This window comes from Panthera leo, chromosome B1, assembly GCF_018350215.1.
Source record: "Panthera leo isolate Ple1 chromosome B1, P.leo_Ple1_pat1.1, whole genome shotgun sequence".
Lineage (NCBI taxonomy): Eukaryota > Metazoa > Chordata > Mammalia > Carnivora > Felidae > Panthera > Panthera leo.
Window position 1 is genome coordinate 201,599,282 of NC_056682.1, and position 68,821 is coordinate 201,668,102.

Consider the following 68,821-nt stretch of genomic DNA (forward strand, 5'->3'; position numbering starts at 1 on the left):
GTTCTGTTTTGACCTTTGGGAGGACCCCACACTGTTCTCCAGAGCGGCTGCCCCAGTGTGTATTCCCACCAACAGCGCACGAGGGTTCCCCTCTCTCCGCATCCTCGTCTACACCTGTTGTTGCCTGAGTTGCTGACTTTTCGCCATTCTGACAGGTGGGAGGTGCTATCTCACCGTGGTTTCGATTTGTATTTTCTGATGATGAGTGGTGCCGAGCATCTTTCGTGTGTCTGCTGGCCATCTGTGTCTTCTTTGGGTGCAGGGGGTGCAGGGGTGCAGGGGATGTGGGGGTGCAGGGGGTGCAGGGGTGCAGGGGATGCCGGGGGTGCAGGGGGATGCATGTGGGTGCAGCAGGACCCCTACCTCATACGACACACAGAATGACCCGAAGGGGTCCCAGGCCCATAGAGAAGCACCAAGGTTTTATCGCCCTTAGAGAAAAACACAGGTGTCCTCGTGACGTTGGGGTAGGCTAGGCCTTCTCAGATATGACACCTAAAAACGCAAGCGAACAAACACAAAAACGGACAAATTGGGCTTTATCAAAATTAGACTTTTGTGCCTCAAGGACACCGGTTAAAATACAACCCATAGAATGGGAGAGAACTGCTCACAAATCATATATTCGATAAGGGACTTTTATCCAGAACCTACAGGTAACTCCTGCGACTCAATAGTTTCAAAAGGCCCCCCAATTTAAGGACGGGCAAAGGATCTGAACCGACATTTCTCCAAGGAAAACATACAAATGGCCGAAAAGCACACGAACATCATGAGCCGTCAGGGAAATGCAAATCGAAACCACAAAGAGACGCCCTTCACATATATTAGGGTGGCTTTTAATGCGTTTTTAGGAGACGGAAAGTAGCAAGGGTTGGCAAGGAGGCAGAGGGCGGGAGCCCGGGGCGCTGCCGGCGGGGGCGCAGGGCACTGCGGTCACCCGGGAAGACGGGCTGGCGGCTCCTGCGGAGGTTGGTCCGCGAGCCCCGGCAATTCTGCTCCCGGGAGTGTGCTCCCAAATGCTCCTTGACGGTCACTGGATGAACCAAGCGTCGCGTGCCGTGCGGTGGACCCCCTGTGCAGCCGTGAAAGGGAACAGAGCGCTGACAGGTGCCACACTCTGTAGGGCTCCATGTGCCTGACATGTCCAGAGAGGGCAGGTCTGCAGGGACAGAGGAGGCACATTGCTGGTTGCTGGGGGGCAGAGGGGGGAGTGGCAGCTAACGGGCGCAGGGTTTGTTCGGGGGCGTCCTAGAATTAAGTGTGGGGACGCCTGCACACGTCTGTGAACACATGAAAACGCACTGACGCGTGTACTTTGTGTGGCGTGTGAATCACGTGTCACTGAAGCCGGTACAGTTTTCCAAACTGGAGATGCCAGCGATGGGGTGTGCAGTCGGAACCCCGGAGGGACGGAGGAGGAAGTCCCGCTGTGAGGCGTCCTGGGAACGAGGAGGTGCCAGCCAGGACCTGGGGCAGGGGCAGGGTGGGTCGGAGGGTGGATGAAAGCCAAAGGCGGGACAGGTAGGCGGAGGGCAGAGACCGTCGTCCAGGAGGGTGGGAGGCGTGGGGTGCCGCTGCCCTCAAGGAGGGGGGCACTCAGTGCCCGGGGCCCCAGTCTCTGCCGGCTGGTCGGCTGGTGCCCTGGCAGCCTCCGAGAGGCACAGTGCACAAGAGTGCGGAGGCCGGGTGTGCCCGTGCGAAGGAGGAAAGACGGGGCTCTGATAGTCACATGGCAGGCAGGACGCATCCGAGCCTGAGCACGCGGGGTCGGGAGCCGGCTGCGTCACAGAGCTGGCTCGTGGTTACACCGTGCGCCCCCCACGATCTCCGGGCGCCAGCCATGCCCGGGACCTCCCGCCTGCAGCCAGATGCTCCCAGTTCCAGATGTCCAGTGAGGCCGGCTCTGGGCCACCGCTGGGGTCGGGCCGCCTGGGGAGGGGGAACCACACAGGCTCTGGGTGAGACAAAGCAGAGGCCAAGCCCCAGCCGCCATTTCACAGGCCTTAGCCTCAGGCCCCCACGCGTAAAGTGGGGGCCTGGTGTGCACATAAAGGGGACAGTGCCCAGCACATCATGGGCGCTCTGTAAACAGTAGGTGCATAACCCCCGCCCCTGGGCTGAGCGCTCCTTGTGAATCTATATTTACTGTCGGGGTCCGGCTGCACACGGCCTCTGTGCAACAATCTAAGTTGCGGGTAACCCCAGGACACCCAACCCAGCTGATTATTGACTTAATTCACTGAGAACAGAGTACAGCTTCAGGCGTGGCATGATCCAGGATCCAGGACCCAGGCTCTGCTTTTTCTCTCCTCTCAGTTCCACTTCTCATGTGGCTTCGTGCCAAGGCAGACACTCCCCTCAAGGTCATCGGATGGTTACAGAGTCACGGGTCCTGATTCTCACATCTGAAGAAAGAAAAAGACTGGGCTGGAGGCAAAAATCTCCTCCAGCCGGAAGCTCAGGCAACTGGCTCCTTAAGTGGAATTGACTCTCATGGGTTAGGGGACCCACGCCTGAACCAATCACCGTGGAAGGGGGGCGGGACATGCCCATGTGCTGGGCCAATCAGGGCCTACCCTTGAAAGGTGCTAGGACCTGAAACTTGGCTCCTGTGGACTGGGAAAGTGGGGAGCAGTTCTAGGAAGACAGCGTGACCTGAGGCCCGAGCCTGAAACGGCTGCAGGGTGGGCGCTGGGTCCAGGCTGAGAGGCCCAGGGAGCTGTGGGGACCCCAGCCTGGCGGGACAACGTGGGGCGTGGGGCACTGCCGACAGAGGAGGTGCTGGAGGAACGAGGCAGGCAGGCTGCCCCGGGGGGTGTGTGAGAGGCGCTCCCTTCCCGGAAGGTGTGCAAGCCCCTTGGGACGACCCCTGGGTGTGTGTGGGGGGCTCTAGCTCTGGCCCGGAGCTCGTCACTTTGTGACTGCGTGACCCCAGCCTCCAACTGGGCACCTTCGGTATTCCCCAGCCCACACCGCCCCCCAAATCAGGGCCCGCTGTGTGTGTGTGTGTGCTTTGTCTCTGGCTCACCTTCAGCACAGCTGGCCCGCGGGGACCCCGGAGGACACGGCTCACGGGGTCTGAAGAGCGGCTCGGCCCGGGGGCGCAGGGAAAGGGCTTCCAGACTCCTGCCCATGGCTCCTGGCAGGTTTGCCCATGCCTGACACCCTGGACGGCCAGAGTGACTGTCCCGGGGCATCGCCCGGCCCGAGGCTCCCACGAGGCCGGAGAAGGGCCTCGGGGCCTGAAGGCCGGACGGCTCCGGGGAGGCAGGCGGTGGAGGCCCGCGGCCACCAGCCCAGTGGGTGGGGCTGGCGGTCCCGAGAGCAGCCGAGCCTGACGGAACAGACAGGCCGTACCCTCCCAGGAGAGGGGTCACGTCCAACACCTCCCCCGTGGGGGATGGGGCAGGGTGGGGTGATTTCCCAGAAGGGCCTGGGCTGCAGACAAAGCTGAGGGTTGTTGTCTTAAAAGAAAGAGCCCAAGCCCTGCTGGCCGGGGGCCCCGATTTCATCATTTCCATCAGCCGGGCCCCTACCCTGCCCATCCTGGCTCAGCCTCCCCGCCTGGGCCTCGGCGTCCGCCGGTTCCCAGCCAACTTGCGCACGAGAGGTACCAGTCCCGCTGCCTGGGTTAGAATCCGGATTCTGTGGCTCGCTTGCCGTGTGACCTCGGGACGTCACTGGACCTCTCTGGGCCCCGCATTCTTAATGCGTGAAACGGGCACGTCAGTAACAGCAGCTGCTTCGGAGGACGTGGTAAAAGGGTTCGCGCCGCTGCCGGGGAGAGGCTCGGTCCCTGTGACCTCATGTCGATTAGCCTGGTTGTCTCAGCAACCCACTTGCCCTCCCCGGGCCTCGGTTTTCCTCCTATAAAACGGGTACGAACAGAAGTATAGTGCTGAGAAAAGAGCACGGACTTTGGGGTCGGACCCAACCATTTCCTAATCCTGAGTCCTTCGTCCAATGGTTCAGGGGCCTTGGGAAAGCCACTTAGACTCTCTTAGCTCAGTTTTCTGCCTCCACGAAATGGGCGTGATTGGCACCCTGGGTGGCATTGTTCCCAGAATTTAAGGAAAAGCTCCGAGGAGGGCAGAGCCGGGTGAGCAGGGCAGAGCTTGAGGGCGGCTCCACTCTACCTGGCCGCAGTGGGGTCCCTCCCCGCCTCCAGGACCCGCTCCCACCCTCGTCCGGCCATCTGCCCTCCCACCCCTCCGTGCCTCCCCTGACGCGCTCCCTCTGCCATAGGCTCACCCAGCCCTCGCCCCCCAATTTGTTTTCTGTGTCGCGTCACAAATCCTCACAAACCTAGCGGCTTAAAACCACACACCTTCATTGCCTCGCTGTCTCCGTGGGTCAAGAGGCTGGCACACTGTGGCTGGTCCTGGCCCAAAGTCTCGCAGGGGGTCGGCCAGCAGCACCCCCGACCGGAGGCTCAGCGAGGAAAGCGTCTTCAGGGTGTTGGCAGAATTCATTCCTCGTGGTTGCAGGACTGTGGTTCCCGTTTTCCTGCTGGCTGTCAGCTGGGGTCTGCTCAGCTCCTAGAGATCGCCCCGGGTCCTTGCCCCGCAGCCCGCTTCCTGGGCCCCTCGAACTTCCAAGCTCTCTACGCTTTAAGCCTCAGACTTCAGGAAGGGCCCAGTTCCTTTTGAGGGCTTGCCTGATTAGGTCAGGCCCACCCACAGTCAAGGGGAAGGGAATTACGCAGGGTGTGCATACCAGGGGACAGGAATCTTGGGGGGCATCCTAGCACCCCACCCATCTCCTCCTTTGGCTCTTGGGAGCCCCAGGAGGAAGCTTCCTTCTTCTCATCCCCCAGTAGGTAAGAAACTGGGGCCCCAGGTCACCTAGCAAATGACTAGAGAAGAAACAACTGGGGACCGGCCTCAGGTGTTTACGGCCTCCTTTTGTCCACGAGGGGACTGATGTATTCTCTACAGCCTTGTGGGGTCGAGCGGAGTCCAAAGGTGGGAGTTACAGGAGCAGAATTTAACTCAAAGGAAGAACATTCTAGTAACCGAAGGGACTGCTTTGATGGTGGTGAGCTCCCCGTCATCAGAGGTGTGTGAGCAGAGGCCCTGCCAGGAAGCCTGGGAAGGGGATGCTCACGTCTCCTGGTGCGGTCACCCAGCACCTCTGTCAGCTCGGTCTCTGGACATACCTTCCTGCCAGCGGGGACCATCGTCCTCTGGAGAACGCCAAGCCCGCAGGTGATCAGACACGGACGGGATGCAGCTCTGGACTCCGTTGCCTCCGTGACTAGGTCAGGGATGGACAGCAGAGCCCCCAGGGCCAATGAGATGCACTGAGACTTCTGCAGGGCTGCTGGGGACTCGCCCTGGAGCACGGTGCCTGGTTCTGCTGGTGGCTGTCATGCAGCCAGTACCAGGGGAACACAATCCACACGGGCCGGAGGACATTGGGAGTCCCTGGATCGGGCCATACCTGATGCCAGCCCACCGCGTCAATTCCCTTTTGTTGAGGCCAGTTGGAGCGGGGCTTTCTGTCACTGACCCTGAAGGACCGGGAGCTGAGGAATCATCTTGTCCCTCCAGGTGTCCTGCCTTCTTGCACCCCCTTCCTGCAGCCCCTGCCCTGGTGGTCGGAGCCCCTCTCGAATGCCACCCACTCAGGAAGGCCCTCCAATCCCCGGGTCCTGGAGTGGCCCCCTGCCAGGCCCCCAGGTTTCCTTCCCCCCAGGAAGGGTAAGGTCGCCCTCTCAGAGGGACTCGCTTCCTCTAAGTGTGGTGGATGCCAAGGGGAGGGGACTGCAGACAGATGCTCCCAGGTCACTGACCCCTGGCCACCCCACCCTCTGAGTCACCCACTGATGTGGGCTGATGAGTCTTATCGCAGGCCGAGGTGTGGCCTGGGATGGTCTTTGAGGTCCCCAAGTGACATAAGCTATGACCTCACCCCATGTGAAGCCCAGGCCTGGACGAGGGTCAGGGGACGGGGTAGAGCCTGCCCGGCGTTTGGACAGCTCGGCCCGAGGACCAGGGCCCGGCAACCCCGTCCGGCTCTCCGCAGAGCTAGAGGCACGGCAGGGGGCACCCCGGGGCGGTGGGGGAGGGGAGGCAGACCCCGGCCCAGCCCAGGTCCGGCCCGGATGCGCTCAATTCCATTCCAATCGTGGGTGGTAACACTGTGTGACGCCCAGCGTGCTCCGGCCCTGGGGAGATGAGACACTGTCCCTCTCCGCAAGGGGCTGCCGCCTGGAGCCGGGTCAGGCATGACCTAGGTGGTGGTCGTGTCATAACTGCACCCCAGGGGCAAGGTCACTGTTTACAGCAAGAACCCTCGTCCGCAGGTGCAGGACCCGGAGCCCCACGGAAAGTATCCCCCTTTGCCCAAGAATGTGAGGGTGTCCCCCAGAAGGCACTTGTCACGAGCTCATAGATAGGGCAGAGTGCAGGGCCAGGACCACCCTCCGGCCGGCTTCTGCTGCCGTGACCCCAGGCCCCCCCCACCAGCGCTGACCTGGGGACAACGCCTCGGTCCCTGAGCTACGTTTTCTTAGACGGTCCCACGGCAGCATCTGTGGCCCTTGCTACACGGTTCCCAGGGCCCTCAGTCCCCACAGACCCTCTCCCCTCTTCTAGAACCTTCTTGCCCTGCTGTCTTGTGTGCCCCAAACTACATGGGCTGAGCCCAGCCCGTTCACGGAACAAGGGTTCGTGGAGCTCTTTGCCTGTGGCCGTGTGGCACCTGCGGAGGCCTGGCGTGGGGCACGTGTGCTCATGAGTGGGCGGGCGAGGTGGTTCCCACCAACCTCAGGATCTCAGCCCCTGCTCCCGACTTAGCTTCTACAACTTTCTGCCAAGCGCAGGCCCCACTGCCGGAGGAGTGGCAAACCCCCAGGAGAAGGCAGGTCACGCCTGCTGACCAACGGAGCGTCTCGCGGGATCCCTGAGCTGTGTTGGCCCGGGTCCCCACCGAGGAATACTGCACAAGGAGCCACACAGGCCCCACCGCGGAGCGTGCTGTCAGGACGTCGGCAGCATCTTCTTTCTGAGGCTCCCCGGGGGACCCTTCTCTCCTCGACGGTGAGAAAAAATAGGCTGCTTGGGATAATGGGCTCGTTTCCATCACATGGACATCACGTTTCCCTCTTTGCCCTGGCCACAAGGAAGCTCGGAGACAAATTTATGGGCATGCGCTAAAACTATCCTCTTGTGGTAGTAACAGTTTGCATATTACCCTCATTTCCGGCTTCCCATTATGTTTCTTCCCTCCCCCCCCCCCCTTTTATTTGCTTTGCTCTGTTTCTCTTTTCTCTTTTTTTCTTGTTCTTGCTCACAAAGAGCCTTAAACATGGGAGCGGGGAGGGGGAGTAAATGCACACGAATGGATGACACATTTATGCCAACAAAATAGTGTCCAGCATTTGTGGGCAGTGTCGGAGAGCGGATGACAGTGGCGGACCAGAGAGGGCCTGGCAGGGTGCCCGGGGACACCCGCACAGCCCAGTCGTGAAGGCTGGACCGTGGACAGCCTGCCTCCCGTTCCCTGTAGGTCCTGACAGTGGAGCGTCTGCTTTCCTTAAAGCGCCACCCTTCGAGGAACACGCACCCACGGGAGGGCAGGGCTCCGGGAGAGACTCAGATGCCCGGGAAGGGGTCCCATAGCCTCCCTCGCCCTGCCTCCTGGCGGGGGGGGGGGGGGGGGGGGGGGGGGGGTCCTGGTTCGCTGAGCGGGAGGCAGGAAGGAGCACGAGCAGCAGGGGGCGCTGTTCCCACTGTCTCCCAGGCAGTGGCTCCTGACATCTGGAAACAGATTCCAGCAGAGGTCTGGGCCTGGGGCCAACCCGTGCTCGCTGCAGCCCGCGTGAGCCCAGCCTGCCCACGCCAGGGGCGCACAAAGGTGACCCCAGGAACCACACCCCATCGTCCAAGTGGAGGAGGGAAGCTTGTATGTCTCCTTTCACTCTGGGCCTCGGTTTCCCGCTCTGTGCTAGGAGTAAACACCCCTTTGCAAGGCGGTTGTAAAAGTCAAAGGTGACCGTTGGGGGCAGTGTGGTCTGGACGGAAGAGCTCGGACTGGCAGAAAGACCCAGACTGGAGTCCCAGCCTGCCACACGCTGTGACCTGCGCCTTCCGGAGCCTCCTAGGCACCGTGAAAATTGAGCCAAACAACGTATGCAGAGCCCCCAGGGCCCAGGAGCAGCAGTAGCTATGGAGGGCCGTATAGCTCGGTCTGTAGCAGCGGCCAGCCCTGGGGGAGCCTCAGTTTCCCCACCTGTAGACAAAAAAGGTGAGAAGAAATGAGCTCTTGGCCCTTCCTGAGGTCTCTGCTCTTCTGGGCCCTGTAGAATCCGGGCACCAGAAAGCACTGCCCTGAGGGATGGGCGTCTGCAGCATGATGGGACCCCTACGAAGGGTCTGCTCTGGGTCACGATGCCCCCATTGGGCGGGCCACTCCCTCTACCGCTGAGGCCTGAGCCCGTCCGGCAGGAGATGCAAACCAGGAGCCCAGTCCCGGAGTCCCCAACCCCTGGCGTTCGGGGTCATTCCAGGAAAGGGCCTGAAATTCTCCACGTCTTCAAAGAAAAAGACATTTCCGGTTTTTGGGGGGGCAAAAGCACATGTCCCTGTTGCCCCTTTGAGAAGAGGAAGCCCCAGCCTCCCTTCACACCCCACTGCCCTGTTGTCGTCCATGCTCGTGGCCACTGCCTCTCGGGACCCCACGGTGCTCACGGCCGGGGGCCCCCCAGCGCCTGCCCCGCGTCCCTCCCCCGCTCCTTCTCCTTCCTCTGGGCCCGCGGTTCCCACCCTGGGTGGCCGTAAACTTGGGTGAGAACCGACATCTCTGTGGTCACCAACGCCCCTCCCTGAAGGGCAGCGTTTCCTTCCGTGGCGAGGTAGGCTCGAGCCACGGAGCCGCCTGTGACCGTCGCCGAGAGAAGCCACAGGTGTTTCCATGACCACCGTGGCTGCTGCGGGCACCCCAAGTGTCCCTTCTGCTCCGAGCTGCTTGCAGATCCCGGCTGGTAACCCCGCCCCTGGCCAGACGCTGTTATTTAACACGTTCACAAAGAGGCCCGTGTGTCCATCACAGACTTATTTCGTTGCTCTATTTTAATCTCTGTGTTTGGGTGGCTCCTTTCCGTCGCAATGCTGCCCAGTGTGTTTCACGCGTTTACAACAGCGTCCTTCCGAGAGACAGCCTGCCTCCCCAACCTTCAGCAGGTGCCCGGCGGGGCTCACGACACAAACAGGGTGAGGATCTCCGGCCCCAGGGCTGGCGCGCGGGCGTTTTTTCCCTGCTCGACGTGCCGCCACTCTGACTGATCGGCTTCTGCTTCGGAGCCTCGGCTCCACGAGGTGGTGACCAGCTCCTGGTTTGCCGCCCGCCAGAGGAGAGTCCCGTACCCCAAGCCCTCCGTGGGCTCCTCCCGGCAATCCTGTGAGCTAGCAAAGTGCTCTTCCTTCCCCTCTGGTGGAGGGGGAAACTGAGGCACAGAGCTGTGGACGGCTGCCAGGGTCACAGAGCGCTGAGGGCCGGAACCCCCAGACAGGCAGAACTGGGTCAGGCATGTCAGTAAGAGGTCGCGCCCTCCACGCTCTGAGGAGGGAAGTCCGGGCCTAGGGCGGTGCTTCCTGAAGGTTTTGTCCCCGGTGGAGGTGGGGAGCCAGGCCGGGGTGACATCTGCTGGGCCTCCAAGCTGGACTTGGGGCAAGGAGGGGGCGGGGGGGACGCGCTGGGGAGGAGGGGCAGGGAGATCCGGGCTTGTCGATTTCCACGGGGAGAGGAATCCTGGGCACGGACAGGGACGCGGCTGGCACCGGGACTCCGGGAGCGCCCGAAGGAGGCCTGTGCCCTGGTGGCTCCTCCCGCCCGCGGCCCCGCCCCTCAGGCCCCCCAGCAAACCCGTCGCCCGCGTTTCCGAGGCCAGGCCGGCCGGCTGGGTCTAGGCCCCGGAAGGCCAGGCCGGGCGGGGGCCGGCGGGGGCCGGGGCGGGGCTGGCCGAGGGGCCGGGCCGTCCCTTCCAGCGAGGGCGGGCCGCGCGCGCCTTTAAGTGCGGCGGGGCCCGGGGCGCGCAGCGTCGGCCCAGAAGGAGCGGGCGCCTCTCCGGTCCCCGCCCCCGCGTGCCCCAGCGGTCCCGCTGCCCGCCCGCCGGAGCCGCCGGCGCATGTGGCGGTGCGCCCTTCCCCGTCCCCTCCGCAGGCGGCCGCAGCCCGGCCCCAGCACCGCCTCGGCGCCCCCGCTGGTCCCCGGCCCGTCCCCCGCGCTGCTGCGGCCGGACGCCGGCCCGGCCGCGATGCAGGCGCGCGCGCTGCTCCTGGCCGCGCTGGCCGCGCTGGCGCTGGCCCGGGAGCCCCCGGCCGCGTCGTGCCCCGCGCGCTGCGACGTGTCCCGGTGCCCGAGTCCCCGCTGTCCGGGCGGCTACGTGCCCGACCAGTGCAACTGCTGCCTGGTGTGCGCCGCCAGCGAGGGCGAGCCGTGCGGCCGCCCCCTCGACTCGCCGTGCGGGGAGAGCCTGGAGTGCGCGCGCGGCGTGTGCCGCTGCCGCTGGGCGCACGCCGTGTGCGGCACCGACGGGCACACCTACGCCAGCGTGTGCGCGCTGCAGGCGGCCAGCCGGCGCGCGCTGCAGCTCTCCGGGACGCCCGTGCGCCAGCTGCAGAAGGGCGCCTGCCCGTCGGGTAAGCGAGGGGGGCGCGGGGTGGAAGGGGGTGGCCCCTCCCGGGGAAACTGAGGCGCGGAGCTTGGAGGAGCCCGGACGTCGGCCCAGGCTGGGCATCGTGGGCAGGCCCTTTGGAAATCATCTAGCCAGACCCCTGGTCTTCCAGGTGGGGAAACTGAGGCCCAGGGTCACAGAAGTGGTTTAAAGGGGAAACTCGGTGCTCTCCTGACCGCCAAGGGGTCTGGTCTCATCAACACGTACCGGTCTTGCGTATCCTTTCCGCGGTCCGTATTCCGCTCTGCTCCGCCCCCGGGGTGTTGGGTGGAAGGCAGTCTTTCCTGGTCTTACATCTCACCCAGTCCGGATGTTCTCTTGAGCGACATCCAACGTCCTCTTTCTTTTGAGCTGGTCTTAGAGTGCCGGTCTCCAGAGGGCTATTGGGAATGGTGATGGAGCCTGTGGGGTCTCTGCGCGGCTCGGAGCCTCCTGGGACAGGCTGCTGAGGCAGGAAATTCCTCTGTCCCTCCAAACCCCAGGACGACCTCCCCCCACCCGGAGCTGGCCCGGGGCTGCTTCTTGCCACACAGCTGGACCCTGTGCGTGGAAGAAAATGCTAGAAAACCCTGCCGTCCCTTTATCTGTTTGGGGTGCCTCCTAGGAAGGCGTTGGTCCAATAGGTGCTTGGGGTCGCGGTGTGCTGGGCGCTGAGCCCCGAGGTCAGGGGGATGAGTCAAGCCCTGTGTGGGCCCTCGTTTCATAGCCTCAGGGCGGGAGACGCTAACCTCGAGGACAGGCTTGTGGCCCTGGGAGCCCCGTGGGGAGTATATCACCTGCAGCGCTTCAGGGATGAGAAGCATCCGAACTGAATCTCACGCCGGGGACGGATGTTCAACGGCGGTAGGGAAGGGCTCTCCGGGAACAGGGAGTAGTGCGCGCGCGAGCGTGAGCGTGTGTGTGTGCGTGTGTGACACCCAGGGCTGGCAGGTCGGCAGGGATGGGTGACGAGTGGCCATAAGTGTCGTGCCAGTGGCTTGGACTCCATCTTGCAGGCCGGACTTCCCCAGTTGATGCCTGAGTCTGTCAGAAGTTCCGGGGACACCTGCGGTCGGACGCCCCCTCCCCACACGCCACACACACAAAAATAATAAAACCCAGCGTTTTCCAAGAAGGTGTCAGCAGAGCACGTATGACCTCCTGGCACACTGGGGTTCCGAGGAACCCAGTCCGGGAAACACTAGATAGGCCTAAGTGTGATTGTTTAGGGGAGCCAGTGAAGGGCTTGGAGGGAGGTGAGGGTGATATGGTCAGGCTTGTGTTTGGATGGTGCCCAGGAGAGTGAGGGAGGAGAGCCCGGTGCCGGGCAAAGTCCCAGGGACGGGTGGTGGGTATTTAGACACTGCCCCCTCGCGGGTGGCCCATCCGCCCTGGGGCTTGGGACTGGCGGGCCCATCTCAGGCCACGCCGATGCCTCTGAGACACAGGGGGCTCGGGGTGGGGCTGGAGCCTGCCCACTACGGCGTGGTTGTCTCCACGGGCCCCCCCCCCCAACCCTGACTCCCGCATGTGGGGGACGCTCTTAGAATAAGGCTCCAGGGCTGGGGGCAGGGAAGGCAGGGAGGTTGGAGGCCGTCTGAGCATTTGGAAACCCTCGTTTCTTGACTGATCGAGTCCACGTTTGTAAAGTACCTTCCCTGTGTGTCCAGCTGGCCCCCGGCTGGTGGCAAGGGCGCTGGGATGGGGCCGACCCTGTCCACGCCCTGCCCTGGAGACACCTGAGGGTCAGGGAGACACGTGGGAGGGTGAGAAGAGGGCGAGAGCCTGACGGCAGACAGGTGCACAGGTCGCTCGGTGCACAGGGGGCGGCTGCCAGCGCAGGGGTCACGGGCTGGGGCGCCACTGCGTGGCCTCAGGCGGCTTGCTTACCGCCCCCCTTCCCATCTGATGACAGTGAGGCCGACGGTAGCAGCCGCCGGGGAGAGCGGGGGCGGGGACTGACGGCCGAGGTGCGTGGGCACGTGCCCCTGATGGGTAATCCGCAGACCGTGTGTTAGTTCCCGTGTTACTGTCGCTGCCAGGACTCCTGCCCCCACCCCCGTCTCTGTTTCACGCGGGGAGTCAGCTTCTGTGCTGAGCCGTGGACGGTGGCGGGAGCTCTCCCAGCAAAAGAGGGGGCGGCGGGAGGGACGCAGCACAGCAGAGGCAGAGGGCAAGGTCCCCGGGGCACGGGACCCTGTGAGCCTCGGGGTGGGGGGGGCGGGGGCCTTAAAGAGAGGGGTGGGGAGGGCGCGGGGCTGGGGTCCGTGAGCACCGTTCGCGCAGTGTGGCCCCGCCCTCACTCCTGGCCCTTGTGCCATCATCGTCCCCCCAGGTACAGGGACCTCAAACACCCAGGTTTCTGCCGGCTACGCGTGCAGAATCCCGTCCTTGCGGAATCCTTGCTGCGCCGGGGTCTCGGGCCAGCGCCGTCTCATCGGGCCTTGCCAGTCTGGCCCTTCAGGCACCGCAGAGGCGCTCAGTGAGGCAGGGAGAGGTCAAGGGGGTCTGAGGCCACTTGTTCAGGCCTCGGCTCTGGCTGGCTTGGAAGGCGGCACCGTCGTGGGTCCCAGGCTTCGTTCTGCAGGCAGGGGACCGCAGGGCCCCCGGGGCCTGGAGTCAGGTCAGCTCCACTGGGCTCGGCCGCCATAGAGCAGCATCCACCCTTCCCCCGCCCTCCCAAGGGTCCAGCCAGAAGGTACACATGACGGCAGGTGAGGCACTGCCCGGCCCGAGCATTTCTGCACAGAATTCCCGCCCGCTGTCCCCTCGCTGGGCCCGCCCTCAGATACACGGCGCTGATGACTCAGGGCCAGTCTCCAGCGCCCGCCTCTTCCCGGGGCTGGAGTCCTGCGTCCCTGCCGGCCGTGGTCCTCCACCGGGAAGTCTAGGCCAGGAGTGTTTGTCACCCTCCCTCGTTCCTTACCTACCAGCCACAGGCGAGTCTTTGGCCTGGAAACGTCCCCCAAGCCACCAGTGCCCTACTTGTCCCCGCACCGCTGGCTTCCCCCGCTCACCTCCCTCATCCTCCCTCCCGCCACTCCTCCACGCGGCAGCCAGGATGGCCTTGGTAAATCCATTCTGCCCGTCACCGGCAGGACCCCCTCGGCAGCTCCCCGACACTGACCCGACCCCCGAGGCCCTGTGCCGTCTGGTCCCCCCACCCCACCCTGCACGGCCACCTCATCCTCCGTGCACCAGCCTGCCCTTCTCCCCACCTCAGGGCCCTTGCACATGCTGTGCCTGCAGCCCAAGTGACCATTTTCTCACTTTCATGTGGCCACGTCCTCATCTATCTGTACCTAGACGACCCCCCACCCCTGAGCCGCCTTCCCTGATCACCGTACCTTGCAACCCCCTCATTAGCCTCACGAGCACACCCCGGGGCCCCTGTAGACCCTCACATCACCTCTCTGACCCGGATCATCTGCCTTATTTCCATCCCGACCCTCCTTGCATACCCCCAGCGATGGGGCCTCACCACCTTTCCGGGAGCTTTGCATTTTCCCATCTCCACGGTGGACAGAACCACTCCCTGGCGTGGATACCTGTCTGTCGCCAGGATGATAAACACAGACGTAAATGTGTTCCTTGTGTCCGTGGAGGGAGGAGGCTCCCTTTTGCACTTAGCCAGAGTCCCTGCCCCTCAAAGCCTCTCTGCCCACCCCTGCAGACGAATAGGCCTTGGTGCGTACGATTAATTCAAAACCTGGTGCCCGAGGGCAGCGTACGACGTGACCTTTAGGAATCCGTGTTCCGTGTGCGACCCGGTGCAGGTTCAGACGGCGTCTCTCCCTTGTTTTATTTATTAGGAGCTTTGGTTGGTGTTTGATTTTCATCCCCTTAGCAGCTTCCTGTGTGTGGAATTCTGCACTGGGGACCAGGCAGGATGACGCTCCCCGCCCCCTCCCCCCACCCCGCTCCCTGCACCCTGGACGGCAGGGCTGAGACACAGCCTCTGGCAACTCCTGAGCCAGGAGCCCCCGCAGAGAGGAGCCTGAGACCCGGGGTGCCGTGCAGCTGGCCTTCGCCGACCAGGCTGGGCCCGGGAAGCACCCTCCCCCCCTGTGCTCCCGGCATAAGCCTAGAGGCGTGGCCGGGACCCCACAGCAACCCCTGGGGTCTGCCCGCTCGGGCGTCTCCACTTGCCACACGCACCTGCACGCAGCGGCCCCGGGGGGAGTGACGAGACTTGGACCTCCCTGCTAAAAGCCCGGCCATGGCTCCCACTGCCTTCAAGACCCAGCACTGACTTGTGCTGCAGCCTGGCCTCCCCTTTCCTGCCGGGCCCCACCACCATTAGCAGATCGCCTACGAAATCTCCGATCCTGTCTTGCGAGGGACAGATGACTATGTGTGGAACCCAGGTGAGGGGGAAGCCACCTCCAGAATTGGGGAAGGGTAGGTTAGGAAGGGCTTCCTGGAGGAGGTGGCACGTAAACGGCCATGAAGAGGTGGGCACAGAGAGCGCAGGAGCTGGGAGGGTGGCCCGTCGTCAGGAGGTGCGGAGCTCAAGGCTGATGAGTGACACGTGTGCAGAAGGGTGCAGGGGCCCGGCTTGGGGGGGCGGTGCCCTGGTGGGGAGGGCCGATGCGGCTGGAGCGAGGGTGACAGCTGAGGGCCTGAGGGTCCCTGATGGGCGTCGGGGTTGGGTTGGTGGGGGAGTGACAGTATGGCGGGGCCCCCTGGAGTCAGGGCCGCTGGAGGAGAGGGTCCGGAGAGGCAAGGTGTTAGGTGCGGATCAGGTGCTGGGGCCACTCTGGTGTAGACCGTGTCCGGGGCGGGGGCAGGGTTCCAAGAGACCGGCTGACGAACAATCGCGTCCGTGCGCAGGGGCCGTGTCGCTGGGTCTGCCTCGTCGGGCGCGCACGGCCTCGCTTCCGGACAGGCCGCGGGCCCTCTCCAGCCTGTGGTGGCCCCCTGCGACCCGTGAGGCCGGTGGAGCGGTGGGCCCGCCCAGATCCGAAGCCCCGTCCTTGCCTCCGGGTTCGTATCCGAGGGGACCCAGGGGAGACACGCAGCCACGTCGGGATGACCGGAGCTGTGCGGCTCAGCCAGACGAGCCCTGTGCTGGGTGAGCTGGACCCACGGTGTTCCAGGCTCCAGCCGCTGGCTCCAGGCACCCGACGGGCACCCCTCAGTCGTCTGCCAGCTCACCCGCCTGCCAGGAGCTCTGGGGGGGACGGGGCCCAGCCACACTCGCGCGGCCTCCCCAGGGGCCTGGGGTTTGCACAAACCAGACAAGGAAGTGGGCGGGCGCCTGGCGGAGTGAGCGCTGTGTCCTGCCCGAGGGTCTCAGGCCTCCTCCCGGGCCTTTGCTTTGAGGGAGGAAGGCCCCGAGGTTCCCCAAGGTCAAGGGGGAGACGCCAGGCTGTGCTTCAGGCTGTCAGAGCCTTAAACACACATTCTTGAGGTCTTATTTTCATGGCCCGTTAGAAGAAAAAGCTTAGCGGGGGCATCGAGCTACCCCAGCTGGGGAGGGACAGCTCTGCCCAAGCCCAGATTCCCCTGATTTTCCATGTGCTGTTCCGCACGCGAGGCAGACCTCCAGCGCCTTGGGGAAGTGGCTTTTCTGTCTGATTTTGATAAGGTTGTTAAATAAGCAGGTAAGAAAGAGAATGAAGTCGCAGGTCCCTTGTCCTCAGTGCAGCAAAGGTGTGGCCAGGATGCACGTGTGTGTGCCCCACACCGAACACCAGGTCTAGAGGCGGGGGGAGCAGGTGAACCCTTGGAGATGTGCAGTGTCCAACCTGCCCAACTGTATGCTTTCACCCCGGAGCGCGTGACGGGCAGAGCCAGAACCGCGACCCTGTTCGGTTCTCAGGGCTGAGTCCCAGCTACACCACCTGCAGGTCTCCTAAGCTCTCCGCGCCCCGGATCCCTCATCTGTGAAGTGGGGATGGCAGTGGCGTCCTTCCCGCCGGGCCACTGAGCAGTCAGGCGAGGAGTCCAAAGCGCTTGGCACAGCGTGAAGGCTAACAGCCCTGAGTGCCAGCAGACTGAGTGCCGACGGCTGGGTGTTCCTGCCATAACCGTGAGGGTGAAGGAGAGGTAGGTAGTCGAGGAAGAGAAGGTGCCGGAAGGCAATGTCTGTGGAAGGGCTGCCACATGCCCAGGGGACTTCCCAGGACCCGGCTGGGAAGCCTGAGCCCAGAGGAGCCGCTGATGGACCCGTCAGGGCCGGGAGGGCTTCCCGTCGGGGGAGGGCCGGGGGCCGAGCACACCTTGGCTTCCGTGGCGACTGGCCTGCATACCTACCTTGAAAAAGTCCAGACAGGCCGGCGGGAGGGCCTCTCCTCCATGATGTTGGCACATTAGAGGAGCCAGGCTGGCCCCAAGGCGAGGACTGGCCAGGCCAGACGCCCCTGGGCAGGACAGCCAGGCGCAGTGGCTGAGGACCAGCCCGGGACAGAGGAGGCACCTGGGGTCAGCGTCAAGGGACCTGGCTCTGGGCCCTAGTGGGGGGTTCTCCTGGCCTGTAAAATGGGCAGAGACACCTGCCTTGGAGAACTGCCACGAGAGTTCACCGGACCACGGGCCTGGAGCCCGTGGATGGCGGCTGTGGGGAGGGACCCACGGGGGAGGAGGCCTGCATTCCAGGGACAGGCGCCTGGGGCCCCAGGGCCACGGACAGCGGTGCTCGTGCCCCTGGGAGCCACAGTGGGATCGGAAGCCCCTGTTCCTGGCTCTGGGGGCTAATTAGACCCTGGAGGCAGCTCCTGGGGCTTCAGAGCCCCCCCCAGATGGGTGAGAGCGGCCTGCAGGTGGGGGCTGGGGGCCGTGGGGGTTCCCCTGGGACAGCACCCCGGTCCCTGTAGAACATCCATGCACCCCCCCCCCCTTGCTCATTCACTCATTGTCTCACTGCTCCCTGCTATGGATTGGGGCGCCCAGGCCATGGGGACAGAAGGACATGCCTCGGGAAGGGAGGTGTTACAAGGCGCTGTGGGACCCAGAGGGGTGAGAGTGGTCACTGAGCCTGCCAAGTCGGGGTAGGCTCCCCAGAGGAGGGGTGTGGGCCTGGGCTGGAGGGACGAGGGAAGGGACCCGGGGGCCCAGAGGGGAGAGCGACAGGTGCAGGTAGAGCCTGGGCCTGGAAGGCACCGCTAAGACGTCGTCATCTGGTCTGCAAGCTGTGTTCAGCATTACGGACGCATAGGCCCAGGCTTTGCGGTCATCTGCCCACGGCCCTTCCATCCCAGTTCACAGCTAACCACGGCGTGACAGGTGGGGGCCTCTTCTGATGGAATCAAGGCAATGAGCTCAGAGAGGGCCAGAACTGGGTCTCAGTGCCTGTTATGCGCTGGAGGGGTAATGCGTAGTCGGGCAGGCTGCGCACTGCCCAACTCCAAGGGAAGCCACTCATGCTGTGACCTTCGTTAGTAATGGTCCTGGGCTGGTGCAGTCCACAGCCTGTGTAACAACACTATAGGGCGGCCCGGCGGGATGTCTGGGCTAGTCACTTTCCCACTCTGGGCCTTGGTCTCCCCCTCTGTTGTTCCGTGGCAGTATGGCTCTCCAGAATTGGCACGTAGTAAAGTCCTCTCTCGGGGTTTGCCGCCGTCCCTGAGCCCTCCAGGGAGCTCGGCCGCGCCAGGGTGTTGGGGTGGAGCCCTGACGCCCAGCTTCTCTCCCTGCCAACCCTTGTCCCAGTCCGTCCCATCCTGGCCGTGTCCCTTCCTCTCCCGGGAGGCCCCACTGGACACCTGGCCTCGGTTGCCTTGCCGTGTCGAATTCCGCACGAACTGGACCTTCCAGAGCCCGTGGGTCACAGTTTATTTTTGAAAACAAAACACGACCACAACAACGACAAAGGCTAACGGCTGAATCTGCTGGGGACCGACTGTTGACTTCAGAACTTTGGCTGGAGGAGGGGTGGGGGTGGGGGTTGTCAAAAGCCCAAATAAACAGAGTCTGCTTTCCAGCCGTGGGGCCCACGGTTTTCATGTGGAAAGAGGCTGTGGGAACCGAGTCCTCCCTTCCCACTGATTCATGGGGTGATTCATCTGTGTGTAGGGAGGAGGACCAGGAAACAGGCCTGCCCCGCCCCACCACCCCCTCCCCACCGCCCACCGCGGGGCTCTGCTTAAAGGGACAGGGCCCGGCGGGGCTCTAGTCATCAGCTGGCTGACCCAGGAGTCTCGGAGGGGTGCCCCAGGCTCTGGGTCAGGGAGGACTCAGGCTCTGAAGTCCCTGGGACCCGGATTGGGGCACCTCTGGGCTTTTCTGTGCCCCATCCCCCGTCACACTGTGCTGTGCCCGACTCGCCTGAACTCAGGTGCACACAGAGGCGCTCGGCCAGTGTGGCTTGAACATACCCCGCATGAGAGGCAGGGCCGTGGGTGGGGCATTACACTGGGAACCCCAGGAGGGAGAGACTCATGCTGGCTGGAAGGAGCCTGCCGGGGGACTGCCTGGAGGAGACGGCACTGGAGTTGTGCCCGGGACAAGCTGGCGCGTCCTGCGGGGGGAAGTGGGGAATGGTCTGTGCAGGTGAGGCGCAGAACGGTGGGTGATGAAGCAGAGACTGGGGGTAAATGGCCCAACAGGTTACACAGCAGGGAGAGGGTGACCCTTGACTGGGCCCTCGGGGACTGGCCGCCCCAGCAGAGCACGGTGGGCGCGAGCCTCGGCCGGGGAAACCCGGCAGACCCTGCCAAACGCCCATCCGGTGGAAGAGACAAGGGCCTGGGGTCGGGGTCCTCTGAGGTCCCCAGGGCACAGGAACTGCCCGGCCAGGAACGTCTCGTCAGAGACTGGAACCTGGACAGGGCCGCAGACTCTGTGGCTGGTTTCCTTCCCTGTGCCCGGAGGCCAGAGTATGACGTGGGCTCCCAGGGGGGTTGCCTCGAGGTGGAGAGGGCAGAGCTGGGCTCAGCCCCCCCAGCTGACTGGCGGCCTCGGTCGCAGAGCATCAAGGAGACTTAGCCATCCCGCGTGGAGATACAGACTCTGACCGCGACGGCGTACTGGGAGCGTGGAAGGAACCCTGGCCCACAGTGGGCCCTGCCCCGGGGCCCCCGTTAATGTGAGCTCTGAGCCTTACACCCCGCCCCTCTGAGGGTTTTGCCACCCGGAGGAAGAGGGCTCCCAGGCCGGGTAGCCCCTGGCCGCCTGCATTTTGATGGGTGAGGGGCCTCGCGGTGGCCGGCAGGCTCTGACCACCCTGGACAGGCAGCCTTTGATTCAGGCTGACCACGGTGGCCTGGGCCCCCCTGTCCAGCGCCCACTGCCTGGCTGAGAGGCAGACATCACAGAACTGGCGGGGGGAGGGGTGGCTCCTCCCCACCTCTGACCTTGGACCCCGAGGGAAGCTCTCTCCGGTTCAGGCATAACGGACACTCGGGACCCCTAAGGAGGAGAGCCCTCGGCCTGCGCTCAGAACCTGCCTTCTCTAACTAGAGACGCATCTCCAGGCAAGAGGACTGAGCTCAGGGAGCCACGGTTTTCCCACCTTTAAGATGGGGGCAGTGCCCCCCGCCCTGGCCGCCTCCTGGACGTGGGGAGACGAGTCGGGGTGTGGAGAGCCCTGCATTTGCCCCAGATGTTTATGCAACACCGATGATGGCTGCACTCGCCTTACCTCCTGTCCCTCTGGGCAAAACGGAAAACTCCGGATTCTCACTCAACCCTGATGACCCCTCACCTCCCAGAACTGGACTTCACGGGCCGAGCCCTCTTTGCTCGCCAACACCAGTCCCGGGGTGCAGGGTTAGGCTCACAAGTCACATCCGTACCCGGTTCCCACAGGTCGGGGGGAGGGGGGGCACCTTCAGCCTCATTTTCAGACTAGGAGTCAAGGCCCAGAGAGGGTGAGTGATTTGCCTGAAGCCACACAGCCGGAAGTGGGGCTGCCCAGCCAAGCCCGGCCTGCGGGACTCCCAGCACTCGGCTCATTCGGGGAGCCGCTTACAAGCAGTGCTGGGCGGGCCCGGTTCCAGGTACCGCCAGTCTCTGGCTGCGACCGGAGAGAGCTCAGCACATGCCCGAGCAGGGAGACCGAAGGGGTGTGGGCCCGGTGCCACCCACATCCCTCAGGCCTGCGGTCCCGGCAGGCGGCGGCCCCCACTGCTGACAGCAGCAGAAATCTGAGCCGGCAAGGGTTCCAGGGGGTTCATGAACCGCCTGGAAAGTCGGACTGGGGTCCGGCCAAGTTGGATGGGGGGCCGTGGCGACGCAGACATCCGGAGTCCCGCGGGGCCTGGGAGGGGGCCACCCCAGGGCCAGACCGGGGCAGCTCCGAAGGGATGGCCGGGGACCTCTGCTGTCACCTTGCCCGATCACGGCACTAGCACGGGCCGGAGGACGGGCCAGAGCCGGCGGGGGAGGGGACGGTGGCCTCACGCCAGGGCATTGCTCTGGATGAGAGAAAGGGTGAGGGCCCAGGGGGCTGGCTCGGGTCTGGCTCAAGTGTCCCGTCACTGCTTTGCAGCCCAGGATAAGTGTCCTGACATCTCTGAGCCTCCCGGCCCGCCCGGTGGTATCGCGTCCAGTGAGGAGACTCCACAGTAACCATTCTTGGGACGAGGGAGCCCCCTCCCAAATATCTGGGTGTCACCGGGCTGAGTGTCGGGCATCCCTGAGGGGCTCTGAGCCTCGGGGGGGGGGGGGGTCCTCGCTGGAGCTTCCTCCCGGGGGGGGGGGTTCGGGGCACCGCTGGCGGTGTCTGGGCCTCATTAATGCGCCTGGTTGTTCCTGCCAGCGCAGGTCTCCACCAGCTGACCAGCCCGAGGTACAAGTTCAACTTCATCGCGGACGTGGTGGAGAAGATCGCACCGGCCGTGGTCCACATAGAGCTCTTCCTGAGGTGTGCGAACCCCTCCCGGGCACCCCCCACCCCCGTTCTAGCACGGGGGCGGTCGAAGCCGAGCGCACGTGGGGTCCGGCAGACCTCCCCGACACCTGGCGCCCTTGGGGAGGGCGGCCCCTGACTCTGGTCTCCCCGCCAAGGCGGGGGCAGATACCGACCTCACAGCGCCAGGGCGTGGTAAGCAGGCGCACCGCGATGTCGGCTCTGGTGGCCCTGAGACTGTCAGAGCTGCTTCTGGGAAGCTCCGGGGCCCCGACGGCTGATGGCTCAGGGCAGTCCTGAGGTCTCCCGGGGCGTCCTGTGCTCCCCAGAGAGAAGACGCTGACAGTCGACGTCTCGCGTTCAGGGTTCCTCTTCCTTGTCTTAACCTCGTGGCCCCTGTGTGGGAGGGGGCCTCCAGACGGCCCAGATGAGGCATGCAGGGCCAGAGCCCCGTTCCCCAGCAGCGCTGTCCCGAGGGGTGGAGGCCGGCCGGTGCCATTATGCCAACACCGAGGCACAGAGGACCGGGTGGCCCCCGGTCCCTGGGGGTGGGCAGAATCCCCCACGCCCCGATTCCTGGCCCCAGCACGGGGCTCCCTGCTCCCTGGGCGTGGAGCTTGCCCAGGGGGAGACCTCGCTCCTGGACGTCACTGCCCCCCATCTCTGGAGGCTCACCCCTGATGGTGCTCCACGTGGCAAGCCACCAAGGGCATGAGCTCACTGTCGGAAGAGCAGTATCCCTGGACACCTGCCGTGTGCTCCGAGCCCCCTCGGCTGCTTTGCCTGCATCTGCCTAAACAGCCCTGGTGAATGCCCACCTCTTAGTGGAGACAGCCGGGCACTCACAGGAGTCACCCCAAGAGTCAGGCCCGGGGGGCCCGCCCCTCAGTGCTGACTGAGACTGTACCCCGACAGACTGCTGTCACTCAGGGCTGAGCCCCAGAAGCTAAGCTTTGATGTTCCCATTTTCTGGGTGTGGAGCAGAGGCCTGGAAACTTCTCTGAGCTCACAGAGCGGCTGAGTGCCAAGTCGGGGTTTCACCCCAGGTCTCTCAGACCCCAGAGCTGACCCCTTACTGCCCTTTCTGCAACCTCCAGACCCTGAGACATATCATTGAGGAAATTATAACTGGACACGCTAAGTGGTATGTCCCTGGCCTTGCCAGTGGCTCAGACGAGGACCGTGTATTTCCAGAAGGCTCCGGGCACCAGGCTTCGAGCCAGCCAATTGCTGACTGTAGCCCAGTCTGGCCAGGTGGCAATGCCATTGCCACATCAGCCTCCGAGGCTGATGTCCACGTGGGTGGGTGGGTGGGTGGGTGGACGAGACCGAGCGGGCAAGATCCCAGACGCAGATGAGATGCTCATCAAGCTTGGGAGCCTTGGCTGTGACCCCGGCCTGGGCGGGGAGGCCCCGGGGCTGCCTCGGGCCCGCCTCGGGCCCCTCCAGCAGACAAGCGCCAGACCCTAGCCGTGGGTGCAGGGGTGTGGCCAGGTGCAGCCCTCGCCCAGGGCCACACGGAGCTGGGGGGCGGGGGCAACGGCCCGTGTGAGTGGTCAGATCCCGTGGTCCCCCTGGGGCCGAGTGCCCAGGCTGCCTGCTTCAAACCCCTGCTCTGCCCTTTGCCTGCCTGACCCAGAGAAGTAGTTCAAGTCCTGGGCCTCAGTTTCCCCACCCGCAAACTGAAGGCCTCCTACCGTGTAGGGTGGTCGTGAGCATTAAATCACTCGGGGAGTCTGGCTCGGGGTGCCCGGTGGCCTTGGCTCTGGTCACCGGTCCTGCCCGCCGAGGTGGGTCTTGTGCAACCCTCACTTCCCTGAGACAGCCCCCACCCTCGAGTTCCTTCTCTCCTGCCCCGTCCAGGCCCCTCGGGGGTCCCAGAGGCGACCCGCCCCAGAGAGGGTCCTGAGCCGCGGCCATGGTTCCCTCTTGGCCCTGCGGGCGGCTGGGCGTGGTCACACATCGGGGAACTCTGACCTCTGACCGTTTGCTCCTGTTCACGGAGACAGAGGCCGGGCCCCGGCCTCTGTCTGCTTGTGTCTGAGCACACACCGCGCCCTGCACCGTCCGCTGTCCCCTCCGCCCCCTGAGTCCCCGGAAGGATGACACCTGGTGTCATCATGGAGCAGAGTCTGCCACCAGCACTGCCTGTCACGCAGTCTGGGGCTTCGGGGCAGGTGCGGGGCAGGGGAGGGACCGGGCGGGGTGGGAACGCGACCGCCCCAGCACTGCGCCTTCCCTGCACGGTCCCATCTGCCCCTCCGCGGAGAAGTACCCCCCCGGGGACCCCGGCACCTGCTGCGCTGTCCCCCAGCCCTGTTTGTTGAGTGGCTTCCTGCCCCCAGGCGCTTTGGACAACAGGCGTCACACCCAGCAGGGTAGATGCCCCATTTCCTAGCTGGGGAGACTGAGGCCTGCCCACGGCCAGGCAGGTAATGAGCGGGACGGCCCTGAGATTAGAGTGCCGGCCTGTCTGGCTCCAGCTCTGTGCCCGCCTGTCCTAACAGGCCTGCCAGGCGTGGGCCTCGCGTGCCTTCCCGGCAGACTGCAAGTCAGAGGTCACCGCCCCCCCTTGAGGCCGTGAAGAGGGCCCGGCGTTAAGTGAGCCGGCCAAGGCCGCAGCCGAAGGTGGCAGGGCTGGGCCTGAGGGCGGGGTGGGGGTGGGGGGCCCCGAACCGCGTTCTCTTACCCCACACGGGGCTCCGCTCCCCTCCAGCGGGCCCCCGCCCGCCCTGACCACCCCCCCCCCCACGCCCGTGCTCGCTCCCCGCAGACACCCCCTGTTTGGCCGCAATGTGCCCCTGTCCAGCGGCTCGGGCTTCATCATGTCGGAGGCCGGCCTGATCGTCACCAACGCCCACGTGGTGTCCACCTCCAATGCCGTCTCGGGCCGGCAGCAGCTCAAGGTGCAGCTGCAGAACGGAGACACGTACGAGGCCACCATCAAAGACATCGACAAGAAGTCGGACATCGCCACCATCCAGATCCACCCCAAGGTGAGTGGGCGGCGGGCGGGGCGGGGGCGCCTTCCCGGGCCCCAGCGCTCGGAGACGCCTCGGCCCGACCTCCCTGTGGGACGCTCGGAGGAACCGAGGCCCAGCCAGGGGGCGGGCCAGCCTAGAACCGGGGTCTCCAGACCCCCCGCCCCTGCCTCCTGAGCTGCCGTGTGCGAGCAGAGCCGGGCCGCCGCCCGCCAGCCAGCGATGTGCCCCCAAGTCATTCGCGGAGGGGCGTCCTCCAAGGCCCAGGGACGCTGCCTGCGTCCCTCCCGGCTCACTCCAGGACATGCAGCTTCCCCCGTGGGGCTGACGGGACCTGGCCTGGAGCTCTGGGACACACGCCCCGGTCCCTCCACATCCCGTCCCCCCAGCTGGCCAGGCGGGGCCCACAGCGGGGCCACAGCCGTCCCGCGTCACCGCCAGGGGCTGGCACTGTGCCTGCGCCCCACCGCCCTTGACAGAAGGGGCGTCGGTGTCCTGCTGCTTCCGAGGGGACACTGAGGTCAGAGAGGTTAAGTCACTAAGCCGGGGCAGGGCACGTCCGGTGTTGTGGTCGTGACTCTCGGTGAGGGCAGCCTGCCCCTGCCGTGAGGCCGGTGACCAGGCGGCTGTCTGTGCTGGTGAGTCTGGCTTGGCTGACTTGGAATCCCGCTTCTGCTCTTTCTGAATGAAAGTGTGTGGTTTTGGTGATGATGAATCTTCTGTGAGGAGGCTCCTTCTCGCCCGATCCAGGGAGGAGGAGAGGCTTATCCCAATGGGGACCCTTCCCCACGGCAGTTACTGAGCCCGGGGCCACCACCTCCGTTCTAAAGATGGGGAAACTGAGGCTGGGGCGGGGCACGGGGTGTGCTCAAAGACAGAGGCTGGCAGACGTCTTCGGTGAAGCTCCAGATAGTAAGCACTTCGAGGCTTTGTGGGGTCCGGGCCCTCTGGGGACGCCTCTCAACGACGCAGCCACCACAGGCCACACGAGCCCGTGGCCGTGTCCCCATAAAACTTTATTTACAAAACAGAAACAGGCAGCACGCTGCATTTGGCCCGAGGGCCACAGGGTGCAGCCCCTGCCGCGGACCCCCACAGGGTGGCGCAGAGCCAGACTGGACCGCCGGTCTGGCGGTCGCCGGGTCTCTCCTGTTCCAGGCGCCGCGACACAATCCCGAGGGGCACACACAGCAGCCGTCCGTGGCCCCAGGGGCTGGTGGACTTTAGTAAGGCCTGCACGACCTCCCAGCGGGAGCTGCCTCAGCCCCTGGGTCCCACGTGTGGTGGCCCCCCCAGCCTTGGGGGGAATTCGGCCCCGTGGCCACGCGGGCAGGTGAGGAAGGGCCGAGTGGAGCCCTGCCGGCTCGCCTCACCCCCGTCCACAGGTCCCCCCGTTTGTACTGGGAGCTGCCCTGGGACAGAAGACCTTAAGTGGCATGGTGGCTAGAGCAGAAAGAGGAGGCCACTGCCAGGGAGGAAAGGGGAGTGACCACACACAACCGGGTGCTCAGAGGGTCCGAGGTGTGGGGTCCTTGTCCAGAGCTAGAGGGAGGCCCCCCGCGATCGGGACAGGACGGTCGCCGGCACCTTCTCGTAAAGCTTTGTGTCTGCAAATGACTGCCGTCCCCCGGGAGCCCCCAGAAGCAGTGCCCCTCCCCGGTGGTGGCCTCGGACGTAAGGGGTGCGACACCGGACCCCCAGATTCACGGAGGTGCTGGCGACGGGGCCTCGGCCGCCGTGGATTCCACGTTTGCCACTGTGCGCACTTGGGCACCTTAAGCCCGCTCAGGAGCACCCCCTCTGAGCGTGTCTCCTGCAGCTTCCGGAACACGGAGGCGACCCCAACACGGCTGGCCCTCAGAGCTGCCGGCCCAGCCGTGGACTCAGACAGACAGACGGGCTGGCTGCACGTGAAACTGGAGTGGGCAGGCGTCTCCGTGGGCAGGGGGTGATGGCAGAGCTTGGCTGAGTCACCTCGCCGCTCTGGGCCTCAGTTTCCCTGTGCGTCTACATTGGGAGATCTGGTTGAGCTGGATCAAGGGTTCCAAAACTAGGGCTCCAGGGCCCCTGCAGTCCTAGGCACCAGTCTGTGTGTGATGCATTTTTGACGGCATTCGTAGCCCCTGTCAGGCTTTCAGAGGGACCTGTGGCCACCGAACGAACCACTGAGCTCGATGACCTCAGAGGCTGTGCCCAGCCGGACCCCGTGGGCCTCCTCCCTGTGTGTGACCCCTGCAGCCCACCTGGGGACCCCCGTGGTCACTGGTGCGGCTGAGGCGCTGTTCCAAGGACTCCAGCCCGGGTCTCTCCTGCTACGGGTCGGCTGGAGGCCAGCCCGGCCTCCGTCTGAGTTGGCAGCTTGCCTCGGCCTTCACCCCCGATGGGTCTCTCCAGCCGCCCCGGCCCTCCTGGGACCGTCCCGGCCTTGATCTGGCTCCAGTGTCACCCAGGGCAGACAGCTGAGCCTCCCTCCCCGTGTCCCCCCCCGCAGAAGAAGCTCCCGGCCCTGCTGCTGGGCCACTCGGCAGACCTGCGGCCCGGCGAGTTTGTGGTGGCCATCGGCAGTCCGTTTGCCCTGCAGAACACGGTGACCACGGGCATCGTCAGCACGGCCCAGCGGGACGGCAAGGAGCTGGGCCTCCGGGACTCAGACATGGACTATATCCAGACAGACGCCATCATCAACGTGAGTCCTCGTGTCGCCCGGCCCGCGTGCTAGAAAGGTCCTTCTATACGCTGAGCGGGGCCTGGACTCCCTGTGACTTCTGCACGCGGGCGCCAGGCCCGCCCTGGGAGTCGGCGGCTTCATTCCCGACCCGGGCCAGCCCTTGGGGGACGCAGAGGCGTAGCCGCGCCCGAGCCACTCACCCTGTCGGCCTCGCTTTTCTCGTCCTCAGTGTTGCTACCGAATCGGGGGGGCGGGGGGCTCACGGCGCGCTCTGCCCAGGCGCCCCACACCCACCTCTCTGGTTTGCCGTGGTTCGGGCTCTTCTGGAAATGTTAGTCTTTGCAGAGACCCCTCGAGGCGGGTGGGGAAGAACTGTACCCCGTGAGGCGAATCTGGAGGCGTGCGGCGTGCGCAGAGGGCTCCGGCCCAGGCCAGACGGCGTCCACGTGGCCTCCGGGGCCTCAGCCTTCTTACCTGTGAAATGGGGGCAGGAGTGAGGCCTTTCGATGCTGCTGGGGGTAAAATCCGAGTGCCCGTCTTCTGTGCCGGTTAACAGTGAGGGCTCGGGAGACAGAGCTTCAGGAACCCGCGAGGGGCTCAGGGCTCAGCTAACGTCTCGTTTCCTCCCTTGCAGTACGGGAACTCCGGGGGACCCCTGGTGAACCTGGTGAGTGTCCCCACGTCCTCCACTCACGTGGCAGCACGGCCCCGAGGCGGGGATGGGACCTCGAAGATGTGCCTTGAGTCTTCGCACCCGCTGGCTGGGCTGGGGGCCCCGGGGGAGGGCATGACCCCAAGTGCCTGTTGCCCAGCCCCCCAAGCCCCCAGGGATGCTGAGTAAGGGTGACCCAGAACAGCAGCCAGGCGGGGACCACATGCCCATCAAGGACCTGGGGCAGGGGAGACACAGGTCACGGCCGGTCACGGCTCTGGGCCCCCCATCCTTGCGTTTACGTGCGAGGGTGTGGGCGCGTCCTCCTTCCGTCCCAGCCCTGTTGGGTCACCCCCGCCCCAGGTCTGCCCTGGGCCCCAGAGTCAGGCTCATTCCCATCCCAGGGGAGATTTCCAGAATCAACCCAAAGTTCAGTTCAGAAATCAGTCCGGCTCTGGGCCCTGAGAATTGTTGGACGCCCTCCCGTCCTGGGGCGCTCCTGTGGGCAAGTGTGACGTGAGGAGCAGTGAGGGGGCCCTGCAGGGATGCAGGCAGGGAGGGCTTCCTGGAGGAGGGAGCATCTAACTTGCACCGTGGAGACCGAGGGTCTGGGGTTGAGAGGGACGTGCAGGGGAAAGATAGTCCGGGGAGCAGCACGGCACGAGCGGGAGGGGTCAGACGCTCAGCGGGACGAAGGCCGCAGCACTGGTGTTCGAGAAAGTCGTGCGGGTGGGCTTCAGGCTGGGGGCCAGAAAAGCCGGCGCAGGGGTGCGTGCTGGGTATGGAGAGGAGTGCCTTCCCGGGAGGGTGTCAAGAGCGAGGTGTGTCCGGGGCCCCGGCTGCAGCCTCGAGGGGTGCAGGGTGGGGGCGGCGGGGGAGGCCAGCTCCCAGGGTGCAGAGGGGGCGGGTGATGCCGGGAGCCGCCCCGACCTCACGCCCCCAGCCGCGCTTCTAGAAGGAAGGCAGAGAGGGGCGCGTACGCCTCATCACCCCCCCGTCTGGGCTCCCGGGATGCTGCTGGGGGTGTCCTCCTCGCGGGGCGGACCGCGAGCTCCCGTACCGACACTCTCTGGCGAGGGAGAGGAGGGGTCCGGCTTGGAGGGAGAGGTGGGGGGTCCCTGGCCCGGAGGCGAACCCCGGAGCGCCTTTCCCGGACAGCTTCCGGGAGCCCCTCGGGGGCGGTGACGGCCGGTCGGCCACGGGAGCCGGGCGGCGGCCACGGGGCTCGGGCTCCCCGGGTGACCGCCCCCTCGGACGGCCCCGCACAGGACGGAGAGGTCATCGGCATCAACACGCTCAAGGTTGCGGCCGGCATCTCCTTCGCCATCCCCTCGGACCGCATCACACGCTTCCTCACGGAGTTCCAGGACAGGCACGCCAAAGGTACGGTGCCACCCGGGGGTGCCGGGGCAGGGACGCCGGCCTGCCGAGCCGTCCCCCGGCGCCCTGGGGCCCCCGCCCGCTCAGCCACGGCCTCCTTCTCTGTCCCCCCCGCCCCGTGCTTCTTGTCCACGTGCAACCCCCACCACGCGAGACTGTCCCCTTCTGGCTGCGTCTCCCACCCACCACCCGCCACCCGCCTCCAGCCACCTGGGCTCCCCAGGCTCCACTTCTCTGGGCGGCTGCAGACTCGTCCGTCTGTCCTCCCTCCCTCCCTCCCTTCCTCTCTTCCTTCCTTCCTTCCTTTCTTCTTTCCTCCCTCCCTTCTTTCCTTCTTTCCTTCCCTCCTTCCTTCCTTCCTTTCTCCCTCCCTCCCTTCCTCCCTCCCTCCCCTTCCTTCCTTTCTTCCTTCCTTCCTCCCTTCCTTCCTTCTTCTCTTCCTTCTTTCCTTCCTTCCTTCCTTCCTTCCTTCCTCTCTCCCTCTCTCCCTCTCTCCCTCCCTTCCTCTCTTCCTTTCTTCCTGTCATCCTTTCCTTCCTCCCTCCCTCCCCTTCCTCCCTTCCTCCCTCCCTCCCTCTTTTCCTTCTTCCCTTCCTCCCTCCCTCCTTTCCTTCCTCCCTCCCTCTCTCCCTCCTTTCCTTCCTTCCTTCCTTCCTTCCTTCCTTCCTTCCTTCCTCTCTCCCTTCCTTCCTCTCTCCCTTCCTTCCTTCCTTCCTCTCTCCCTTCCTTCCTTCCTTCCTTCCTTCCTTCCTTCCTTCCTTCCTCTCTCCCTCCCTTCCTCTCTCCCTTCCTTCCTCCCTCCCTTCTTTCCTTCCTCCCTCCCTTCCTTCCTTCCTCCCTCCCTTCCTTCCTTCCTCTTCCTCCCTCTCTCCCTTCCTTCCTCTCTCCCTTCCTTCCTTCCTCCCTCTCTCCTTTCCTTCCTCTCCCTTCCTTCCTTCCTTCCTCCCTCTCTCCCTCCCTTCCTCTCTTCCTTCCTTCCCTTCTTCCTTCCTTCCTTCCTTCCTCCCTCCCTTCTTTCCTTCCTCCCTTCCTTCCTTCCTTCCTTCCTCTCTCCCTTCCTTCCTCTCTTCCTTCCTTCCTGTCTTCCTTTCTTTCTCCCTCCCTCCCTCCTTTCCTTCCTCTCTCCCTTCCTTCCTCTCTCCCTTCCTCCCTCCCTCCCTCCTTTCCTTCCTCCCTCCCTCCCCTTCCTCCCTTCCTCCCTCCCTCCTTTCCTTCCTCCCTTCCTCCCTCCCTTCCTCCCTCCTTTCCTTCCTCCCTCCCTCCCTCCCTCCTTTCCTTCCTTCCTTCCTTCCTTCCTTCCTTCCTCTCTCCCTTCCTTCCTCTCTCCCTTCCTTCCTTCCTCTCTCCCTCCCTTCCTCTCTTCCTTCCTTCCTTTCTTCCTTCCTTCCTCCCTCCCTTCTTTCCTTCTTTCCTTCCCTCCTTCCTTCCTTCCTTCCTCTCTCCCTTCCTTCCTCTCTTCCTTCCTTCCTGTCTTCCTTTCTTTCTCCCTCCCTCCCTCCTTTCCTTCCTCCCTCCCTCCCCTTCCTCCCTTCCTCCCTCCCTCCTTTCCGTCCTCCCTTCCTCCCTCCCTCCTTTCCTTCCTCCCTTCATCCCTCCCTTCCTCCCTCCTTTCCTTCCTCCCTTCCTCCCTCCCTCCTTTCCTTCCTCCCTCCCTCCCTCCTTTCCTTCCTCCCTCCCTCCATCTCTCCCTCCCTCCTTTCCTTCCTCCCACCCACCCATCCCCACACACTGCCCCTTTCAGTCTGCTGGTCGGGTCGACTGCCCAGGAAGGTAGCCTCGACTCCAAAGCGGTGGTGCCCAAGCCCCTGATCCTTGGAAGTCATGTTCTCTCAGCCCCTTCTCTCCATCCCCATCCACACAGGGATGCCCAGCCTCCCCTGCCCGCTTCTGGACAGCCAGGGGCATCCACCCGGTGCGGGCCTTGGCCAGGCACAGGTGACTCCCCAGTGAGGGCCTGCCAAGCGCCTTCTTACAGTTGGTGGCCACGGCTGTTCTCCAAAGTAGGGTCGTGTCTCCTGATCTCAGGAGCTTTCCTGGCGGCCTCGACCCTCCTGCCTTTCATTTTAGCCCAAGTGAGCACCTCCCTCCCGCCGTTTTGTCTCCCGCGCCCACCTGCTCGCCGCCCAGGCCTCCCCCCCGCCACTCCCACCTTCAGACTGCTCCCCTGTCTCCTCCCAGCCCCCTCACCAGCAGTTCGCTGAGAGCAGGGGGCCTCTTCGTGCCTGCCCCGTCCCCAACGGTCCCAGCAGCCGAGCGCTCGGAACCCAGTGCAGCCGCGACCGGTGCCGTGAGGGCTGGTCACCTGAAGAGCTCCTCTCGAGCGAGAACACCGTTTGGTTCATCGGGGGCCCTTGTGTGAAGACGGCCTGGAGCCAGGGCAGAGCCGGCCTTCCCTAGAGCGGCTGACGGCCTCTTCTCTTAGACAGGGGGCCATCTAACCCTTTGGAGCCCTTTACTCCTTGGCTGCTGGGGAGCTCAGGACTTAGCCCAGGGCTTCGCCTTCGTAGCTGTCACAGCCTTGGTCCTTTCCCTAGTAGCCGAGTGTCCCTGGCGTAACTGCCGTCTGCCCCAGCGGTGCCTTTGGCCTTGGCTGCCTCCTGGAAATCGGTGGGTCTGCTCGTGGTGCAGGTTGAGTTGTCAGGTGACTGTTCCGGGAAACTGGATGGTGGTGTCTCCTCGCTTCTTGCTGTGTTCCTCTCCGCTCTCGGGCCAGAGCCCGCCGGGGGCCACCGGGGTTCATTCCTTTGTTGTGACCGTCCCCCGGACAGCCTGGGAAACAGTCATCCCCTGCCCCCAGAGCTGTCACCTCCCCTAGGACATGTGGACTAATCAAAGGGCCCGGTAATTCTTAGCGGGGTGACTGAATCTATAATTTAAAACCTTTGAGCTTGACGTGTTCACTCTTGCTTTTTTTTTTCCTTAATAAAAGTTTCAAAAATACGTAAACCCAGTTAATCTAAAGTTCTTTGAAAGGCGAAAGATTTATACGATCTGAAGAGAAACCAGAGTATAATCCAAAGTTCTTTAAAACAGACCATCCTTAAGTTCAATTCGGGAGATGTCAAGGAGCACTTCCTGGTCCTGTCTCAGCTTCGGGGCTCGCGAGGGTTTGGGGGTTCAGCCAGCCTTGGGACTTGCGTGCACCCCCAGGGCTGCTTGGCTGGAGTGTCCGCCCCCCTGGGAACTGTGGAAGGTGGATCCTCAGTGCTCAGTCGAGCCCGGGGAGTGGAAACGTCGCTCACCTCCGGCCCCAGGGGTCTCTGTGTCCCGTGCAACCGGGGAGAGGTGCAGGGAGGCGCTGGGGGTGGGCACTGCCGTGCACGTTCCCCGGCCGCACGGTCACAGGCTGACTCGGGGCACCGCGTGCAATAGACGGGGAGGCAGCAGGAGGCAGGAGCAGGGGGTTGGCGGGCGGGGCCTGCGCCCTGGAACCCATTGTCGCTTCTTCAAGGTGCCGCAGGCTTTAGCGTCCCTGGAACCTGAGCTGGGCGCTCTCCCAGCTCCGTGGCTGGGACCGTCAGTCCGCTTTCTGGGCTGCAGGGTGGGTCTCGGAGCAGAGGTGACGACTGCGAATGTTCGCGGAGCCGCGGCCCCTGGGGGGGGCTGTGAGCCAAATACACGCGTTCTGGCCACGAGCTTCTGTTCTAGCTGGGGCGGGGGGAGGGGGGGAGGGGCACGGGAGCGCCAGTCTACGCCGTGACGTCAGAGTAGGGAGGCCGGCAGAGGGCCGGGAGAGGGGTGCAGAGAGGGGCGCGGGCTGGCAGGCAGCCGCGGGTGCCGGGCGGGGGGTCCACCGCGGGGAACCACGAGGGGCCCCGCTGCCTTCCTGGCGGCCTGGCTGGGGTGCGGCAGCTGCAGGGGAGAAGAGGTGGGGTCCCCGGCGAGGCTTGAACTTGGAGCTGGGGCAGAGGGGCCTTTGCCGGGACGCGGGTTCAGGGGGCACCTCAGGGATCAGCCCTGGTGCCCGCGAAGCCCCAGCCCGCGCTTCTCCGTGGCTTGGCTGGTTTTCATGCCGAGGTGACGTTCACGTGCCCTGCAGCCGACCGCTCTCAGTGCGTCGTCTGGCCACACGAGCACGCCGGGGGTGTGGGGAGCTGCCTGTCTCCCCACGGGGAGCACTCGGGACCCGAAGTCCTCCCTCCCCACCCCCCCCGCTGTGTTTCGTTTCCTGCACTGACTGTCGCCTCACCTGGGTCCAAAGTGGCTGCACGACGTATTTAGCAAGACACAGAGCCAGGACCTCCAGCCCACCTCCGTGTCCCCAGCGCCACGCGGGACCCTTGCATTTAGGTGACGTCCCGGCGAAGGAGGAGACAAAGGGACCCAGTCAGGCCACCCCGCACCGCCCCCCACCCCACCGCCTGTGTTTCTGGAGAAGCCGCGTGGGGCTGGGCCCGCTGGCTCCCGGCTGGGTGCCGAGTGGGGTTGTGACCAAGGACTCAAACGCGATGGCGGCTGCCTGGTGGGGGACAGGGCTGCACCTCTGCACCTGCTGGGGGTGAACACCCAAGCCGCCCAGACTGCACACCCGTGGGCCCAGCCCTGCCGCACCCCCCCTGCCCCCCGCTCTGACCTCCCCTCACCCGGAGCCACCTGGTCCCGTCCATCCATCTTCTGTGCAGAAAAATCTGTTTAGATATTTTGCCCACTTAAAAAGATTGGGTTGTCTGTGTCCTTAGCAGGTTTTGAGAGCATTATGGATAGGAGCCTTCGTCAGAGACGAGCTGCAGATGTTTCCTCCCGTGGCCTCACTTTTCATTCCCTAAATGGTGTCTAAAAGAGAACTTTTGTGAATTTTTATGACGTCTCATTTAACAAAGTTTTTTAAATGGATCGTGCATGTGGTGTTGTATGTAGGAAATCTTTGCTAACCAAAGGCCAGGAATATTTTCTCCTACCTTTTTCTCTAGCAGTTTACTTTCTTTTATTTTTTATTTATTTTAAAAATTTTTAACGTTCATTCATTTTCAATAGACAGAGAGAGACAGAGTGTGAGTGGGGGAGGGGCAGGGAGGGAGACACAGAATCGGAAGCGGGCTCCAGGCTCTGAGCTGTCAGCACAGAGCCCGATGCGGGGCTCGAACCCAGGAACCGTGAGATCCTGACCTGAGCTGAAGTCAGATGCCTAACTGACAGAGCCCTCCAGGTGCCCCTAGCAGTTTACTTTTTGAGGTCTTAGACTCAGGACGATGGTGTATTTTGAATTAATTTTTTTAATAGCGCAAAGTATGAATCAACGTTCTTTTTTGTTTGTTTTTGTTTTGGATAGTCTGTTGTTCCGGCACTGTGTATTTTTCTCCCCTAAACTGCTCCTTTGTCAAAAAAAAAAAAAAAATGAGCCCGTCTTGCCCCACTTGTCCGTCTGTCCGTCCTGATTTCCGCAGCTCTGCAGTGTCCTCAGGTCAGGCAACGTCAGCCCTCCCAATCTGTCCCGCCTCCAAAGTCGGTCTGGTTTTTCTGGATCCTTTGCATTTTCATGTGGATTTTATTTATTTTTTTAAGTTTATTTATTTTGAGAGAGACAGAGAGCAGCATGAGCAGGGGAGGGGCAGAGAGAGAGAATCCCAAGCAGGCTCCACGCTGTCAGCACAGAACCAGGTATGGGATTCGAACTCACAAAACCGTGAGACCCTGACCTGAGCCAAAACCAAGAATCGGATGCTTAACCGTCTGAGCCACCCAGGCGCCCCTCCGTATGGATTTTAGAATCAGCTTGTCAATTCCTCCCCCAGAACTTACGAACTGTGAGATCATGGGCTGATGGGCTGAGCGGAAGTCAGATGCTTAACCGACTGAGCCACCCAGGTGTCCTCATCTGATCTTCTACACAGATTATTCTGCAGTCTGTGGATAGAGGCAGTTTTTGCCTCTCTCTTTCAGTCCGGATGCCTTTTCTTTTGTTCTTGTCTGGCCAGAGCCTGCATAAGACACTGAATAAAAGTGGTGAGAGAGGATGTCCTTGCGTTGTTCCTGACCTTGGAGAGACGTCTCTAGTCTTCTACCAGTGAGCAGAATGCTCATTCAAGGTCTCTCGCAGGTGTCCCGCCCCAGGTGGAAAAAATTCCCTTCCATTCGTGGGTTTTCGAAGGCACAGATGCTAGAAGATTTTGTCAGACACTTTTTCTAGACCTTTGGAGACGGCAGTCTTCGTTTTGAGTCTGTTAATGTGGCAAATTGTGTTGGCTGAGTTTTGAGCGTTGAACCATCCCTGTATTCCTGGGATAAAGCTCCCTTACTCATGAGGTATTATCCTTTTTTCCATATTGTTGGATTTGGTTCGCTGAAAATGTCTACAGGGTTTTTGCAGCCGTCTTCCAGAGGGGTGTGGGTCTAGTTTTCTGGTTTTAGTATCGGGATGATAGTTGGGAAGTTGTTTAGGAAAAACTCCCCTCCCGTGCCTCTTATCTGTCCTCAGTTCTCTGCCACGACACTGCGTCACTCCTGACACCCTGGGGACCAAATGCGAGGGGCTTCCCAAAGCCAGCTAGCTGTCCTGTTGTTCTCCCCTGAGCCTGACACTGTCTGCCTGGAGATAGTGTCAGACCCCACAGTCAAGGTCATACAAGACCGCCCCCCAAGTCAGATGCCAAGCAGAAGTGCAGGCTATCACCTGTGCTTCTGACCCACCGGCTATAGACTGGGGGTTCTCATGGCCCCTCCTCGGGTTGGATCATTTGCTAGAGCGGCTCACAGAGCTCAGGAAAACAGTTACTTCCTAGATGACCATTTTATGTATAAAGGGGAGTAACTCAGGAACAATGGAAGAGACGCACAGGGCAGGTCTGGGGAGAGGCACAGAGTACTTCCGAGGAATCACCAACTGGGAAGCTCTCCCACCCACCCTCTCGGGCTTGAACGGAGGCTTCATGGTGTTGGCATGATTGGGTACATCCCCGCCATGGTGATTATGTCATCCTCCAGCCCCTCACCTCTCCCCAGAGGCAGGTTGGGAGTCGGGGCTGAAAGTTTGACCCTTGGCCACATGGGTAGGTTTCCCTAGCAACCAGCCCCTTCCTTAGGGGCTTCTCAAAATCACTCACTAACATATACTCAGGAGTGGTTGCAAGGGGCTTGTGGTGTAGGTAACAGAAGAAACCCATCTCACATTTGTCACTGTCACCATTTCAGGATCTGACAGCAAAAGATGTCCCCGGAGCCTTTATCACAGGAATTACAAAAGTGTTAGGGGGTGTGTGCTGGGAACCACAAACGAACATCAAAATACGTATTTCTCGTTATAAATCACGACATCCCAGAAGTATTTGCTCATTTTCAGTGTTCTACAAGAGTTTGTGCAGAGTCGATGCTATTTCCTTCCTAAACATTTAGTAGAATTTTCCCGTGGGACCACCTGGGCCTGAAGTTTTCTTTGTGGGAAGAGTTTTAACTACAAATTCAGTTTTTAACAATAGAGGTGAGGTTACGTGGTTGTCTGCTGCTTCATGAGTGAGATTTGGCAGTTTGGAAACTTAAAGAAACGTGTGCATTTTGTCTGGGTCATCGAAAGTATTGGCATCAAGTTATTCATCGTTATGTCTTATGACCCTTTTAATGCCTGTAGGATCCGTGGTGATGTCACCTCTTGCAGTCCTGGTGAGGATAATTATCTTCTCTTTTCCTTTGTCCTTTTTTTTCATTTTTTGGTTGATCAGTGTGGCTGAAAGCTTAAAGTTTTATCTTCTCTGTTATATTTCTATTTTCTACTTCACGGATTTCCAATCTTTGGTATTTCCTTTCTTCTGCTTACATTGGGTTTCATCTGATCTTCTTTTTCTAGCTCTTAAGGTGAAAGCTAAGGTCATTGATGTGAAACCCTTTTCTTTTTTGATATGGGCACTTTGGTGCTATTCATTGCCCTCCACATACTGCTTTACCTGCATCTCACAAGTTTTGATACATCGTTTTGCCATTTTTATTTAGTTTAGAATCCTTTCTAGTTTCCTGTTTGACTTCTTCTTTGAAAACGGGTTGTTCAGAAGTATGTTATTTCGTTTCTAAGTTCTTGGAGACTTCTTTAATTCTGCTGTGGTCAGAGAGCATGTTTTTATGATAGGACATTTTAAAATGTACTGAGACATATTTTATGGTTCAAGACAGGTAAATGTTATTTCTGGGTCTAGGACACCTTCTAGGTCACAGGCTGGAGCAGCCAGGGGGAAGTTGTGTGTATAATGCTCTAAACAGAGGGCCTGGCATGTGGCTAGTGCTCACTGGGCATTATTGGCTAATATTATCATTTATGGGGAAGGCAGGAGAAGGTGACAAGTTCAGATCTGAGCAGGCAAGGCTGGGAAATCTGGGAGATAAGGCTGGAGAGGAGAGCCCCAATGTCCACCAGGGTTTGGGTGTAGGTCTCACGACAGAGCAGATGTGGGAACTGATATGGGTGTGTGGGTCCTAAGGGCGGGGGTGGGCATGAAGCCACCAGACGAGGCAGGACATCTCCCAGCCCTTCAAGAGCAGCCTAGAGGAGAGAAGCAGCTCTAGGCCTGTGACTACACAAATGACTCCCGCTGCTTTTTTGGCTCCTGGGGGAAATTTAGTCCCCACATGGCCCCTCAGAGAAGGCAGAGGTTTTCACAGAGGCTTTAACGGAGTCTTGTCATGATTTGTCCCCAGACTGGAAGAAGCGTTTCATCGGCATACGGATGCGGACCATCACCCCGAGGTGAGTGTCTAAGGATGATGCATTCCCGCTGCCCCTCTCTCCTCCTCCCAGACCCTGTCCAGCCATGCCTGGCTGCCTGCAGGTGTTCCCGTGGGCCAGACGCACTCGTGCTCCCAGGCCTGGGCTCAGGCCAGTCCCTCTGCCTGCAATGCCGTTTCCCCCTTTGTCCCATAGGTTTCCTCAGCTCCCTCAGGTTCCCTTCAGGTGCTGCCTCCTCCAGGAAGCCTCTGTGGTTACCGTAGCAAATCACCACAAACTTCCTTCTCTCACACTTCTGGAGGCCAGTAGTCCCAAATCAGGGCATCAGCAGGGTTGTGCTCCCACCGAAAGCTCTGCGGGGAGAGTCCTTCTTTGCCTCTCCCAGCTTCTGGGGGGCTCCAGGGGTTTGGGGGCTGTAGCCGCCCCCACGTGAGGATGGGGGCAGACGTGCCTTAACCGCGGAACTGCCTTTTCAGTTTGCTGGAAGAACTGAAGGCCAGCGACCCAGACTTCCCATCGGTCAGCAGTGGGATCTACGTGCAGGAGGTCGTTCCAAACTCACCTTCTCAGAGGTAGGCTGCCCTACAGGAGGCAGGAAGGCTGGACGGGGCCAGCAGACATCCTGGTGGGTGGGGTTGGGTGGGCATGAGGCCGAGGGTGGGCTCGCCTCGGTGACCTTGTACGACCTTGAGCCCCCTGGCACGTGATATGGCATGGATGTGGCAGGTGGGATTCTGGCTTGTCGTCTAAGCCAGGGGCAGGCTGGAAAGATGAAGTTCTCCTTGGGGCATTGGCAGTCACCGTCCTTGATTCAGAATATCCTTTCCTTTTATTTTTATTTTTATTGTCATTTTACATTGATTTGTTTTGAGAGAGAGAGAGAGAGATACAGAGTGGAAGCAGGGGAGGGGCAGAGAGGGAGACAGAATCCGAAGCGGGCTCCAGGCTCTGAGCTGTCAGCACAGAGCCCGACGCGGGGCTTGAACCCACGACCCGTGCGATCATGACCTAAGCTGAAGTCGGACCCTCAGCCGACTGAGCCCCTTAGGCGCCCCCAGAATGTCCTTTCCTTTGGGTCTGGGGAGACAGAGCAGTAGAGACCCCCCCAGAGCTCAAACCCCATGCCGGCCTGACTCCCGCCAGCCTGGGCCTCCTTCCTTGTCTGCAAGATGGACACGATTCAGCCCACTCTTTGTCCCCTGAGGAGTCTTGGTCAAGCTCAGATGAGATAAAGCCCCGTTTCCTTTGAGACCACCGAGTGCTGGGAAAGACTGACTGTTCCCAACACCATGAGCTGAGACAGCCGGTGAGGCACGGGCCCGGCACGCTTGTGGGCCGATCCAGGCCCAGAGGGGCTCTGACGAGCCCCTTCCCTCCTTTGCCCCAGGTCTCCGCTGTTGGAGGGTGGGCTGCATTCGTCAGTGGTCTAAACGGTAATTCGCACAGCTGGAGATCGAGCTCAAGGGCCGTGGGACTCGAGGGCAGGCAGTGGAGTGGAGAGGAACCAGGCAGGCGGGCCTCCAGCCCTGCGGGGCCCCTTCACCCCACCAGGACCCCCTTCCTCTTGCATGTGCCGTGTTGCCTGTGCGGGAGGACACGGGCCCCCGGCACACGCGCTCGGTCTGCAGCCGGCCTGCAGGACAAGTTGTTAGAACGCAGATCCGTGAAGGCAAAGAGTCAGCACCCAGCTCAGGCCCCTTATTCAGGGTTTCAGCAGGCGGCCGCCCTCAGGGCCAGAGCGGTGGGACCAGGAGCCATGGTGGCTGCCGATGGCCGAGGCCGCGGCGTGAATCAGCGTTCCATACGCACCTTCTTAGTCAACCCTCACCGCGGCCTGGACCTCGCAATTTGCAAAGCGTGTCCCCACATAGGGCTGCAGGTGTAGAAGCTGAGGCTCAAAGGGCCCGAGTGCCTGGCCTGAGGCAGCCCAGCTAGGAAGGCGGCAGGCCACACTTGGACCCAGCCCTCCTAACGTGTAGAAGAAGCAGGCCGACACAGCCCTGGCCCTCGTAGGACGTTGGTTTTCAACTGGGGTAGGAACCCCGCAGTCAGGGTGCTGTTCTCACCTGCGGAAGTGGTGTTTCTTCAACCGCTGCTGTGCAACCAGATCGTCCCCCGAGCGGGGTCCTGGCCTCGCAGGGATGTGCGGTGACCGGGTGTCTCTCCGTCGGCAGGGGGGGCATCCAAGATGGCGACATCATCGTCAAGGTCAACGGGCGCCCGCTGGCGGACTCGAGCGAGCTGCAGGAGGCCGTCCTGACGGAGTCCCCTCTGCTTCTGGAGGTGCGTCGGGGGAATGATGACCTCCTGTTCAGCATCGCGCCCGAGGTGGTCCTGTGAGGGGGAGCTCTCCCCACGTCGCCGAGTGCCAGAGCCTGCGGCCCAGGACAGGTGCCAGCCGAGAGGTCCCGTCCGGAGCCGCTGCCTCCCACGGGGTCGGGACGAAGGACCACGGACGGTCCTCAGCAGAGCCAGAGCCCTCCTCCTGGCTGTCCAGGGGCAGTGCCGCGGGCAGGGCTTGGCCAGGGACCTGCCTCTCAGCCTTCGGGGGGTCGACTCCCTCATCACAGTGCCACGGGGGCAGCCGGATGTCCCCCGCGTACAGATGCTCCTGAGGGCCACCCTCCAAGTGCCCGGGATATCTAGAACACTCCTCTGGAGTCCCCTGCAGCCCCCACCTTCTGCCCTACACCCCTGCCTCGACACCTGTCCATACCTGTGTCCAAACGTCCAACCTACTCCTACCCCTCCGTCCCCTCCGACTCACCTGCTCAGGTCGGTCCCCGAGCCCATCCTCCGCAAGGAATGCCTCCCATCCCCCCCCACTGAACACCACAGTGCCCACCACACTGAATGACCAGGGCTGTGACCCCGCCAGCCTGGAGGCCCTGGGGGGCGGCCGCGTCTGACTCGGGGAGTCAAGCACCGGCCCACAGCAGGTGCCGAGCAGAGGCGCCCTGGCTTCCCAGCCAAGCCCTGTGGCAGGAGAGAGACTGGCCGGGAGCAGAGAGCACCTGACACCCTCTGGAAGGCCGCTTGTCCTCCTGGAGGTGGCCTTGGGACGGCGGGCAGAGGAAGCCCCTTGACGGGGGTTGGGGTTCCAAGGACCGAGCTGGTTCCTCCTCCCCTGTGCCGTTCTGCGTGGGGCAGTCGGCCCTGAAGCGGCAGGTGGCAGGTTGTGGGGGGGAGGGGCGCGCGTGTGTTCTGAGGTGCATCGGTGGCCTTTGCTGTACAATGGATTCCCCATGTTGCTTGTACTGTGTGTTTCTCTACTGTATGAAAATTAAAGTTTACAAGCACATGGTCCTTGGCCGGCAGGGGCGCCCAGGGCAGCCCTTCCCCCGACCCCCGGCCCCAGCCACAGCTGTTCCTGCCTCCGGTCCTGACGCCAGCGATGGCGGGGCGAGGCGGGAAGAGACCGAGAGGCAGGAGCTCACCCAGGGTAGCAAGTAGGGGGCACCAGGGGGAGGGGGAGGGGCGCCCAGCAGGTCTGAGCGGGAGGGGGCCGGGCCTGGGTTCTGGGCCGCAAAGCCCGGGGCGATGGAGACCCCGCCGGTCCCAGCCTCGCAGGGGGCAGGGTCTGCCTCTGGGCAGCCGCGTGAGCACCGGCCACCTTCCCTGAGGGCGGCTGGACAACCGCGGGGCCTCGAGCCCTTTCCAGCTCTGGGAGCCTGGGGCTGGACAGGCCCGTGTTTCAGTGACCCGGCCCCCCCCTCCCGCCACGGGGCAGGTCTAGAGGGTGGCCTCAGATGGCCGTGGCAGCGGCCGGGATTCTGTTTGGTACCTAGAGGGATGCACAGGACACCCAGGCACACCAGGAGCTGGCGGGGATCAGACCACAGGGCACTCAGCAGAAGGACCAGAAACTGCCGCGAGCAGCTTTGACGAGGGCGCCGTGTCTGGTTCAGCACCCCGGTTTTGCAATCCCGGGGCTCCGGTTACCTTGTGAACTGAGCGCCGCTCCCCACACCCGGGCCGCACCGGGGCCCTGGGTCTGCCCTGAGGGGAATTGGGTCCCTGCGCCGTGCGGAGGGGGGGGGGGGGGGCGCGGTGCACTGTGTGGGGCTGAGCTGTTGTCCGCAGAGCTGGAGAAAACCCTCCGGCCGAGGGGCAGAGGGCCGCAGGCAGCTGCGCCGACGGTGAGCCCAGAACCGTCCCTTGCGGCTGCAGGAGACCTCACAGGTGGTGGCGGTCGTGGGCGGGGCTGCAGCCCCTGCTGTCGGGGACCTTGGGCATTTGGGGGGACTTCGCCCCTGGGATGGATCGGGCCCCCTGAGCGTGGCCTCCGAGGACATCAGTGGCGCCCCAACCGTCAGCATCGCCCCTTTCCCCACCACCGCCGCAGGAAACCCTTGACTTTGGAGGGGAGGGAGGCGGGGGGCAGATGCGGGGAGCAGCAAGGCGGTGGTGCCCAGAGAGGAGCCGGGCTCGGCCGGTCGGCACCTGCTGTGCCATAGTAAACACTGGATTAAATGCCACGTGGGAGGCTCCTGCCTCGGGGTCTGGCCTCAAAAGTGCCCCCAAATGTCACTTCACACCTCGTCACTCCCCGCCACCAGCCTGCTGTCTGGCAAGAGCCACCCCCGGCCTCAGGTGGTCCGCCGGTGAAGCGGGAGGCGGGATGTGGGGCTCTCTGGGCTCAGGCGTCAGCCGGGCCTGCGCTGTGGTCTTGCCCTTGCCCCCGTCTGGCGGACCCTGCTGGGGCCCCGACCCCTGTGCTGCTGCATCCAAGGAGGCCACTTTCTCCCCTGGTGCTGGGGGCTGTGCAGCGAGGGTGGGCCCTGCGGCCTTGGGGCCCTCTATCCCCCTCCAGCCGCCCAGCCTGCCCCCGGCCCCCAGCTGCGAGGGGCTGGCTTCCCTCACACTCCTCCAGCTGCAGCCGGTGAAAAACAACTTTTCCAGAGCCCGCCAGCTGCCGCTGGAGCTATTGCGCAACCCTCAGGGTCCTGACGCCACCCCGGGTGGCTGGGCTCGCGGCCCGCCCCTCCGCTATCCGTCCTGGGACCTGTGCACGGGGTGCCGGCAACGGCAGCGTCCTCGGGCAGGAGCACCCCGTCGTGGCCGTGGGGGCCCTTCCTAAACACCCGGAATCCAGGCAGGACAGGACGGGAAGGAGCCTCACAGGTCCCTGAGTCACACGCCCCATTGGACAGCGGCGGGAACGGAGGCCCAGAGAGGAGGACTCGGGGTCACACGTGAGCGCGTGGCCGGCCACCAGGGGCCCGGGGCCGGGCTGGAGCGCACAGCTGTGGCCTCAGCCGCAGCAAGACAAACATCCGCCACCTGACTCGGGGTCGGGCCAGGGTCTCCAGGAGGGGCGCGGCCCGAGGGTCACAGCGTCTTTCTCCTTCCGGGGCCCCTCCCCACCCCCAAGGGGATTAGTGGGTCCAGACCACAGGTGACCAGACAAGGAGGCTGTGGAATGAATCGGATGCCAGGAGGCGGCTGGGCATCCGGCAGTGTTGAGCAGCGCCCGGGGAGGCCGGGGCGGGGGGGCCTGCCTGCCGACACTGCCCCAGCCCCCTGTCCGTGTAGACACGCCTGTCCCCCCGCTGCCCTGCTCTTGGCCCACATTCTTCAGGTCTTCTGGGGGGCCGGCTCTGAGCTCTCTCCCTCCACTCCCCCTGCTTCCTCCAGCCCCGCCCTGTGCAAGGCACTCCAACCACCTGGACCCTGCCTGGGCACCCCCATGCGGGCCCTATTCCCTCTGAACGTCCGCATCAGAACCCGGGAACTGGGACGTCACCTCACGCGGCCAGAGGGACCCTGCAGCCACGGTCAAGTGAAGGTTCCTGACACGGAAAGTTATCCTGGATGACCAGACAGGCCTCCGGGGTCACAGGGTCCTTATCAGAGGAGGCCGCAGGGTCAGAGTGAAAGACGTAGGACGGAAGCAGAGGCTGGGGAGGGGATGTGAGGAAGGGGCTGGGGAACACAGGAAACCTCTGGAAGCTGGAGGAAAGGGTTCTCCCCTGGAGCCTCCAGGAGTAACCAGCCCTGTCAACTCTTTGACTTCAGCCCAGTGACACTGGCTCTGATGTCCTCACGCAGTGCTCACCACACGGGCACCTCCCTGTCCCAGGCAGCCGCCCGCTACCCTCTCGGCTCCGGAGGAGAGACCGGGGCTGGCCAGCTGTAGAAATGCACCCCCAGCCCACTTCCGTCAGTCCTCCCAGACCCCAAACCCAGGCCCTCCCGACTCTGGCCGGGTCAACGTAATCGGGATGTGACAGCTCACGTGTACACACAGCACGCGTGAATCTGTGCACGCATGGAGATACGTGTGTGTGCGTGCTCATACAGCCAGGTGAGCGTGCACATGCACAGTCATGCATGTGTGCACATGACCCACGTGAGCGTGCACAGTACAGACGTGTGCACACACAGCAGGTGTGCGTGTGCACAGTACAGACACGTGTGCACACGCGGCCCATGTGAATGTGCACACGGCACTCACGAGCGAGCACATGGCACAGACATCCATGCACACGGCCCACGTGAGTGTGCACACAGACGTGCGTGTGCACACGACACGTGTGAGCATCTCCAGGGTACAGACGCGCGTGCACGCGGCCTACGTGAGCGTGCACATGACACGTGCCCATGGAACTGCTCAGCCCTCAATCACACAATTTTTGGCATGTGCCCTTGTGGACGTTTCTTCTCGCTGCACACGTCAGGGCTATGCCTCCTTTTCCTGGATTCAGTTTCTTCCTCGTTTTGTAAGTTTCTTTTTTTTTTTTTTTTTCATTTCAGTCGAAATGTTTTCTCCAGTAACTGTTTTCACAAAGGAGTCCGGGGGAGGGGATTGAAGAGCTGAGATGCTTGAAACGTTTTCACGTCTTCAGAATCATTGTCGTCGCGAAGCGTGACGGAGACAAGGGCCCGAGCCTGACATTTGAATGTACATCTGATGCTCGCCCATCATGGGTGTTAGAGGCACTGACCCCCACTGAGTCAAAAATCCACATACGACTTTTAGTTTTCTTAATTATATTCATTTTTGAGAGAGAGAGAGAGAGAGAGAGAGAGAGAGAGAGAGAATGAGTGGGGGAGGGGCAGAGAGAGAGGGAGACACAGAATCCCAAGCAGGCTCCAGGCTCTGAGCTGTTAGCACAGAGCCCAACGTGGGGCTGGAACCCGCGAACCGTGAGATCGTGACCTGAGTCGAAGTCTGGCGCTTAACCGACTGAGCCCCCCGGGGCGCCCCTAAACAATCCACATACAACTTTTGATTCCCCCAAAACGCAACTGCTAATAGTCTGCTATTGACCAGAGCCCTACCGATAACAAGAAAGTTGATTAACACCTATTTTGCATGTCGTTCGTGCCGTGTACTGTATAATAAAGTAGGCTAGAGGAAAAAATGTTCCCCAGAAACGCACGAGGAAGAGAAAATACGTTTACGCGCTGCTCTGTATTTATGGAAGAAAATCTGCGGCTGAGTGGACCTTCGCAGTTCCAACCCGTGTTGTTCAGGGGTCGCGCGCATTATCAGAAAGCAGGTGCGTGTCGCCACCCCCGCGTCAAGAGCCCCGACAGCCCCCGGCACCACCTGGTCCCCACCAGCGGCTCCCGACAACCGCGCTTCGTGGTGAACACCCCTCGAGTTCCCTCGCGGCTCTAGCGCCTGTACGTGCCTCGCTCGACACGAGCTGGGGGTTGCCCGCTTCTTTAACTGTTGTGAATGGAATCACGCAGCATATACTCACTGGGGGCCGGCTGCTTGTGCCGGATAGCGTGCTTGTGACATCAGTCCAGGCTGCTGCGCGTGGAGGTAGTGCGGTGATTTTCATCATGGTGCAACATCCGGCTGGCACACGCCTGGTGTCCCATTGACGGACACTCGGGCTGCTTCAGAGAGGGGCTGTGGCCGCCATGCACACGCGCACCTCTCTGCGCGTGTCTCCGGGGACTTATGTGGGCATCTCTGTTGCCCGTGTTCCTGGGAGAGAAGCAACCAGGTCATTGGGGGGACGTATCATCAGCTCTGGTAGAAACCCAAGCTTTCCAAAGTGGTTTTGCGAATTTGCAGCAACGCATGCGGTCAGCCTTGAATTTGAGGCATCCTGTGGGCGCAGAGCGGTGCCTCCGGATTTCGGTTGGCACTCTCACGACCCCTCGGAGGTCGGGCGACTTTTCAAACATCCGTGGACCGTTCAGGCGTGCGTCCTTGTCGCGCACCTTTCACGTCTGGCCGGCTGCTGATTGTCTCGACGTGCCTTTTCCTCCTTGCTGGATAGTTCTCTTACCAGGAAATGAACGCTTTTCTGATTCGTGCACCACAGATGCCTTCTTCCTATCTACAGCTCGCATTTCACTCTCCAAATGGCGTCCTCTAACGAACAGAAAGGTCGGTTTTAACAGCCCGACCTACCAACCTTTTCCTTTATAACTAGTGTCTTCGTGCCTGATCTAGAAAGCGTCTTCCTACCCCCGAGGTCCCTACCTTCCTGTTAGCTTCCCGACACTTCATTATTCTACATCTTACGCTAGATACACGATCCGCCTGGCGTTGACTTTTGTGTGTGGTGCACGGGAGAGGTCAAGTTTCATTTGTTCCCATGGTTTTCCCACAAACCATTTCTCTGAAAGGCACTGCTTTCGTCCTTTGTCATAAACCAGGCCCCCCGTGTGCGTGTAGGTCTGTCTCTGGACTCCTTCTGCCCACCTGATCCTCCTCTGTGTCCTTGCCCCAACACCATCCAGTCCCAGTTATTTCGGCCTTTATGACCTACTTTGTCGTCCAGTGCGGTAACCGCCACGCTGTGCTTTTCCGTCAAGAATGCTTCCCTATCCTCGGTTCTTTGCTTTTCCACATGTTTTAGAATAAGTTTACCAAGTTCCACCACCCGTGAATTTAGTTAGAAAGGCATTGAATCTATAGATTAGTTCCGAGAGAGGCGACATTTGTGATATTCAGGCTTCTAACACAGGAACTTGGGTATACCCCCACTTATTCACATTTTCATTAATTTCTCCAAATAGTGTATAGTTTTCTGTGTAAATGGCTTACACTTGATATTATAAATGGTATCCTTTAAATTTGTTTTAAATTTCCTTACTCTTGCTGGTATATTGACTTGTTTTTATGATTTCTTCTTATTTTTTTATCATGTTTTATACTGGACTTATAAACAACATTCTTGCCAAAATCACTTGTTAATTCTCCCAGTCGATTATTTTGGATTTTCTACATACTCAATCATATCACATATAAATAATGAGTTTTATTTCTTCCTTTTCAATCCTAATACCTTTTCCTTCCTCTCGCCCCACCGAACTGGCTAACCCTCAAGTTCAATATCATGCAGAAATAATGAGAATGGACATCTTAATCTCGTTCCAGATCTCAAAAGGAAATCTTTCAATGTTTCACCATTAAAAATAATGTTTGCTGTAGGTTTGTTGTAGTTATGCTCTGTCAGCTTAGGAAAGTTTCCTTTTATTCCTAGTTTGCTACGTTTTATTATGCACCAATACCAATGCTAACATAAACTTTTCTGCTTCTATTAAAATGATAAGATTTCCTCCTTTCTTCTGTTACTGCATTGAAATGCATTGATTTTGAAATATTTTTACCAACCTTGACTTACTGGACAAAACCTAACTTTATCATGAAGTCTTATCATTTTTCATATTTGTGCTAATATTTTGTTTGAGATTTTTGTGTTCGTAAGTACAATAGTTCTATATGTTTCCTTTTTCCTAATGTTCACACTGGAGTTTGCTCCTACAATGACCTCTTAACTTGACTTGGGCAGTGTCTACTCTTTTTCTCTAGGTAAGTTGGTGTAAGACTGGCATTATTTTTCTACTAAGTGGTGATAGAACTTAAGAATAGACCTCTGTTTTTGGAGTTTCGTTTGTGGGAACACTTAAATGATGGTTTTCAATTTTTTTCATGGTCATGGGTCTGTTTTGACTTTCTATTTCTTCTTCTGTCAGCTTGGTATGTCACCTTTCTCTGGGAATGTATTCATTTCATCTAAGTTTTCAAAGTAGTGGCATAACATTATTCATAATTTCCTCTTTTCATTTATTAGGTTTTTTTTTCTTGAGAGAGAGAGAGAAAGAGAGCGAGCCAGGCAGACAGACAATCTTAAGCAGGCTCCACACCCAGCACAGAGTCCCGCACAGGGCTCGATCTCACAACCATGAGATCATGACCTGAGACGAAATCAAGAGTCAGATGCTTAACCGACTGAGCACCCAGGCACTCCTTTATTTTTTTAAGTTTTATTTCTTTTTTAGTGATCTCTATATCCAACATGAGGGCTCAAATTCACGACCCCAAGATCAAGAGTCACACTCTCCACCAACTGAGCCAGCCAGGCATCTCCTCTTTTTATTTCTTGAATTGTCTCCAGTTTCTACAGTATGTCCCCGTTTTTATTCTTGACATCACTATTTTTGTCTTCTCTCTTTTTTTCTTGAGTAGTCCTGCCAGGGTATAAATTTATTACTCTTAAAACAAAACAAAACAAGATTTCGTTTTGTTGATCCTTTTCACCATGTACTTGTTTTGTTTTCCATTTCATTAATTTCTGCTCTTACTTTTATTATTTTTTCTACTTTTTTGGGGTGGGGGTTAATTGGTCTCTCTTCTTTTTAAAAAATTTTTTAAAACTTTTATTCAGTTTTGAGAGACAGAGCACGAGCAGGGGAGGGGCAGAAAGAGGGAGACGCAGAATCTGAAGCAGACTCCAGGCTCTGAGCTGTCAGCACAGAGCCCGACACGGGGCTCAAACCCACGAACCGCGAGATCATGACCTGGGCGGAAGTCAGTCGCCGAACCAAATGAGCCACCCAGGCGCCCCCCTTCTTTTTTAATGTAGGCACTGGAAGGTATAACTTCCCCCTAACATGGTTTTAGCTGCATCACCCAAGTTGTTTTTTCTGGACCTCCCTTCAGGCGATGTTGCACATTGTGTTTGGAGTGTAGAGTCCGGGACCAGACAATCTGTATCTGAACTTCAACTCTGTGACTTTCTAGCTGGGCAACCACGTCCAGGTGACTTCTCATCCCTCAGTTCCTTCATCTGTAAAATGAAGATGGTCGTAATTCCCAGCTGGGGATTAAATAATTAAAACCCTTTACACAGTGCCTGGCACAGGGTGTGCACTCACAATGTGTTATTAGCCGTTCCCCCTCTGTTACACCCGTTCTGCATTTCTTTGTCGTTGGTGAACTCAAGAAGATTTCCTTGACTTTTCCCTCTTTGATTCTATTTAACTTTTCCATAAGCTCTTGTCCTGGGACTGCCTCTTTTTTCTGTTTTCTATAGTAACCAATTCATGTTTGATGGACGCCAGATCTCTCCAGGGGAGCGATTACTATGGTTTCAAGTCAACCACGTCGAAAATCAGAGTGAACTTCATTTTCTTTGGAATCAGCCCTGCTGGTCCACCTCTGTCCTTCTCCTGGCTGCTTCTCCTCTCGTGTCAGCTGGTCCTTGCTTATCTGCTGAAACATGCGACTTGGGGGCTTGACTCATGGACGTAAGTGAGTGGCAGCTGTGTGGTTTCCCTGCTGAGATGTGGGCTGTGGTCTGTGGGCGCCGGGCACTGTGCCTCCTGCCAGGCTTCACTGAGGGCACGCAGGAGGCGGGACCGTCTGCCTACTGACAAAATGAGGAGGGCTTCCCCTGGAGCGCCACCCCACCCTTGGAGACCTCTTATCTTCAGAGGAGCTGGTCACTTGCCTGTGCCACCAGCATGGCTGGGTCCCCAGACGCAGGCCCAGAGACAAGGACTCGGGCGCGAGTGCTCTACTTGAGAAGTGACTTCCAGAAGCACTGTGACGAGTCCGGAGTTTAGACAGGGAAGGAAAGGAAGCCAAGGGCCAGTGAGCGGGTCACTGCTGTGGCACCCCTGGAGGACGGTGTGAGCCACGCAGCACTGTCTGCCTGAAGGGACAGGGGACTATTTCCAGTCCCCAGCGTCACTGGCCAAGGACTGCTCGGCGAGGGGGGGCGTGTCCTGAGTGAGTGCAAAGTACTTGAGCAGAGTGGCAGGAACCTGCGATAAGACGCTGTGCACGCACCCGGGACGATCACGGGGGGAGCGCGTGCATGGGAACCCAGAGCACCCGCGGCCGATGGACACATCCCCGGGGCAGGCAGACACGTGAAATGCTGCAGGAGGTTCGAAGTTTGGCAGCCCTTAAGACATGTTTTCAAGGCTTTTTGCCTCGTTGGTGCTTTTAACATGAAAAAAATTTAAGTGTGAAATATTTCCAGTGCACAGCAAAGAACAGAAAATAGGGCCGAGCCGTGGACCTTCCTCCCAGCCCCGGTACACTGTAGCATCCTGACGTGTCCGTTTCCGGCACTCTTCTTGGCATGCAGGGGGCCCTTCCGTGCACCGTAGGCAGCCGCGGCACCTCGGTGGCCGTGACTGGGGCGTTGGGTCCGTAGGGTTACCACTCCTCTGCGGGTCAGTGCTCTTTTCCCTCCAGATGCTTTAAGGTCCTCTCTCCGTCTTTGGTACTTGGCAGCAGGGGGAGGGGGGGCAGGGGGAGGGGGAAGAGGCAGAGCAAGGTCCGCGGCTGTGAGTGGCGGGCAGGGTGTGGAGCCCTCGCCCTAGGGCTCCGCAGACACGCGGCGGCTGCCACACACAGTTGTCTTCCCGCGAAGAGCTCTGGCACATTCGATGTTCCTGCTGCGCGTGCAGTGAAACAAATACAACGCCGCGTTTCCAATGGTGCTTCGACACCTCTTGTGCCTGGTGCCCCCAGCAGCCGTCGGCCCGCCCACCCTTCTGCGTGCCCCGCCCGCAGACACCGTGCCCCGTGCACGCGCACGTGCGTGCGTGTGCGTGGATCTGCGTGCACGCACTTGCCCACGCCGCGCCTCCGCGGGCCCCGCCAAGCCGCTCCGAGGGTGCACGTGCTCCCGGGGCAGGTGCTCGGTAAGTTTGCCGACGCCCCGGCGCCCCGTGTCATGACCTCTTCGTGCATCTTTCCCAGAGTCAGAGGATGGGGACCCAAAGCCGTATCCTGGAAGCACCCACATATCCACCAACGGAGGGAGGGGTCCATCCAATACGGTCCGTGAAGGTCACGGAAGGACAAATCCCGTGTCATCGAGGCCCCCCGTGGAGTCAGGTCCGCAGAGGCAGAGAGCAGATGGGGAGGGAGGTGCCAGGGCACGAGGGAGGGCGGAATGGAGAGTCTCAGGGGGACGGAGTTTCGGCTGCGGAAGTAGGAAGTGCTCCGGGGATGAAGGGTGAGGAAGCCACGCAACTCTGGGAATGCACTTGAACGCCACTGACCCAGACACCGAAAAACGTAGCTGAGCTGGGCAATTTGTGTTATGTGTATTTTACCGCAGTAAGGTATTTTTAGTGGTTAAAACATACGATTTTAGGTTCTATATATTTTACCCCAATTTTGAAAGTGAAAAAAGATTCCCCCTCCCCCCCGGGCACGTTGGAACTTTATGTGGGTAAAACAAGACCATCAGCTTCCCCTGGCTTGTGCGGAATGGAGGTCTGGTTTTGCACACCAGCGAACACGGTCATCTGTGGAGCCTGACGTGTGCCAACTGTGTGCCGGGCGCCAGAGGCCTCATCCTCAGTTTGATGCGACCCCGGCCCCCTGTGGGAGCACCGCCATCACCCCCAAACACACTTGAGAAACCAAGGCTCCACACCAAATGTCTAAAAAGTGCCAGTGCATCCGTTAAACCCTGGTCCCTCTGACCAACACCGTCCTGCCTCCCGGGCCTCGGTTTCCCACGCTGTGGAAAGAAAAGCTTCGTTCGTTCCTTTGCTGCGTCCCCAGACCTCTCGGAGCGGGTTGTCCCGGCTGGGCTCAGGACACGACAGGGATCAGGGATGATCGCACGCAGTCCTTGGCCTCCAGGGACTCCCAGTCTGGCAGGAATGGTGTCTCAGTATCATCACTGCTGAGAAAGTCCCCAACCTGGCCTGGCAAGTGAGACCTGCTTCCTTGAGGAGGTGACATTTGACCTAGCCTTTGGAGATGAACGGGAGGAGGAAGTTTCGCAAAGAGAGAGAAACAGTGTCATGGAGAAATTAACCCGGGATCTCTGCGGTTCGACAGACCTGAATGCAAATCCAAAGCCTCCCGCTTACTAGCTGGTAAAGCAAACAACTCACCCTGAGCCTCGGTTTTCTCATCTATAAAATGGGATGATAACGCATTCATCACGGGATGGCTCTGGAGATTGAGGTCAGAGGCAGGTGAGGTATCTGGCATCACCCCCGCCCATAGTGCGCGTGTGATAAGCAACCTGGGACTGACGTCACTAAGATGGTCCAAAAGGGCTGGGGTCCTCCCAGCCCCCACCCGGTGGCTTTCTATCTTGGAAAAAGCAAAAATAACAGACTATATGGAGCGAGTAGGCTCCCACTTCAAGCGAGTAGGACCTGTGCTCTCTCCCTGAGGTCCGCTGGCCCCAGGAGAAAGTTGCCTCCTTGCGAGATTCACTGCAACACACTCGTGCCCGCATTTTTATACTGTATTTGGGTAGGAAGCATCGATGTGTCGGGTCATCCAAGGGCTGGGCCATAATCTGGCCCCCGTCCACCGGGAGTCAACACCTCTGCCAACAGTCCGTGTCGTCCACAAATAGAGCCATTTTCTATTTTGGCGTCTCAGCGAAGGTTCGTGGATGGGACCCAAGTTGGCCACTATCTTGACAATGTGTTTGCGTTTAGAACTGAATTGGGTCTAAAAATAGGTTTGGGAAAGGTGGCCGCTGAGGCCGGGATCCTGCACGGCAGGTCTGGGGCGCAGATGGGGAGAGCACGTACCAGAGCCTGCCTGCCGGCTTCCAGGGGCCCGCGGTCTGAGCATGCTTCCCTGTCTCCAAATGCCGCCTCTTCTGGGAAGCCCTCCAGACCACCTGGCAGGGGGCAGCCTCCTTGCTCCTTCCCTCCTGTCAGTTCACCTGTCTGTCTCTCCCGTGAGACCAGGGGCCCATCTGGTGCATCTCTGCCTTCCTGGCACGGCCCTACGTGCTTAGTGAAACCCAAGTCCTCACCTCGTCTCTGTGACCTCAGGTAAGTCACTCTCCGTCTACGGGCCTCGGTTTTTGCGCCTGTGGAGCAGAACGGCAGTCCCTCCCCGCAGGGCTGATTGTGGGTCTCGGAATGTCGAGGTGCCTCCCCTCTCACTGCCCTTAGACTCCGGCACCTTCAAGAGCAGGTGGAGGCACCTGGGCATCGGACTCACACTGGGAACAGTAATGACATGCACTTCGGACAAGATTCGCCAGGGTTAAATGGGATAATTCAGGTCAAATAAAATGAAACCTCTGCCTGGCACTTAGTAAGTGTCCCCAAAATATCTGCAGCCACCGTCATCCTCACCGTCCCCGTCATCATCACCATCATCTTCTCTGCTGTCCTCAGTGTTCCTCAAGAAGAATCTATTTGCCTAATGATAGAAGAGGAAAATGTTGAATTGCTGAAGATATTTTGTTGGGAGCAGGGAAGGAAAGGAAATCACATCACAGTCTTAGAGCAACAACGTGAAGATACTCACAGTCCCAAGGAGGGTGGGCTCCTCCTGGAACCCCGGGCCTCACTGGAAGCCACCTTCCCCTCTGACCCCACTCCACCTGCCCATGTGTCCCCAAGGAATTTCAGGTCCCTTGTCCTGTTTCCCAGTCTCCCCCAGTGGCACCCAAGGAATTTGGGAAGGAATTCTCCTCCCAGGTGTCCCCAAGGAATTTCAAGTCCCTTGTCCTGTTTCCCAGAGTCTCCCCCAGTGGCACCAGGCCCGGCAGACACTCGGGCCACGAAGGCCTTTCTTGACTCAAGCGTGCTGAGGTGTCTTCCCCACAAAGTATCCCAGGACAGTCAACGGCTTCCATATGTTTGTCCCGTGGTGTCACATAGAACATGCATCCGGCCCGATGCTAACACCCCATCAGTTATTTCCAAAAGAAACCGAGCTTGGAGATTTTCAAGAATTCACCCTGGTGGCACAGGCCATAGGTGACGGTTCCCAGAGGGAAGCATGTGCCGGGCACGTGCCCATGGACCAGCGTGGGACCTGGAACTGGCTGTGTGGCCTTGGGTGAGGGACCTCCTCTGAGTCTGTTTCAAAACACCCTGTCAAATACAGATCATGGTATCTTTCCCTGACGTTTCAGAAGGAAGTATGACAGGTAGGCTGGGGACAGTGTCCACGAAGCTCCCCTGAGGAAAGTGGTCCCAACCAGGTTTCCCAGGGACCAGGGCAACGACAGTGACAGCAGCCATGAGATGCCACCCTACCTCGACAGGCAGATTAGAGGATGGAGGTCTACTGCAGGCCAGGTGGGGACACAGGCCATGGGTGTGTGACCTCGTAGGGCGGTCTGGCTCCATTCGTCCATTAAGGGTTTGAAGGCTCATGCCCTTTGGCCCAGCAACGCCACTCCCAGAAACCCGTCCCGGAGACATACGCGCTTGTGCAAAGACACATGTGCTCACAGACGCGTCCGTTGGGTCCGTGGCTAACGAGCCCTCTTTGGGGCTGAGGACAGATTAGGGGCGGGCGGTGGGGGGCAAGGCTGAAAAGTGTCATCGCTTCCCTTGCCTCTGACAGGTCACCCTACTCAGACGCTCTCCCTGGGGCCGCTTGTCTGGCGGGAAGGCTCTCGGGCAGGCCCACGTGCCACCCGCTCTAGAAGGTGAGCGTTTCACCCGTCACACTCCCCAAGGACCAGCGCTCCCGACCCGGGTCCCCGCACCAGGGCCAGGGCCAAGCTGTGTGTTCCTCGTCTCTGCAAACGAGCCAAGCTCTGCCCAGCCCCTCGCGTGGCCTGGGGGCTGCACACCCCCCTCCTCCGGGGCTGGAGATGACAGGCCCGGCCAGCTGTCTCCTGAGCATCCATCCGCCGCCGTCCATCACATTCGGCAGAAGCAGGGGACGGCTAAGGTCGGTGTCCCTCCAGAGGGTCAGGATCCTTCTTTAGAAGGGGTGAGGGGCGCCTGTGTGGCTCAGGCCGTTGAGCGTCAGACCTCAGCTCAGGTCGTGATTTCACGGTTCACGGGCTCGTGCCCCGCGTCGGGCTCCGCACGGACCGTGCAGAACCTGCTTCGGGTTCTCCGTCTCCCTCTTTCTCTGCCCCTCCCCCTCTCGCACACTCTCCCTCAAAACTAGACATCGAAAACTTTGTACAGAACAAGGGGTTGGAATGTAGCGCGCTCTGTTCTTGGAAGCACATCCCAGGCAACGAGAGCCCCATCCAGCTGCCCGATACAGCAGCGATGCTGTGTGGCCCACTCACCGCGAGGAGGGCGTCTGAGCCCCCGAGGCACGGGCTGTCCTCTCCTGACTTTGTCAACAACTTCTTTCCCACGTCTTGCAGACAAGGAGAGGTGCTCAGAGAGGAGAGGCGTTTGCCCGGGGCCACACAGCACAAACGTGGCGGGGCTGAGGTGGGCCTGCATCTGTCTGATTCCGAAGTCCAGCAGTGAGCTCCGTGCGCCCGGCTTGCTTGCAAAGCCGCCGCCCGTCCCCAGCCTTTGTCCGGTTTCCGGGGACCGAGGGTCCTCCTTTTGAGCCGCTACCGGCCGCTGCGACAGGCTCAGGTTCACGGCCGGGCAGATACAGGAACGGTTGAGTGAGTGGCTGCTTTGCGGCCGCTCCAGGACTGGGTTAGAACTGGCACGGACCCTCCTTGCTGTTTCCTTCATCAAACCCCCGCGAGTACTTGCTCTAGACCCAAGGCAAGAGGGGCTCAGGGAAGGGGCCCGCGGCCCCCCTGGGTCCCCCTGGGTCCCGGGCACGTGCTGTTCATCAAATGCCGTCTCCGAGAAGGCCACCGGGGTGCAGCGTGAGGTCCGGTTGCCCGAGGACACAGGAGTAGGTGTGGCGGGGCCCATCCCCACACCTTGGCCAGCTCGCCTGCAGACCATCCCGTCACTCCTGCCTCTGCCTACGTTGGTCTCGGGCCAGAGGACCAGCCTGGCAGTGTGCCAGCCGGTGGCCGGGGCAGGCCCCACGTGCCGGAGAGGCAACAGCCAAGAGCAGCCTACAGCCAGAGAGGGATGACTGTTTGTGGATAAAACCAGCTCCCTCGTGCCTCCGTGGGACCACGCCAGGCGTGTGTCCTCCCTTCCCGGCTCCCCTGCCAAGGTCGGCTGGGTCGTCCAGCCTCCCCCACAAAGGGAGAAAGAGCCAGCGACCCGGCACAGGGCAGGTGAGGCCCATTAGGACTGCAGGTTGGGGACTTAGCACTGCAGGCCCAGGAACGTGGGGAGGGTGCTTCCTGGAGGAAGCGGCCGGGAGCCAGGCCCTGAAGGCCGAGCACAGTGTGAGGGGCTGGCTCCTGACTGCCCTCAGGCCTCCTCAGGCCCTTTGCAGGGCCCTGAGGACGGGGCTTGACCATGAAAAACTGCCCCATCATCTATTTTAAAGGGTTTGAAAAGAAAGGACCCCAGCTGGAGAACTCCTCCCTTCACAGCCCAGCCAGGCTAGAAAGCGGACTGCTTCCCAGGCGTCCCCCTCCCGCCCCCCGCCCCCCCCCCCCCGTGCAGATGCAGGAGGCAGAGGGGCCCACGTCCCAGGCCAGCCCGGGTCAAGTTTCACCGCGGGCCTCCCTCCCCGCCAGAGCCCGCGGCCCGGGGCTGCCAGACGCCGGAAGGAGACGTGGGACAGCGGGCCCCAGCGGCCCTGCCGGCCCGTCCGGCCAGCTCGAAACGCTCTGCTGCTAAACTCATCTGCCCCGGCCCCGGCCTGCCTGTTCCCTCTTTCTGCGTTTCTTCCTTCAAAAACTTAATATGCTGATTGCCCTTTTCTAGTGTTAAAAGTAACACGGTCCGTAGCAGAAAAACCAGGAGAGCACAAAGAAGGCAATGAAAATACGCCTGACGTCAGCCTACAGAGACGAGGTGTGCGGGTTTCCGGTCGTCTCCGACGCCCACCGAGTAACCTGCTGGCGTGGGGGGCGGGGGGCTGCCCTGAATCTGCAGATCGAGTCGGGGAACCGGCATCTGGACGGTCCCGGGGCTTCCCGGGCTGCAGACATGGGGTCCCTCCCCGTGCCCCGACTATCCAGATTTTCCGTCGCCTGAGGCTTGAGCCCCGATGTCGCACTGTGCGTGGCTCCCGGGCTCGCTGTCCTGCCGGGCCGCACGGAAGTGAAGCCCCCCTCCAAGCACGGCTGTGGTTCTGCCTGGTCTCCCGGGCGTGCAGACCCCACACCCGCCAGCCACCCCCAGTACTGACCCCCAGGCTCACTCTTAGCACCGCCAACGACAATAAAGAGACACTTGTCTTCTGTTCGCAGAAGCGTGGGAGCAGCTCAGCAGGGAGCCCAGAAGACAGCTCGCGCACGTCGGAGCCGCTGACCGTGTCGCTGTGCCAGCCGCGCCCACCCGGGGTCATCGCTGAGGCCTGCTCTGTGTGCCAGGCGCTGGGGACTCAGAGCACAGGACTCGCCTGCCAGTGTGGGGTCAGGACGGGAGCCCCGCCGCCAGCCGTGGCCCAGCCTGAGCGCACGGGGCTGACCTTGGCGCACAGCTACGTGCTCAAAGCAGCCCCGAGCTGATTCCTTTGGGGGCTCTTTGAGACTCTGTCCCAGGCCGACACCCTCAGAGCCGGCGGCCGCTGGAGACCCCGAAGGCCCGTGGCGTCTCCGTCCTGTTTGCCGGGATCCCTTTCGTTCCGGACTTTGTCCCGGCTGTGATGTACCTATGGAGCGGGTCTCTGATGACGAGCGGACAGCTTGGTGAATTCGCAACACAAACGCACCACCTGCCCGGCCTCAGATCTGAGGGAGGACGATGCCAGCTCCCCAGGAGCACCGGGGGTGACCATCTATCCCAGCTACCCCCGGGGGACATCAGGCAGTGTCTGCGGAAGTCTGGACTGTCACACCGAGGGGGGGCTGCTGGCATCGAGTGGGTGGAGGCCAGGGGTGATGCTAAGCGTCCTCTGATGCACAGGGTGACCCCCCCCCCCCCCAAATCATCCGGCCCCAGGGTCCACAGTGCGGGAGCCGGGAACCCTGCTCTCTTGTGACCTGACTTCTGACTGCAGAGCCCAGTTCTGCCCGTCCTGTAGTCCAGCCGCCGAACCGGGTTACGTTTGGTCTTCCCTGAGTGACTTTACGCTCTCCCTCACCCCTTTCTGTCCCCCCCATCTGTGAGCCCAGTTGTCATCATACCCCGCCTGAGTTGGGGCCACGCCTAGGGATCACGAATGAATGAACGCACGATGCCGCCCCGCTCGGAGCCTCCACATCAGGGTGACGCTCCCTGGGGGATGGGGGCAGGCCACCACGGTCCCATCTTTGCACAGGGCCTGGGGCTCCTTGGGAAACAGGGGAAGGTTTTCTGCCGGGGGTGGTGCCATGCCAGCCCCAGGTCGGGTTCTTGGGGGAGAAGGAAGGCAGAGAGGCCCAGCCTCTGGGACCGAGCGGTGACAACCCCCACCGAGGAGGGTGGAGGTGCATCCCAGGCAGCGTGTCTCCCACGGCCGGGACCCCGAGACGGACCCGGGGTGCCCGTACCCCTCAGGAGCCCCTGCGCTGAGACCGGCCAGGAAATGGGACAGCTGTTAGACACGGACGCTGACGTTTGCGGCCAGAGGTCGGGGAGCCGCGGCAGGTGGGTGGAGAGGCAGGCGGAGGGTCGGCCCGGGGGGAGGCCAGCGGGACCGGGGAGGCCAGGAGGGTTGGGGAGGCAGGTCCTGTGCCTGAGCCCTCGGGCCGTGACTTCTCAGGAAAACGGGAGGCGGGATGTGGGTGCGGGAACAGGGGCCCCGGCCGTCACCTGGGGTCCGGGTGAGGGGTAAAGTCCTGGGAGCTGCCCCGAGTCCAGGCGCCACTGTTGGGTGTCCCCACGGGTGGGTGACCTCCACACACACTCAAGACAGGCGAGGCGGGGCAGAGGAAGCCAAGGGCGAGGATGCCCAGCAGCTCAGGCCGGGAGGCTCTGCCCTCTCTGGGCCCTGCAGCCCCCGGGGAACACGGCGGCTGAGACAGTCCCTGGGGGGTGGGGCCTCGGGCCGTGACGGACGCAGCCCTGCACTTGCACACCGCTGAGAGTGGGCACCTGGTTAACCCTGTGCCCTGTGCGTCCACGCTGGGACCCGCCTGGCTATCGGTGTCCCCCGGGAAACCGGAAGGGAGCAGGTGGCCGGCCAACCGAGGGCAGGGTGGGAAAGAAAGGGCGGGTTTCTGGTCCGCTCGGACTCTTGCAAGAGAACACCGGGGTCTGGGGGCTTTACCAACGGACATCCATTCCCCACGGTTCTGGAGGCTGGAAGCCTCGATCGAGGCACTGGCAGAACGATCCTCTCTCCTCCGTGCACAGACGGCCACCTCCTTGCCGCGTCCTCACGTGGCCCAGAGAGATCACCCCCTCCGTCTCTTCCTGTAAGGACACTAATCCTGTCACGGGGCCCTGCTCTCACGACCTGGTCACCTCCCGAGGGTCATCATCCCCCTCCTCCCGCCTCCACGCTGCAGGTGAGGGTTTCACCATGTCATTTCGGGGGGAGCACAGACATTCAGTCCATAGCACCCCCTGCCAAAAAAAAAAAACCCCACATGCTGAATTCTGGAACTCCGAACCTTGGGATCTTGGAATGTCACCGTGCAGAAGGCAAGGGCGACCCCGTGCCCCTGCGTGTGGCTGGGGAGGCTGAGACATAACTTGCCTGAAGCTTGACACTGCAGGTGGGTCCACGATGTGGCCCCAGCACCCAGGCTCCCACTAATCCATGGTGTCGGGTGAGAATATGCTACGTTTACGATCAGAAAGAAATACAGCGCGTTTAACCAGAAATCAAAGCCGGGCAACGTCACAACAATGCTGCCCTCTGGGGAGAACCGCTTTTGGAACCACGGCCCAGACCCCTCTGTGCGAGGCCGGGGGAGCTCTAGGGCGGCCCTCAACGTTCTGAGTAGCCCTTGCCTCCCGAATCCTTCCCACTCTCTCTCCCTCTGCCTCGCCCCCTCTGTCCCCTCTGCCGAAAACAGGTGGCTGATCAGGGCCGGGACAGGCTGCGGAGAGGGGTCTCAGGACGCGGCACTCAGGGAGGTGCCCCCTTGTAGGGCCTCACAAGCGCGTGCTGCCTCCTGAGAGGGGGTACCTCCCCCCGGGCTGCACCCTGGTCCCCTCTTCCCCCTCCCAGCCCCGCCCGGGGTGCAGGCCTCGACCGTGGACGCTGGACCACGGAAGACCTTCGACCCTGGGGTCACCTCTGGACCTCATCACCACGCAAAAGGCTCTGCCAGGCTTTGCGCAGCCTGAGTCTCGTTGGTGGGATTTCAGGGGCTCTTTGCGTCTTCCTGTCCTTAGAAAGTCCATGTGACCCGGGGGGCATTGCTTTGGAGCCACAGGGGCGTGGCCTGGCATCCTGATCCCCCCGCCCCCGCCTGTGAGACCCTGAGTTGGTCAGCTCATCTCGTCTGTCAAATGGGTCCTCGAGTCTCCACCTCACAGAGTCAGCATGAAGGGTCTCAGGGACGGCCCAGGTCCAGTGGTCAAGTGCTTGGCACAGTGCCTGCCTCCCGGCAGAAGCCCCTCCCCCTCCCTGCCCAGTGTGAGCAGCAGATCACCATTCTAGAATGTCTGAGGTGGGAAGGGTGCACGCTCACCCACCCCACAGCCCGCCCGAGGCGGACTCAGGACCTCCTGTGCCCTCTCCTGGCCGTAGCCGTGGTCCCGCAGCTGGCAGACCTGGGTGAATGAGGTACTGTCTGTGCCCGGCCGCGGTCTGGTGCCCACGCGGTGAGGGCACACCGGGTGCCAAGTGGTGTGGAGGGCAGGCTTACCGGGAGACGCTCTGCACGGCGAGCAGTGGGGACGGGGAGGGGGGCACCGGGCAGCCCTGCCCAGCCCCTTCCCCGCCCAGGGCCGCAGCCCCACCCCGTGCACTAGAAAAGAACCCCAAGCCAGCCTCTTCCCTGGGGTCCGAGGGAAGCAATGGAAGGTCCTCGGGCCCTGATTGCGCTCCTGGGGTCCTGCCAACGGACGGCTTGGGAGAGCCAAGGAAAGATGAGGTCACAGGGACAGAGGGCGTCTCTTGTTTACGGTCAAATACCTACAGCCAGAGACGCCCGTGGAGGGTCACACGCGGTCCCGCGAATGGGTGGCCCCCGGGCAGAGACGGCTGCCTTCCGTCACAGGCCGGCAAGTCTGCAAAAGGCTCCGACGGCGAAGACGTGACACCCATCACCTGTGAGCAGCTGGGCGCCATTTAGGGTCTGAGCCGCGTGGTCGCAAGCAAGCCGGGTGCAGAAGTCCCCGGGCCTGTGGGCCACGGGAGGGCACAGAGGGAGGCGAGCTGCATAGGGGTGAGGTCCGAGCCGCCTCGGACCCACAGACAGGGAGACCCCCGAAGGCCACAGAAGGTGAAGCAGGGTCACGGGCCACAGGCCTCAGTCTCCCCACGGGCACCAAGGGGACCAGCTCAGAGAGACGTCAACGCCTCCTGTTTTAAAGGCACCACGAACTCACGCTCAGGGGGAGCGAGGCGTGGCCGGCGACACGTCCCGTGGCTGGGCTGGCCTGCAGCCCTGGGGGCGGGGGAGGATGCGGGGGACAGACAGGAGGTCATCAGCGCACGTGACCGTGCGCTCACAGCAGACCGAACTCACACCTACGCGCTCACATGCACCTCGCGCCCTCCAAGCCCCGGGAAGATGCGGGCCACTGAGCACAGGCGGTGCCCCGCCAGCTCCCCGAGGAGCCTCCTCCCGCCTCCGACCCCCGCCACGTCCCGCACGAGCAGCATCTGAGCCTCGGACCCCCCGGGGAGCGCCACATCCATTGGACCAGGACACTGGAGCCTGTCCTGGTGGCCTAAGGCAGGCACAGCCACCTCCCACCCGAAAACCTGTCAGAACCAAAGGAAGCTGCCCTCGGGAGGTTCCTGAAGCTTACCCGGGGTTGGCACCGTGCAGAGAAGGAAGGAAGTGGGGGGACTGGCCCCCAGGTAAGACCGATGTCTGCACCCCCAAGAGCACTGCTTGAGTGCCTCATGCACCGGCCCAGCGCTGTCACTGGGAGGTCCCCAGGGACAGAAACCCCCACTTGCTGCTAACCGGCCAGGAGCTCCCAGGGTCACGGAGGGGCGTTCCTTACACTGCCGGCTGAGCTGGCACCAGGGGGCCGCCGAGGGAGGAGAGAGCCGGTCTAAGAGCCACAGGTGGGGCCCGGGCCCGGACAACTCTGTCCAGGCCCCGGAACAAGCTGTGCCCGTATCAGCCACTGAGTCAGGCAACTGCCCTTTTAGATTAAAGCTGGTTTGAGTCACGTTTCAACGCCTTGTCGTCAGAGGGTCCAAACGAACCCAGTGAGGGTCTTCTGCGCCCGAAAGTCATAATCAGAAGATTTGCATCACAAATCACAGCCAGGTTATGGAAAGAGCCCAAATGTCCACTGACTGGTGAATGGATAAAGAAGAGGTGGGGTGTATAGACAGCCCATGGAATACTACTCGGAGATGAAAAAGGATGAAATCCTACCATCTGCGACAACATAGATGGAACTAGAGCGTATTAGGCTGAGCAAGGGACAGATAAAGATAGATAAATATCATATCATCAGGGAAAGACAGATATCATCTGATTTCAGTCCTCCGCGGAATTCGAGAAAGTCAACGGATAACATAGGGGAAAAGAAGGAAACGTGAGTGGCCGACAGAGAGGGAGGCCAACCATAAGAGGCTCTTAAATACAAACTGAGGGTTGATGGGGGGGTGGGGGTGGGGAAAATGGGTGACGGGCATCGAGGAGGGCACGTGCTGGGACAAGCACCGGGCGTCGTATGCAAGCGATGAAATCATGGGAATCTAGTCCCAAAGCCGAGAGCACAATGCATGTGCCATATGTTAGCCAACGTGACAATAAGTTACATACACCAAACAGAGTTTTTTTAATCGTATCTTACAGCCATGTTAGTCCAGAGATGAATGTGCCCAGGCCGTATTTCTTATTACATATTCATATCTTCATATTACATATGCATATCTTCACGTTTCCTTCTGATTCCAAAAGGACTTAAAGCTGAACATATGCAGGGTCCTGTGGGCCTGTGTGTGCCCTTGCCCACCGGAGGTGCCGGCCCTGACCGGCCGGCCAGAGCCGTGGGCACCCCACCCACCCAGCACCCACCCCACCTGCCCGAACGCCGGGCAGAGCTGTCACGGAGGGAAACTACCCACCCGCAAAAGCGCGTTGGTGAAGAGGGCAGAGGTTGCCGAACATCTGCTCGAGTCTCCCACAAAGGCGTCGGTACCCGAGGCCCTGGTGATTTAGACCCGTGGACCGCCCGTGGCCTGCCCAGGAAGGGGACCCTGGGGGTAAAGACCCAAGAGCCATGACCCAGGAAAGGGCGATCGGAGCGCCACGGCAGGCCTTGGGGACACAGGGAGCCCTGTCCCAGCGCCTGACCAGGTGCCTAGTGACCTCCTAGATATCCCACCGATCAGCCCCACCTGCCCCACCCCGGTCACCCAGAAATTGTCCTGACACCACCCGCTCGCTCAACCCCACCTCTAGGGAGTGCACACCCTTTGGGGTCCCCTAGAGCCTCAGGTAAGGGCCGGCTCCTCATCCTGCCTCCCAGTCTCTGCCTCTGTCTCGGGGTCTGCCCGGCCCAGCCCGTCCTCACCCACGTCCGGAGGCCCGCAGGCCACCTGGTTCAGCATCCCCGGCCCAGCCTGGGGTCTGGCTGTATTCCACCTCCTTTCTGGAAGGTTCAAGTCCTCTGGCTTGACCCTGGCGAGCTGCAGGGACTTGGGCCGTGAGGGTCCCAAGGCGACTGTGAGGAGGGATGCGGCCCAGCAGGGGAGGGGGGTGAGGAGTCCTAATGAGAACCAGAGGGAGCTGGCGGCCCAGCCCTTCCTGGCGGGAGCCTCTCCAATCCCAGAAGGCTGCAGTTCCGGGGCCGGGGCCAAGGGGGCTGCGGTTTACGTCAGACAAGCCTGGGGCTTCTCCAGGCAGAGCCTCTGGGGTCTGTCACGAGCATTGGGCCCACCAAGGACCCCCGGCTTTTTGGCAGACTGTTCTGCAGCAAATATGAAGACCTACTGTGTGCCAGGCATTTGTCAAACCGCATCTTGTTACTGCTTTCATTTTCAAAGTAGCTTTCTTCTCCCCACTTTACAGATGAGGAGACTGAGGCCCAGAGGACCGAGCCCTTAACCTCGGTCTGCACAGCTGGGAAGGCAGCCCGGTGATTTTATCCTTCCCACCGGTGCTTGTAGGTGAGATAATCACACTCAAACCCGAGGTAGGTGGGAGGAGGGGACAGTCTGCTCCCCTCCCAGAGGATCGCCCACGGCACGGGGAGGGGGAGGGCCTCTGGGGCCACCCCGAGTTGGGAGGTCAGCTGTCACCAGCAGGGAGGGCCACGGAGAGCGCCAAGGGGCTGATGCAGGGGCAGCCAGGGCAGTGTGTTCCAGAAAGGTGCAGGTGCCCCGTGCGGGGACGACAGTGCTGGCCGCTCCCCCCGCAGGCCCACCGGTGCCAGGCTCACTCCCCAGTGTCCTATGGCCAGTGCCCACAGCACGCAGATCCGACGGGCCAGATTCCTGACAACAGTGAGCTGATGGCAGTTTTCATTACGTTCCCGCAGCTCCACACTTGATGGGCTTGAGGGGAAAACACAGCCATGGTTTGTTCCTTTGATTATTTCTGGATTTGCAGTCCAGCTCCCGTGACCACAAGAGGAGACCGAGACTGGCTTTTCTTGTTTGTTTGTTTGTTTTTTTAAGTTGAAGGACACAGGAGTGTGGGCCAAATGAGACTGCTCGACAGTTAACTTATTTTTATTTTTTATTCTTCAGTAGGTAATACAAGAGGGCAAGGTCACTTATAAGGAATTAGGAGTGGGAACGGCTTTGGACTTGACGATGGCTACACTGACAAGAAGGGGATGGAGCCAGTCCTACGCAGTTGGCCCCTGCCCAGCTTCTTCTGTAGGAAAATGATTTCCAGACTAGAATTCTACCCAGTGCTATAGACTGAATATCTGCAGCCCCACCCCCAGGTTCGTACGTTGAAACCCTAACCCCCAATGTGACGGCGTTAGGGGGAGGCCTTTGGCGGGTGCTTGGGTCATGAGATCCCAAGAATGGGATCGGTGCTGTTACCAAAAAGACCTCAGAGTGCCCCCCTTACCCCATCTGCCTTGTGAGAAATAAGCAGAAGGTGCCATCTGTGAACCAGGAAGCAGGTCCCTGCCAGACACCAAAGCCAACAAGCGTGAGCTCTGCCCCACGCGGGAGTCAACTCAGACCAGGCAAGATGCAGAACACCTGGTGTGTCCAAAGTTCTGGGCACTTACTTGTTTATTGTCTAAGTAGCCTTCACATTCCACGCAAAGCCCAGCAAGGGGTTTGAACCCACGACCCCGAGATCGAAACCTGAGCTGAGATCAAGAGTCGGACGCTTAACCAGCTGAGCCACCCAGGTGCCCCCAAAGGTCTGGAGATCTAGACAAGACAAAGAGTTTGGTGTTGAGTTAGGAATAAGCACACACACACACACACACACGAAAACCAGATAAAATAACACAGCAATTGATAACTATAGGGGAAAAAACATAAGGCGGGTAAAGTGATCATCGTATATGACCTGGCTCTGCTGGCTCTGCTGTGGGTTACATTTACATGATCATATGAATCCACTCCACACCACACTCTCTGTGATTGGGAGGGATGATGAGAAGACGTGTGTGGGGTGGGAGTAGGGATGAGAGAAAGCTAGTGCCTCTCCTCCATAAAGGAAGTCAGTACTATTGACCAAGCTGAAAAAAGCAAGAATCGGCAACACAAGAAGGCTATTTTGGAATACAGACATAAACACCCAAAGAATTAGTTTCAAAAGGAAAAGGAAGTGGTTGCCTCTGGGGAAGAACAGTTGGTGTAGTGGGCGGGTTCATAACAAGCCTTGGGAATGATATAATTCCTTAGATCACAAGCGCATACAGCTTTGATGTAAAATGAGACAGAAGGAAAGCTGTCCTGTGAGCCGTGGAAAAGAACAGCTCGGACGGTGGCCTGAGACGTGTGTCCCAGAGGGGGATGGGGAGCCGTCCCAGCCAGAGAGGCAGAGGGAGGGGGAAGCATGAGATCTCAGGGCCACAGGCTCCTGGTGGAGGGTGTAGACTTCAGAGTCCAGCAGATAGATGGGTCCGGGGGTCCCCACTGTGTGGGGTCATGTCCCCCTTCCCAGTGTCGTGTGCTGTGTAGGAGGAAGACATTTGGCCTCACACCCTGAGATGTGCAGGAAAGTCACAGCAGCAGAGGCCGTGTGGATGGGGACGGGGGGGTTCCGGCACCTTGCTCTTGCCTCCTCCTAGATCCTAACTGGAGTCCCTTGAGTGCGGAGGCTGTGGGCCCAGGCCTGGGGACCAGCTGGTGCTCGGTGCTATGGGCCCATGTGGCCAGCCCTCGTGCCATGCTGGAGCTTTGTCCTCCTGATTCTGCCACCAGATGTAGGGCCGATGCGATTTTTTTCCCATTTGAGGGACATAGGAGTGAGGCCCAGGACTCATTATATTCCGAGAAAAATAGAATGCCTGTGCCTCTGCCCCCAGCGCGAGAGCAAACAACTCCTCGCTCGGGGGAGAGGGGATACGGATCCGTGCTCATGGGCCCCAGCTGTCCCTTGCGCTGGGGCCAGTTCTCTCCAAATTACTGGCAAATTCTGCAGTTCTGACAACAGCTGTGAACACTCTGTCTCCCCATGAGCTCCATGGCCAACACAAAGGACTCAGTTTGCTAAGCCCTAAATCTGCCCCAAGCCCCGGGTGCCCGGGTGCCCCGGGCAGTGACACGGGTGGAGGGCTGGCTCAGGGGCCTCTGGGTGCTTGGTCTCGTCCTTGCTGCTTATAGCGTGGGCTGCCATCAGGCAGCTTTGGTTTCCCCCCGAGACCCGACGGTAAGGTGAGTCCCACTGACCCGGGATCTGCATTCAGCCGTTACCGGGGAGGTTAAAGTTCAGGGCACTCTGGTTTATAGGACTGAATTCCCACCCCAATCGCCCAAGGTCGAGAAAGGTGAGAAAGGTGAGAAAGGTGAGGTTCAGGGAGGTGGAGTGACCGAGCCCTGGGGTGAGCCCACGCACGCGTCCACTCTCTGGCCTCAAGCCCGGGGCCGGGCCAGCTGGGGCTCAGAGGACCGCTGGCTCCAGTCTGGACACAGCCTCTAAGGACACGCAAGGGACGCGCTAACTGCCTGGGCCTCAGTTTCCTCCCCTGGAAAGTGGGGAGAATCGTATCTGAGCGCTCCTGCATTTTGCATACCCTTAGGAGCCCCCGCTCTGTCGTGGGCGGACCCAACCGTGCCCGGGGCTGAGGGCAAGCAAGGGCAGAAGGCGGCCGACGCTGGAGCCCAGCGCTGGTCTGAACCCCAACTCCACCCCTGCCGGCTGTGTGACCCTGGGCAAGGCACCTGCCCTCTCTGTGCTTTGGGTTTCCTCCTCCGTGAACGAGAGAACGCCTGGGGATGAGGCACGCGAGACTCTGTTGGCTGCCTACAGCAGAGCCTGTTACCGGGTGAGCTCTCTAGCTTTGTGGGGCAGACATTAGAGAAAACAGGGTGCTAGGCCAGGCTCTGCTGGAGGGAGAAGGAGCCAGGGGTGGGGGGCCCAGGGGAGGCTTCCCGGAGGACACCCCAGGCCAAGGCCACTGGGGAAAGGAGCAGGCAGGGGCGAGGGCCCCACCCGCATACGTCCCCGTGGAGGGGTCCCCAGGTTCGGGGACGAGGGACTGGAACTGCTGTGCCCGCGAAGCCAGAGGCAGAGAGGATGTGCAGGCGCGAGGGCGGCCCGCGGCATCTGAGCTGGGGCCCCGAATGACTCCCGGGGGCTCCAGGAAGCTGGGGCCCAGGACGGGGCGAAGGACACACGTTCGGGAGGACGGTGGCCACCTGGACCCCTTGGTGGAGGGCTCCTCTGCGCAGGCCAGGCCGCTCTCCCACAGCTGCCCGGCGGGGCCGTGTCTCCCTTGCACAGCTGGGAAGCCGGGCTCGGGAGCCTGTCACTCGCTCCAGGTGGCCAGGCTCACGAAGGGCCGAGCAGGGCTCAGGCAAAGCCCCTCCGTAGCCTGCCCCGCCCACCTGCCTCCCCACCACCTTCAAAGCCAAACTGACCGCCGGGGTCTCCATCCTGGGGACCACCCGCCCCTCCTTCCACTCGACTGGACCGTGGCCGTCACTCCCTTCTCTTCGCATGGTGTGTGCAACCCACCAGCAAGTTCTAGAGGTGCCACCTGCAGACGATCTAGAACCTTCTCCCCACCTCTGCTGCTCTGAGCCACGAGCGGCAGCTGGGATGGCCCTGCGGGAGCCTCTGACCGTCTCCCTGCTTCTGCCCTTGCTCCCCTGCCCCTGCCCATCTTCACTTTTCCCACAGAACTTACTGCTGTCTGGCATTTTATGTATTTACTCGTTAACAATTTCTCCTTATTGTTTCCTGTTTGAATCTACCTCTCCCCCCAGATGTCCGGGCCCCAGGAGCAGGGGCTCCCTGCTTTGCTCCCTGTGCCCCACGTCCCGGAACAGCCGTCAGAGAACGGGCAGATGCAGGGTGGGGGTGGCCAGCCCGAGCGGGGCTCTGATGGAGGGAAGCACGGGGAAGGGCTCAGGAGGGCTCCCTAGAGGAGGTGAGGCTGGGTTGAGTCTGCCTGGCTGTGAAATTCGGAAACGGGGTGTCTCCGCAAGGACATCCTACCTCCCTGCTAATTGCATGAAGCTTTAAAGAGGCGACCGCAGGGGCGCCTGGGTGGTCGGTTAGGCATCCGACTTTGGCTCAGGTCGCGATCTCGCGGTTCATGGGTTCGGGCTCTGTGTCGGGCTCCGGGCTGATGGCTCGGAGCCTGGAGCCTGCTTCCGAGTCTGTGTCTCCCTCTCTCTCTGCCCCTCCCCCGTTCATGCTCTGTCTCTCTCTGTCCCCAAAATAAATAAACGTTAAAAAAAAATTAAAAAAAAAAAAAAGAGGCGATCGCAGAGGGCAGAGGCCCAGGTGATGCACTGTTGTGCCCCAGGAAGCAGCAGGTGCCCAGTCCACGAAGGCCTTCGTGCAACCAGCAGTAACCGGATGCTTGTCGTATGCACAG

The 68,821-nt window shown here is 61.1% G+C and overlaps 1 protein-coding gene across 2 annotated transcripts; it reads left to right on the plus strand.

Annotated features, from left to right (window-relative positions):
• Positions 1-10,261: 10,261 nt before the first annotated feature.
• HTRA3 (HtrA serine peptidase 3) lies at positions 10,262-41,050 on the plus strand. Of its 2 annotated transcripts, none has more exons than XM_042934068.1 (9): positions 10,262-10,646; positions 21,368-21,467; positions 24,226-24,448; positions 26,925-27,119; positions 27,736-27,768; positions 29,022-29,136; positions 37,753-37,801; positions 38,257-38,352; positions 39,955-41,050. In XM_042934068.1, exons 1-9 carry the CDS (start codon positions 10,262-10,264, stop codon positions 40,118-40,120), a joined length of 1,362 nt encoding a protein of 453 aa, XP_042790002.1. In that variant the 3' UTR covers positions 40,121-41,050. The 2 variants fall into 2 exon arrangements, with proteins under 2 accessions (XP_042790002.1, XP_042790003.1); XM_042934069.1 differs by having other exon boundaries at positions 10,262-10,641; positions 21,363-21,467.
• The last annotated feature ends 27,771 nt before the right edge of the window (positions 41,051-68,821 follow it).

What these genes read in the sequence shown, in the direction of transcription:
- HTRA3 (XM_042934068.1), top strand. Translation starts at nt 10,262, where the DNA reads ATGCAGGCGCGCGCGCTGCTCCTGGCCGCGCTGGCCGCGCTGGCGCTG. An exon ending in GGGGACCCCTGGTGAACCTG is followed by an intron (nt 27,769 to 29,021) that starts GTGAGTGTCCCC and finishes GGCCCCGCACAG; the next exon opens with GACGGAGAGGTCATCGGCAT. An exon ending in ATGCGGACCATCACCCCGAG is followed by an intron (nt 37,802 to 38,256) that starts GTGAGTGTCTAA and finishes CTGCCTTTTCAG; the next exon opens with TTTGCTGGAAGAACTGAAGG.